Genomic DNA, 72089 nt, shown 5'->3' with positions numbered 1-72089 from the left:
TTGGCAGCCCTGTCATGTTCAACCAATAGCGGAAAAGTTTTTTCTTTCTCTCCCTTTGTGTGAATCCTAAGGGAACAGCACCTCTCTGAGGAAGCACTGGCTAAGCAGAGTAGCACTGGAGGGCATATGGAACATACGATGCACGGTCAGCGCTAAATGACCATTGAAAAGTAAATCAAAGACAAGTCAGGGCTGGTGATTCTGTGCTCAAGAGGTTCTATGGAAAAAAAAATCTTTATTGCACTTAAACGGGGCTTGCATTAATACTACTTCTTAGCTGCACCAAGTGAACCTTCAAAATGAAGCGCCGCGTTCCCGCATGCAGGAAAATTGAAGCAAAACGTCCCAGCTGTAATCAGCTGACAGCCAGTTGATTGAATCATCATTTCTCTTAGTCACACACCAATCACAGCCCTTTCTCCCAACAAGGCAATTAATTTAAATATGACTCACTGCTGCTGCTGGCAAGACTTTGCCTCCACCACGCCAGACTCCACCTTTCAACTTCAGAGAATAATGTGGCTCAAAGGTATAGATGGCCTTCAGTATCTTGCTTTAGGCTAACTCTTGTATATCCATTGGGGTTTTGTGCATTGCACTCCCTGTTTTGGCTTAGCATGCTGCTTGATCAATCCAGGGAGCCTCTTCGGATGGATCCATCAGCCACCAAGTATAACTGGGTTTCCATTTGTCATAATAAATAGATAACTAGATATTAACTATGAAATTAATGAAACAAGGATGGGGTAGGGTAGGGTGGTGGTGATTCAGAGGGGTGGCTTCTGGAGATCCAGTCCTGGATTATTTCACAAAAGCTCTAAAAATCTTTAAATGTTGTTTAAAATACCTTGAACTTTTTGTCATTTCCTCTCAGTCTTTCTGACTGGACCGGCAAATCAATGCCGCAAAAATTCTATCACCAGGTAAAAATCGTCTTCAGATCAACCCTTATATTGTCATGGGGGTATGGTATTCCTCTTAAGAGTACATTTGTTTCTGTTGGCCTAGTATTGAATTCAGAGTATTGAAGACCACATTTAAAGCAGCCCAAATTATTATGGGCCGTATTCAAATGTAGCATGTTTGTTATCTTAACATTTATTCTAAAGAATTCAATGACAGCATTGTATCACAAAAATTGGTTTAAAACTATTAATGCTTTTTAAGCCAAATTCTACCCTACCTGTTGTGTATCCAAAAAATAGTAAAATCAGACTACTGTTGCCTTATATTCTGTGGCAGGAGTAAACATTTGTTATTCTCAACATTTGTTGTTTTTGGTTTCAGAACTATGAAGATAGTTGGAGAACGATTTGTTTTTTTCCTCAGCAACAATCAATGAAAAAAGTTATTTCCAAATGGTATACACAATTTTAGGCCTTCTTTAAGCTGCCATAAAGAGGGAAAAAGATCTTCCCAGGGGAGCCTGCACAACACCCCCCTTGGTTTGGGCTGAGGCTCTAAATGTTTACAAGATCTGGCGCCGCCCATGTTCTGTTGATGATTTGAGGCAATCGTGGATATTCAGTCCTTCAAGGCTGACTCAACATTGATCTGGAGCTGTTGTCAGAGCAACACGCCTTGAAGAAAACCTGCAAAAGGGCAAATGGCTTATTTACTGTGTCAAGGGTCATGACCAAGACTCTCATGCATGACCTTGTTTGTTTACCCTATACTGCATTGAAGTAACAATGCCACATAAGAGTGTTAACCGAGGAATATCTGAACATTTATATAGAGAGATACTTGTCCAGAACATTTGTATTGAGCAGCACTGCCCCAGTTCATTGGCAGTAAGGTTAAGTGGCTTGACAGCATGGACCTGCATAACATATAGATTTGACTGTTCAACAACAACATCAAAGATATCTTCTGAGAAGAACTTCTTGAAGTTCTGAAGTAGGGACATGATGTCACCAGGCTGTGGAACTGGAAGTGTAATTACTCCCGGAGTAATAAAATTGGTTGTATTTTTCTGCCTCTCAAACCTAAGTCTTGGATGAATTCTCCCTTGCTGTCCCTCAAATTCATTGTCCTCACTATCAGAAGGTACGATCTGTTCGATTCAGTTTCTTTCACCCAAAGAATGTCCCTGCGTCCATTGCCTGTGAGTGTCAGTGGATGTGTTCATAAGAAACATTGGCTAAGACCTTGTTTTTAAGTGTATCCTACTTTCCCCTCAGACTATGTGATTACTTCACTTGTCTCTCTGAGAGGAGCTCCCTATTTCATTTGATCCATCATACAGACTCCTGCACCTCATTTGATTGTTTACAGAAAAACCATGACGCACTGCAACGTGAAGGCACAGAGTTGGGCTGTACCGGACTTCTTTCCTTAGAGGATTGGATGGGAAAATTTTGATATAAATAAGATTTAGATACAAATGAAAAATCCTCAACATCTGTTAATATAATTAGCAAAAACGTTATGTTTACAATAATGATTTAAATAACTTTACATGTTAAATAAACTATTAAATTAAATATGCTGCCTCGATCTAAAAGCATATCCTAACAATATATTTTGTTTTGGAAACTATGAGCAAACAAGATAACTTAAGGTTTCTGTCTGTCAGCAGACCACACAAACCGAAAAAATATGGCATTTGATTGACATTTTAAATGTCAAATATATACTGAAATATAATCAATGCATTAGCAAAATTGTGTATATACTCTAAGAATTCAGTTAAGTTTAATTAATTCTGAGTCATATTTAGAGATCAGGCCAATAGGCATATTATGCAAGGAAGACTGATTACTGATCTCAGTTTACTGGAACAATTTAACCTCTGGTTTAAGAGTGCATAGGGCGTCCCGGTGGCTCACACTGGTAGAGCGCTTACCATGTAGGCTGAGTCCTTGCTGCGGCGGATTGCGGAGATCTTGGCAGCTTTATTTAATATCTACAGAATATGTTCAAGGTGGTCCCTTAGTTTGCAATTAAGGCTCAAACATGCATAATCAGCACACAGCCAATTCGTGAGTGTTGATCATGGATCCGTCTCTGTGCTCACGTTGCCTTTTTTCTATTCAAAATAACATCACACCCTTTTCCCTAATATTAACGAATCAATCCTCAAAAGCATTTCAAGTAATACATTTTTGGGTGAAAATTGAATAATGAAAATGAACAGTATCACTTAAAATGACAAGCCTGGATTAGTTAAGCCATGTTTGAAGAATGGAGCCCATCTTGTCAAATTGTCATCCATTCACATGACTGATCATTTTAGTGGCTTGGATAGATAATAATAGATGGCTTGGATATAGCTAGTTAGTAGAATGAAGAGAAAGAAAAAATGCAGAGAAAAAGTACCTCGAATAGATTTGTCTACATTCAGTGTTTCTTAGCTGAAACCTTTAAAGCTTTACTGACAACATGCTGAAGTCCTTTACTACCCGATGAAGCATTTGCAGAGCCTTCATGTTTGGAAATGTGCATTTACTGAACATAGACTTACAGCCTTCTTCTTTTTCTTCTCGACCAATTTTATCTTTTATTGCTACTTATTACAGCACAGTACCGCCATTAACTGTTGCCAACCGCTGTAGTCTAAATGTGTATCATATCATGTGCTCATTGTGTGATAGCACCTTGGAAACAAATACAAAACATACACATACAATGGAAATCAGCTCTTCTGCAGTAAGGTTGAGACAGCATATTTTTTAGGATTGTTGTTTTGTAAATGATGAATTGCACAGGATTACATTATCTAGACATGTTTTCAGTTGTATTAGTAATAGTCTTTAAGGTAATTTCAACAGACCCTCACCTAACTAATAAAAATAATGCCTGTAGAATTTGTAAAACATTATGGTGTATTTGCAAATGTTATGATTGACAAAACAGGAATATGGTCATTTAAGCAATATTACATTGTCTAGGTGAGCACATTGTAGTCTGTAAAGCACACAATTCGTCCAACTCTGTAACCTACCATTGTACATGGTGCAAAGACAGTTTATGAAATATGTCAAGGATGCTCTCTGGACATGAGGAAAACACATTTTTAGAGCTGAATAGACTTGACAAAAAAGGCTCTGCACCAGCAGCCAGTGATTAAGATTTGATTGATGTGATAATGATTTAATGACTATGACACAGTGATTTTGTGTGGAGTCAAAACTAAATTCTTATAGAAATACAGCGAATAAGAGTCTAGTGGTGGTTCATGTATTTTGTGCATACTGTATTGGGGCAGGCTGTAAGCGGGCTTTACAAATAACTTCTGAGGTCACTGGATGCTTAGAATAAAATACTCAAAACAATTTAAGACATCAAACATTCTTGACAATTTCATTGGTTTAAAAATATGAGCTAAATTGGCATGTTGTTGTTTTTTAAACCAGGGTGAGCATTTATTTTCAGTGAATGCTCAGACAGTTCAGTTAGTAAGCATGCATGGAGAAAGAGTAAAGGATACAGCGCACAAAACAGTTCTAATAAGATTCATTTCTCTGCCTGCAAGGGACTGTCATACCAAAAGCTGTCCCATCTTCATCTCTTTCCTCTTCTGCTTGTAGTTCATCTGATTAATTTCTGTGTTGTGCATACCAACTCTTCCACATTACCAAAAAAAAAAAAAAACAAGATATCTCAATTTGCAGTGAGTGCTAAACTCCACCAGACAATTCAAGCTCTACTCAGAGTTCCTCTCCTTACTTTCTTCGCCTCCCACTCCTCAGCTCCCCCTTCTCTCTCCTTTTGGTAGGCAGGCCTCATTGACCCCGTATTATCAAATCCTGAACATTGTTCTGGTGGTCCAGGTGAGTACAATCCATTCCCTTTTATCAAACAGTTGAAAGGAGACAAATGACAGGAAATGATGCAAGAGAGGGATTGGAAATGACATGCAAAAAAATTCCCCAGCTGAACATGAACTGGGGATGTTTCTGTTCATGGTCAGCGTCATTAAGGGGAACACACCACTGATTTTACTCTAGCGCTACTCCATAATGTGGAGAGAAAAAAGTTGACAACAGCCTTTTGTGGCTCCAGACAAATGTAATAAATTGTCATATGTTAGTTGGGGCTGAAGACGGCAAGTTTGAAAATAAAAAAACAGTGTTGAGTCAGAAAGAAGGGAAGTTCCCACACCTGTTGCTCCCTTCTTATCTTTGCTTCAGGCTACTAGCTTGAGGCTAGGCTACATTAAGCACTACTAGCATAACACATCTAAAACTCTGACCAAACTTGGCATTGTGCATACTTTAGGTGGCAGCTTTGACAACATAAAAAAAGGCCATATCTTACACCTGGTGCAAAGCAGAGCACGATGTAGCCCAACTGTCATTGCTAGTTTCAGACCAACAATTTTAATTCCCAGCTTTCACATCATGTTCATTGGAAATGTAATTGCCTTATGTCTATCTGTGCCCCAATGGCTGTGTTGATCTTAAAATATGGAGTGGTCAGGTGCATTGCTGGCACCTTGCTATCTTGAGGTAGCAGAAAGTGACTGCACCAATGGCCAACACCAACTGGTCTAAAGTCAATGGTGCAGTATTTTCCTGCAATTTAAAGGTTGCACAAAGTTCAAAACACATGTGCACTCACTCTGCTACACACACGGGGACACGCAGCAGCAGCGCTTCTCCTCCTAAGATAAAAAAGGTTATCAATGAATTTACTCATATGCAGTCAAATGGAGTTTTTGATCGGACAGAGGATTGGGAGACAGCAGAATGTATGATGTAAGATGTTAAATATAACCTGTTTGTCCCGAGCGTCTTAATTTGAGCCAACATATATCAAGTAAAAGCGGACACGCCCTAAATGCCCTTGCACCATGCACTTTAGACCATGTGCTAAAGATTTTTATAGGGCCCTAAGTCTTAAAGCTGTTCATCGTGAGTTTGGCAATATTATGGAATTGCAATGCTAAATTGGTGCAATACTCTTTTAACTAATAGGCCACCAGACCACCCGTGTACTATCCATTCCTGAAAAATGCTTTCTGATTCTTGAACTCCAACTTTAGTTTTTCTTTTCTGAGACTACATAAGTAGCATACAGTACTTCATTTTCCTGCTAAACTGAAGAGCCTGAGTTTCAGCCAAGTGGGAGAAGTAATCAAAGCATCTGGACTGCTAGCCCCCCCAGGGAGCGTAAGAGGGAGAAACGTCTAACTTCTTCATCAGCCCATCAATGGGACAGTATCTTGCACTGTAGTGAGATCTACACCAGACAGCAAATCCCATGCAGTAAGCTGAACTAAATTGTCTGCAGATGAGTGATAACATTTCCTAAAGGAGTGTCTGTATTGTGGGCTTCAGGGAATTTTGTCTTCACCTGTCTAGTAGAAGGACAGCCTGTTTGACCATTCTCTCTCAGCTTTAGTCTTCATTGATTTTGCAGATGAAAGTTTTTTTTATGGATGGCATTCGAGCTTGGCTTCTTGTCTACTGGAGGCCACCCTGTTAGATTTCACACCTCTGCTTAGTTATGTCGGATAACCAAATTATATAGTTCCATCACTCTCAATTTGGTCTGGTTGCAGCAACACCTAGTTTTCCTCATGTACTTTCGGTTTCCTGCTTCAAAAACTCCACTTTGTTTAACATCTCCTCTCTAAAGTTTCTCCTGAGTATATGGAACTAAAAGATGTATTCTACAAATCCAAAGCCATACTGGCTATTGACCACCACCTGTGCACATCCACTCCTCAGGATCCTATGTAAGTACTTTCCACCTTCGGGTCTCTATGGTCTAATTTAGGGGCATATTATGCTTGCAGACAGTGGGCAAATGGATACAGCCAAATTTAAGGTATTCTTCATCAACCTGTTCCTGCAGAAACCTTCTAAAGTTGCCGCTTGTTCAATGTTTAACTCTTAAGCAGAGGTACCATCTATGCTTCTCTCCCACGAAGTTAGGGTAAGCACCTCAGTATAAGCACAACTAAAGCCATCTACCATGATGCTTGGGCACCTGGAACATAGATGGCATGGTAAGATTTCATCAACTGTCACTATGAGTTTGTTGAGATCTGAAACCTTTAACTGAGAATACAACCAACCTAGCTTGAGAGTTATGCCAATAATTGGCAAAAGTCCTTGTGCTTCTGGCCCACAATCAACAACCAGCTAACCAGCAGTACTTGCAACCTGCAGCTTTTATCCACTAACATAGTCCAAGATATTCCAATGCAGCTCAGTAGTTTTCAAGGCATTCCAAAGGACTAGAAGGACAAGAAAACCAAAGGACTACAAGCAGTTTGATGAAACTTCAGCTGATTCAGGGTGTGTCATACTAGATAACCAAGAACAACTAGGGAAACAGAGTGCACCCTTGTTTCCGTGGGCATTATTCATTGCTTCATTACTAGAAAGACCCACAAAAGAAGCAGAGTTCATGGAGAGAGATCAGCTCGGCTGTTTGATGCAATCAGGAGGAGTTAAGGTAGTAGTTTGCAACTTATCCATTGCCCATGTGGCCTTGCTCCTACTGAGAAAGAAAATTAAGTTAGCCAACACGTGTTTCATAGCACCATTGCTCTGTGCCCATCCTTTGCTTGATGCAGTGGAAAACTCATGTTGCACTGCACATGCAGACATTCAAACTAAGACATAATGCTTTCCAATCAATTCTAACATAACTTAAAATACTCTCATGTAATGTTCTTAGATTCTTACAAGTTACGGTTTTACTCACTATTGCCTTTACTCATTTTACTTTATTAGCTTAGTTTAGTGATAGGTCAATAGGTCATGCAATAAATCAAGCTAATGGCGAAATTTTAAAGTGCCCTCTGCTGGATTACGAGGCAAACTACTGTAAATGTTGAATTGAAACAGGTCAGGAACAGTTCAAATTAAGCAATACATTATCATGTAAGGGTTCAATGGGTGCATGAGTCTCACAACCTGATAATGAATAACTTGAACATTTACATTAAAAAAATACCATGCATTGACATGCAGTCTTTTCATTTCTTCATAATCAGAATGTTTTAAGTTGTGTACACAGTCTACTGCAACCGAGATGTAACAACCTGAACTAGGTTATTTGATTTAAGGTCAAAACAGAGAGTTTACGTCAATCTTTCAGATTATTCTTGGCATGTTTATCCATTTATCTGGCTTCTTTGTGTGTGTTTGATTCAGTGCCTCAAAGGTAACAGAATAAACAGCATACAAGAGCAGTCTAGTTGGTACTAGTAGGGAACGCCTTAATCACGCTTTTCATTAGGGTACCCTGTGAATCAGTCAGTACAAATAATTATGACAAACAAATATCATACATACAACGTAGCTATTGTTTTACTCAAATTTTTATTGGCCTGTAAATTCAGTGATTTTTGTTTCCCGGGTTTATCCCTTAATGTCACAGTTTATCCTTTTTTTAAATAGATTTTTCTACTACATATGTCAAAATGTATTAAGAATGACAATAACTGAGTCCAATATAGCATCCATGGTTGCTCTGCAACCCCTTGAAGGTTTATGGGGTGCATTGCCTTAAAAAAAAAATAGATGTCCTTTTCCATTTTCCAGCATGAAGCTCAATTTACTAATTCTAAAATGTGGTTACAAATATGGATGAAAGCACTCGTGCCAGAAATGCATTTAAATAATACAGGACTAAAATGTAGATTATACCTGCAATGTGCAGATGGCACACATAGCTCCAGCCACTCATTACACGATCTGTCATATTGGCTAACACAATTATTATTGTTTGTCATGTGCATCTTTGCTAGAGTAGAGCTGGAAGGTCAGTGTTTTCAATTACAGATTGTATTGCTGATACCTTGTATCAGATTCTTGATCATGACATCAGTGTTGCCAGTGGACAGAGTTAACCTCCTACAGGCCACATAAACTGAGAACCAAGCACTGTTATTACCTCAGTCAGATGGAGGGGCTGCAATCACTCAAGTTAAGTCAATTAGGGACTCAGTGGGATGTATAACAGTTTCTCAGATGCTTAAAAATAAATAATCTTGAATCTTAATCTTTACAATTCTCTAAATTGTCTGTAGGCTAAATCATTTAGATAAAAGCCATTCTAAAATAAAATAGCATCAATTCAATTACAATTCTTTGTAATGGTAATAGTTGTTGGTATAACCACCAGATTTACCTAAATGTGTTTTATATTCTTTTATGGAAATGTAGGCGTTAATAAGGGATTTCAATTTAAAAATTAAAGGAATAGTTTGACATTTTAGGAACTACACTTCTTTTTGACCATTCGATGAATATCTGCTCTTGTTTGCTATGATTAAGCACAAAGACTGAAACCGGGAAACTGCTAGCCTGACTCTGTCAAAAGATAAAAGAATCCACCTACCTACGCGTAAAAATCTTGCGAATCAACACGTGGAGTCTCATTGTTACCATGAGGTTGCAAGGTAACCTGCAGGCATACAACACCCATGAAACTGCAAACTGTATTCATGCATGGATGGCCACAGTGTGACGAACAGCACTGTGTTCTTCACAATGTAGGCCCACTGTACGCAAACTTACTGGTGACAAAATTCGCACCCATTGTCTCTGGAAAGGAACAAATTTGCGGCACAAAGCATGCTGGGATACTTCGGGACGTGGACCAAGCTGATGCTGCACTGTTACCAACCAGATTATCGGAAACTATTCAACTCTATTATTTTATTTTTTTTAAACTAAATGTATTAAATTAGGCGTTGTGGGCTTAGCTCGTGTCTTTTTCAGGGAAGACGAGCTCCATGTAGCTCCCCAGTATTTGTGAAAGGTAAAAATGATTATTATTGCCTATTTGTCATCAGGAAAACTACATGCTAATTTTGCTGAACAGAGTGATCATTATTGTCCTTGTAAAACATTGTAAGATCTGAGAAAATGTGAGTGTAATCTATATAATATATATCAGTATAAGTACCAACATAATGGAAATCATGAAAAGTTATATAATTATAATCAGTAAATCACTGTTTACTACACGAAAATGTAGTTACAACTCATTCAAACGTTTAAAAGATTTAATTTTGTGTCTGCGGCATACAGACCACATGAAGTCCCTTTTTTCTGCTTTAAAACACACCTTGCATCAATAATGATAATAATAACACTGCTCTGGCAGACTCACTGATGATGAGTAATGTGAAGTAAAACACGGGGAGGTCAAATTATGTGGTAAATTTAAAAGGTCAAACGTGTTTGGTTCTCTGTTTGACATAATATGAACAGTTTCTAATAGTCAAAGCATGAGTGTATATGGTTTGTCTGCTCTTTCCTTATTATTACTGAAAACAAGAGATTCAGCCTTCTAATTCCGTGTGAATGTTTATTTAACACAAATCAAAATAGCTTAGTCTAGTCGTATTTGCACACTCTCTTCTGTAATTAGTGATTTTTCAAACCCATTTTGAAGGATTCCATATAAACCTTTTCCTTTCCAATATATTGCTCTCCTCATTTCCTTCTTAGAATTTATTTCCACTGAAATGTTCCTGTCTTTCAGAGCTTTCAGTGCCTTTTTTTTTCTGCTATGCTTTTCTCTCCCTGCTTTATGCTCCTTTTGCTCTGTATCTTTTTCTGTCTCCCCTCCCTGTCTCTGTCCTTCTTTCTCTCCTTCCTTTTTTCTTTGGCTGCTTTTCATTCTGTTTTCTTTCATTGTTTTTCTTTTCTTTCTCGCCTAGGGACCCCATTTTTTTCTCTTCCTCTATTCAGGTTTTCTTTATTCTCTTTTCTGAATAGTTGTGGTACTTTAAGGGGAAGGGGAAGGCGAGGGAGAGGGGAGGGAGGTTAGTTTCAGTCAAAGCTGCAGAACAAAACTTCCTCCCACACCACATGCAGTGTCTCTTGGAATGAGTTTGTCACTGACTTGAAGACACACTCCCCCCTCCTATGTATACCGCCATGGATGACAACCCTACAGTGAATTGGTATCAGGCCAACGCATACACACACACACATGTCCTATAGTGATGATTGTCCTCTTAAATATCAATGGAGCATGTTGTGAGGAGCCTCTGTGTCCCACTCTCTGTTTGTGGTTAAGCGGTGTTAGTTCAGTGTGCGGTATCACATGGTGACACATGATGTGGTGGTGCGTTAAACCAACCACAGCTGTGTGTGAATACGATTATCTCCCAACTGAGGTGCGTAGAGGGAGGCATTTGTGCTTCACAAGAACATCTTCATCACTGCGGAGAAATGACAGGCTACCTTACAGGAGGCAGCCTCATGTTGAGGAGCACTACCTCCTCAACGGCTTCGGTCTCAGTGGGACTCCACTCAGATAAGCACAAGCGTGGTCCACTAGTAAATCAAAAATAATAAAATCATAAGCGCCAGTTTGTAAATTTGTTGACGCATTGTGGCTATTGATATGAAAACGGCAAAATAACATGTGCAGGGAAAAAAACCCATTACTGCACTCCTGAAAGACAAAACCACAGCAGCCAGTTAATCTCCAGATATCATGACAGAAATCATTCCTCTTTCTTTATGATAGTAAAAAGACTACAGCCTCCTGCACCTATGCTTCCCATCTCACAGTCACACACACACACACACACACACACACACACACACACACACACAGACACATATTCTGCCCATGACAATTTAATGCATGACTCAATGGCATTGAAAGTGGGTTGGATAAATTGGAAATGATTAAAAATGCAGAATTGACAGGGAAACCGATAAAACTTTCTCTGTATAAGTAAGAACCAAAAACCAGCATGATGGAATGGCAGGCTTGAAGGGGAGAGAAAGGTGAAAGACAGATGAAAGTGAAGAGAGATAAAAGCCGGAGTGAGGAGGGTGTGGGATAAAGCAGGAGGAAGGGAGGCAGAGATGAAAGCAAAATGAGAAAGATAAGAACAGAGTGAGAGAGACAGAGAGGGAAACGGAGGAAGAGATAGATAGTGTACAGAGCAGAGAGAGAGGTAACCATGGAAACAGGAGGAAGGTACAAAAGAAGAGATAGACAAAGGGTTTGATTTAAAAGAATGAAACTTGGACGAAAGAAAAGTAATTCCGACTGAAATTTGTTACCGGGAGGTGGAGGAATAATACAAAGGAGTGACGGCCATAGAGGGACAGTGGCTGTGTCCCCACTGTCTGTTGTAGCCAGTTTGAATGTGGTCGCCTCTAACCAGCATATAAGGCACTCCAGAGACCTCTAGTGTTAATAGGCTTCTGAGGTTCATTGTGGGCCTCACCTTGGGTAAATCTGGGGGCCATTTCACTATGTAGGACACTTGCATGATCGTCAAAATCGCGTGTTTCCTTTATGTACGTCTCTGTGTCACACAGATTTCAGCCCCTTATACAAAGAGGGAGAGAGAGAATATGGCGAGGCTGTACTGTATATATTTTATAAGCATACTTTTCCATGAATCACATAGCAGGAAGAGACTTCAGAGCGACTAAAATAGGATAAAGTACCTTGGTAAAATTCCTCTCCCACCTTACTGCAATGAAAAACTGCATTCCTGATAAGAAGATATGAGTTCTCTGTGGTCCTACATTGTGTTTGCTGACTTATTGAATGAACTTGAGGTGCATGTTGAATTCTGTACTGTTGACTATCCCTTTTTCCGTTGAATAAATGCAATGTGCCCATATATTAGGATTCATATTTGTATATCTATATAGAGTTACAGACAGACAGAGGGTTTTTATTCTGTGGTTTTTGAGTCTCTTGTGGCTATCCCTCTTTCTCCCTTCCCCCTCTCTGTTTTTCTCTCCTCTCTGTCTTTCTCTTTCGTCCTCTGTCTCTGTTTCTCTCACTCGCTCCCCCTCCCTCCCTCCTCCCTCTTTCTCTTGATCTCTCTCTCCTCCTCTCTCTCTTGCTCTCCCATGCCCCCCTCTTTTTCTCGCTCTCTTATGCTCTCTCTCCCTTCTCTTTCTCTTTTTCCTTCCATAGCTCTCTGTCTCACTCCCTCGCCCCCCTCTCTGTTCCTTTTATATCCTCCTTGCTGAATGCTCTTCTCCTCTCCTCCCTCAACTCTGTCTTTTCTCCTTTATATTCAGTCTTTTTTTTTTCAAGCTCTCCCCACACTCCTTTCTCCAATGTTGTCTCCAAGCAGAGCTATTTCATTGCTAATATTCTGTCTTTCCATTTAGTACCCCCACTACAAAATGGGGAGAGTAATCTTTTATTTAGGCTTTTTTGCTTTGGCCATCTCTGCATCCTGTCTTGTGGTGTGCGTAAGAATGATTTGTTGAGTGAATTTAAGACTTGATTTGTTAAAATATACAGGGGGGAAAACAAGCAAACATGGAAAGCATCAATATTGAAACAAATGCAGAATGTGCTGCAGATTCTTGTTTGTTTATTTGCTTGAAGTTGCAAGTGATATGGTCTACCTTGTCTGATCATGTATGCCTCACATTTAAAGTTGCTCTGCTTCGCAGCAGTGTGTGAGGCAATACTGATAAAGACTGAAGCTTTGTTTTTTTTATTTTTTTCAGTTTGTGTTTCCCTGTCTGTGTGTCCAGTCTGTTCTTACTGACCTTAATGGAAGAAGCTGGAGGCGTGCGACTAGGGTGTGGCTGCTTTTATACAGTTTTGCTATATTCCATCTGCATTGCTTAGATTCAAGCTGTGTGATTGTCTGTTCTGTGCTTATGAAAAAGCCTGCTGTGTGTTTTTTTTTTTTTTTTTGTGAAAGCTTAATTACAGCAGCTAATCATGCTTGAGACTTACTATTATATCAGCATGCCGTGCAGAGGTGAGACTGATCCAGCACTGAAAATAACAGAAGGTGTGTGGGCTTGCTGTCTTAGACACGGGTCTGAGAGAAATGGCCGGCTAAAGCATCAACATCAGTCCAATAACTCAAAGTTCAAAACACAGAGCAAACTGATTCCTCTCTTTTTCTCTCTCCATTTCTGATCAGAAGAAAAATCCTCACCTGAACGCTGCAGCTATAACAACCCTATACAAAAACCTACACAGCTCCCAGTTTGCCTGACAGTGAAAGGATGTTGAATTATAGCCATCACCTAGCACAGCGTCTCACACACAGTCAGGGCAAACTCGGGCTGTATGCAGCCTGTCACTGGGCTGGATGAAGAAACAACGCTGACAATGTGAGCTCCAGAGGAGTGGGCTGTGTATATATAGAGACTAACCTACAGCTGATACACAACTGAGTTTCTCCAGTATATTGTCATTTGCATTTCTCAGAATGTGTACTCACATTTGTCTAAACCCGAAAAAAAAAAGAAAAGAAAACAGGGAGTTGTCATCAATGAGTCCTCTGCAGTTTTATGATTCATTGAGCTTTTCTCAGGGGTAAAACAGACAGCTGATAGCTGAATCTGTCCCCCCCCCCTCTCTCTTTCGCCCTCCCTCACTCCCTATCTTGCTCTCTTCCTCTTATTGGAAAAAAAAAGTTATAACTTTGACCTATATCACAGAGAGGATGTGACACTGCACTGCGTGGTTGTCTTCCTATAGATACAACGCACAGAACCAGGCTGGGGTTTTAGAAAACGGACGCTGGTAGAAATACAGTAAGTCATACGGACACCCGTGTCAGAAGTGTGTTGTTTCAGGGCTGTGGGGAACTGAAAGCGTGTTGGTGTCAGTGGTGTGTGTGCTCGTCCCTGATCTCAGACATCAGACAAATGCGCACACGCCACCGCGCACAAACACACATTTGAAATCCCAGTTGAGGGTTAGTACACTTGAGAGCAGGGCAATGGTTTACTTCCCTTACTCTCTCTCTCTGTTCCCTATAGGGCTCACAGGAACCTGTATAATCTAAGAACTGAAATTTTAACGCTTATTATCCACCGTAGCCTTTCCCACTATTAGTTTTCCCCACACACACACGCAAATGTACCCAAAGTAAATGGACAAGCGAGCAGGTTTGTGCTGTTATGAAGATTCAGGCCTGGAAAGGAGCCAGTGTATTTCTTCCCCAAACTTTTGTTGTCTGTGTCTTTTTCATTTTCCCCATAGGCTAGTTCTGTGTTGTTTTATGTACGTGTCCCTTGTTGTTTCTTCCATGTGGTTTCTTTGTCTTTCAGCCTCTTATCTCTTTGTTTCTTCCCTTGCTCTCCTTCTATTTTCTCTCCCATTCTCTCCCTCGACTTCCTGCTATCTCTCCCCCTCACTCACACCCTCACTCAATCTCTTTCTCTTTCTCTCTCCCTCCCCTGCCTCCCTCGCGCTCACTCTCATTCCCTATCTCTCCCTCCTCCCCCCTCCGCTCCCCTTTCTCTCTATCTTTCTCATTCTCGCAGCACTCCCAGCCGCTGATGATTGATCAAGGTTTTCAAGGTTTGCCCTTTCCTGTTATTTAGTAGGAAATGTTTATGCACAGTCCTCAGCCTTACAGTCACAATTGGCATGTGTCCACACAGTGTTTGTCGTGCTCGCCTGTACCTATACATACATTTCTCTATTATTATTTTTTTGCTCCCCACACATTTTTCTCTGTGTTTACTAGTTAAAAAGGGGGTAAGGTAAGCTCTGGTATAATAGAATACCTGTCTAATTATCAGGATCATCTTCAGTGCCGACAACTTAAGCACACAACCTGTACTTAGCCCGCAGGTACTCTGCCGCACTGTTTTTCAACACAGCCTGAAAGAAATCTGGAAGTTCAATAGTTAATGTCTTCCCTTGCTGTTTTTCCTTTTCCTCACTCTCTCCGTCTCTCTATCTCCTTTCCTCTCTCCATTCCCTTTGCTCTCACCCCCCCTCCTTCCCCCCTCCCTCCTCCTCCTCCTCCACCTCCTCTTCTTCATTCTGCACCCCCCCCCCCCCTCCTCCTCTCTCTTTTCTCTTGCTGATGGACTCTTCTTTTTTATTTTCACACTCCACCATCCCCCTTTTTTCTTCTCTCTTTTTCTCTCTCCTTCTTTCCTTTCACTGCATTTTCTTTCAACCCTCCCTCTATCTCTCTTCCCATCCCAACCCCCCCTCCTCCACCACTCCCCCTCCCCTCTTTCTTTTCTCTCTCTTTTATTCTTTCTTTCTCTTTCTTTTGCCACATCCTTTCTTATGCCTCGGCCCCCCTCCACCCCTCCTCCCCCGTCTCTCCTTTCCCTTCTTCCTCCTTTTTGCTGCATTCTCTTCTTCCCTCCCCCACCCCGACTCTTTCCTCTTTCCCTTTTTCTTTCTGTCTCTCTCACCCCCCCACCATCACCCCTACCCCCCCTCCTCCTCTTCCTCCACTCAGCTTCACTCCCCCTCCCTCTGCTTCTTTCTTCCTTATTCTTTCTCCCCCACGTCTGTCTCCCTCCCTCCCTCTCTCCTAACTGCTTTTCTCTCCTTTCTTTCTCCTTCTCTTTTCTTTTGTCACTCAATTTTTTTCTTCTTCTGAATTTTCTCAGACAGTGTACTTCAGGCTGTCTCAATAGTTAATTAGTTTGAATCTAGAAATAATGGCAGCAAACTACACGGTCTCTGGAAAGTTAAAATTTTTGCATTTCTCAGACATTATCTGTCTGACTGTTTTGCTGCTGACAGACGCACCTCCACCCATAGTGTCTCTGAGTGTTTGTGCGTGTTGTGAAAGTGTGTACGTGCCTCTATGTGTGCCTGCATACATGCATACATATATATAAACAGGTTTGAGCGTGCATATATTCACGTATATCTGTGTGCACGCACAGAGAGAAACTACTGATTAGATTTTATAACTGTTTGTGCGTTTGAGCACACGCTCATAAAAAAGGAAATGCAAAGTATAAAGTGTGATCAAGAAAAGATAGAGCTTGTGTCTCTGTGTGCCTTCAAGAGAAATGTGTGTTGAAGGGTCATGCTGAATTGTATGTAGTGAGAAAGGGAGATAAGATGTGTGTGTGTGTTTGTAAGAGAAAAGAGGAGAGAAAGAGAAGTGAGATGGGAAGGAGAGGGTGGGAGGAAGAGAAAGAAATGGGGTGATGCTGTGTGTGTCTGCATGTGTGTGTGTGTGTATGTGTGTATGTGTGTGTGTGTGTGGTGGGGTGGAGGGCTGGTGGAGGGGGGGCAGGCACAGTCAGTTCTGATAACAGCAACAGTAGGAGGAGGATGAGCCGTGGGACCGCCCCACTCTCCCACAGATATAAATAGGAGGTGGATTTTTTTACTCCACTCATTTCTCCTGAAGGATGAGATCCCTGAAACACCTCAAACATCACTCCAGGAACAATGTGGTGAGTTTGTAACCTAAAGATGGAGAAAGATGTGTTGCTGCTTAGGGTTAAGGGGGGTTGGTGGTTAGTTGTTTGGCAGTTTGTTAGTGAGGTATTTACACTCTTGTCTGTATGTGAGTGTGAGGGGAAGCGACATTACTTTTCACATTCATATGAGAACCGCAGTGGGAACATCTTTTTAAAAAAAGATAAGAGTTGTGTTTCTATCTCTGCCGCGCGTTTTCTGCTGCTGCTCTAATTGTTTGTCCTTAGGTGTCTCTCAGATGCAACTTTAAATGTGAAAGTACGGACTCTTGCAATTACTACCCTACCTTCTCTTTCTCCTTGTCATTTGTCTTTTTCTCTTTCATTTTGTCAGCCTTTCATTTTGCTGTGCTTTTTCTTCTCTCTCCAGCTCCCCCTCCTTCCCTCCCTCCCTCCTTCCCCTCTTTCTCTCTCTCTCTCTCTCACTCACTCACTCACTCACTCACTCTGTCTTTCTGTCTCTCTCCGCTCCCCCCCTTCCCACCACCACCACCCCCCTCCGCACACCCCCTCCCTCTCCTTTTCCTTTCTCTCTTCCCTCCTCTCACATGCTCACTCAATCTCTCCTTCCCCTTCCCTCCCCTCCCTCTCCTCCCCTCTTTCTTTATCTTTCAGCCCCTCCATCTCATTTCTCTCTCTGTCTCCCTCCCTCCACTCCTCCCCCGCCCACAGCTCTTTCTCCTTCTCTCCATACCTCCCTCCCTCTCTTTTCTCTCACACACACACATGCTTTCAAATACACACCCAGTCTCTTTCCTTTTCTTTCTCACAAACACACAGTCTGTCTCTGTCTGACTACTTTAAAAGCAGTAATTATAAATGACGTGGTTATCAGGGCATCCAGGTCTACTCCCCTCTCCCAACACACACTCACACATGCACACACACTCACACACCTTTATTCCTGCTCTATCTCCTCTTCTTTTTTTCCTTTTCTCCATCCACTCTTTCTCTTAGTATTGTGTCAGGAGAGGAAGCAGCTCTTGCTGGTGCGTATGGCACAGAGTGAAGACCAGTGTATAGTCTGAAAAGAAAGTAGGAGTCAGAGAGCTTCTGTCTATACATTTCCCTACCATTCAGAGCCAGGCTGAGAAATAACCTGAAACCAGTGGCCTACAATACTCGCTTCCCTTTTACCACAGACAACCAGTTTGGTTGTACTAAAATTTCTTCCTCATAGTTTCACTGTTCCGCTTTTACAGGCGACGGGGTAAACATGAGCATGTGGGTCTGAAACACTTTCAAACCATACAATTATGTTAGCGATTCTTATGCATCGGTCTGGAATACTGAATGAGCTCGAAGCTCAATCGAATGTCTGTTATGGATATGAGACTGCCTGCCGGCATATATCATCTTGTTAAGGAAGCCCAGTGTGGCAGGCATTATGAAGTCGGCTACGGCGAGCGTAGAGCCGAGACACTTTGCTCTTCATGAATGGGACGAACAGAACCAGTGATGAGCTGACCTTGGTCAGCCAGGCTGCCCCGGGACCCCACAGGAAGTGCTGAGGACAGTCCACGGAAGTCAACTTCCTGGCTGGACCTGCATCCCTTGTTGTGTTCTTTATTATTCTAAAGCCTGTCAAGGAAGGAAGTGGGGTGCTAACACAGATCTGCCATATATCGACTGTTCTGTGGATTCAGAGCAAAGAAACAAGGCATGGTGTGAATGCAGCTCACAGAGTAACCCTGAAAAACATTTTCTTAATACTCTTCTGGAGTCCCGGGAGGGGAAGATTGTGAAGCTTCTGGTATCAGACTGAATTCTTTAAAAACTAAATTATATGATAATTTCAATATTCTGGCAACACAAAACCTTTTGTTTGTATTAATAGGAAGGTTACCAATATCATGAGGCTACAATGGGGAAATGAGGTTATATGAGGAAACATTGTGTAAGGCAGGGTTTTCGTAACATCGGAGTAATAAAAACACACATACTGATGTTGTTTTTCAAGTTCATTATTTAAAATGTGTGTGTTTTATGTGTTTTCTTCCAGGAGGAGGAGAGTAGCCGCTTGGTGCGGACCTACCCCAAGATGACTGAGGGCCACGTGGACGTGGGCACGCAGACGGAGCCCGTGGTGGTGCTATCTCTGGCTCAGGCTGCCGTTCTCGGCCTCATCTCCCAGAATGAAATCTTTGGGGCTACTATTGCTCCTAATGGCTTTTACACAGGGGAACCCAGAGAGTGCCCCCCTCCTCCACCTGAGGCAATGGAGTATGAATACGCAGATCAGCTAATAGGGGCCAACGGGGACTACCTGGCCGAGCCTGCTGGGGAGCAGGAGCTGCAGCCCCACTGCAGTGAGAGAAGACGGCCCGGGCCCCGTGGGAGGACCAAGAGGCCCAGGAGTGAGGAGAGTCACCCACACAAAGTAGCAAGTCCACAGGCTCAGGTTAAAGGTGAACGGCTTGAGTCTGATACCCCTCCGTCCTGCATTCACATGAACAGCAGGCAAAGTCCTGGCAAGTCAGAAGATCCAGTCACACAACAAGGGTCTCTGAAAGAGGAGCAGGCCTGCGGAAACTGTCACTCATGTGTGCGGGATACACCCAGGCCACACTCAGTTGGACATCCAGAACAGGAAGAAGAAGAAAGCACGGGTAGAGAAAGAGAGAGGAAGGAAGAAGACTTGGTGGTGGAGGAAGAAGAGGAGGAAGAGGCACTAAACCTCAAAACTGGTGGTGACACCAGCAGTCCTCTGGAGAGCCGCTATTATGAGTCCAATGAGGTGGCCTATGAGTCCGCTGACATGGCCATACCAGGAGAATACGAGGAGAACGGCCAGGCCATGCTGTGGTCAGACCCAGAGGGCCTCGCCAGGCGAATGCAGATCGACCGTCTGGACATCAACGTACAGATCGATGAATCGTACTGCGTAGATGTGGGAGAGGGTCTGAAACGCTGGAAGTGCCGCATGTGTGAGAAGTCATACACATCCAAATATAACCTGGTCACTCATATTCTGGGCCATAATGGAATTAAGCCTCATGAATGTCTACACTGTGGAAAGCTCTTCAAGCAGCCAAGCCACCTCCAGACTCACCTGCTCACCCACCAGGGAACCAGACCTCACAAGTGCACCGTTTGTGAGAAGGCCTTCACGCAGACCAGCCACCTGAAAAGACACATGCTGCAGCATTCAGACGTCAAGCCCTACAGCTGTCGCTTCTGTGGCCGTGGCTTCGCCTACCCCAGCGAGCTGAGGACCCATGAGAACAAACACGAAAACGGTCAGTGCCATGTCTGCACCCAGTGTGGTCTCGAGTTCCCAACTTACGCACACCTGAAGCGACACCTGGCCAGCCACCAGGGCCCGACCACATACCAGTGCACAGAGTGCCACAAGTCCTTTGCTTACCGCAGCCAGCTGCAGAACCACTTGATGAAGCACCAGAACGTGCGGCCCTACGTCTGCCCCGAGTGCGGCATGGAGTTTGTCCAGATCCACCACCTCCGACAACACGCTCTCACTCACAAGGTACTGGCAGCGCACACCCTTGCACTTAAGGTACTGGTACCTAAATAATGTGCCTTTGTGTACAAGTTTGTGTTAAAAACAAAACTCTAGGAATAGGCATTACTAAACCTTTAATTAATTTTTTTAAAATGATATAACAAAACATATAAGGGTTAAAGGGAAGAATGGGACATTTTTAGCTCTACTCAATCAGAGTCCTCCATATGAATCCTCAGAGGAAATAGGAGGGTATATTGCACACTTTCACCACAGCCTTTCCTCTAAAAACCAGTTGCTTTGTAAACACAGCCTTCAAAGGCCTTGAGTTTTTTTGTTTCGCTCAACCCCCCACTTGCATGTGTTTTGTGTTGTGTCGTTCGCAGAGCTACTTCCCTTTGTGTTTGATGAATCACACTGGCCTTTCACTCCATTTTAATATATAGTCCCTTTTATTCTATTGGGAAAATAAACCATTCTTTTCATGGCATTTTCTTTTGTTAACTATTAAAATAAAAGTTAAATACACAGTGAAACTAAAAAAGGAAAAAGTTGATTTTTTCCATTGTTGGACTTTTTCCACTCCATCTTTCAACACTTGGGGGGGCTAATGTAATCTACATGTGCTGGATCAAAAGCCAGAATGCAAATGCTCCTCGTGTGTTTTCTCCCTGTGACTCATGATTTATTTTCCTCGAAACCATATATCTAGCCAAATTAATTAAAAAGCCCAAACACTTTTTGTTTCCACAGGGTATGAAAGAATTCAAATGCGACGTCTGTGCCAGGGAGTTCACCCTGTCTGCCAACCTGAAGAGACACATGTTGATCCATGCCAGTGTGCGGCCCTTCCAGTGCCACGTCTGCTTCAAGACCTTCGTCCAAAAGCAGACCCTTAAAACGCACATGATTGTCCATCTGCCGGTCAAGCCTTTCAAATGCAAGGTGAGTGAAGCGAGTGGGGTTTTCCTTCAAGACAAAACTGGTTCCCACTGGGATGGAGCAGGGAGGGTTACTGACTATTACACTCTTGTGTCTCAGGTGTGCGGAAAGTCTTTTAACAGAATGTACAACCTCCTCGGCCACATGCACCTCCACGCCGGCAGCAAGCCTTTCAAGTGTCCTTACTGCACCAGCAAGTTCAACCTGAAGGGCAACCTAAGCCGACACATGAAGGTCAAACACGGCATCATGGACACCTCGATAGATGGTCAAGGTGAATATTTCCATTGATTATCCTTGATTACACTCTCTGCTTTGAAATAGATGAATCTCCTTGATGATATTGGAATTTGTTGATGGGTTATGCGTGGCAAATTTCCACTCGGCAGGCTTCATGTCACATTATTGTCACTCAGTCTGCCCCTAATGCACTTTGACTCAGCATGTACTGTAATCGAGTGGCCAAGTGTTTTGATGTTTCACTGTCACTCGCTCCCTGTGTGTTTAGTAAATATAGCAGTGCCTGGATTAGACATGCCTGTCTCTATCAGTAGAGACTGACACTGAGGCAGGGGAGGAGGGGCAATCTACTGGCTGTCCTCAATGAGGCCATGTGTCTTTAGGAAGAGCAGCGTGCTGTTGAGGACAGAGTGGGATCATATTTGTGTCTTTGCTTCCTTCAATAGAACCGCCCCAAGACACAGAAGGCCAGGAGGACTATGAAGAGGAGAGCTTTGAATTCAGCGAGCGAGAAAACCGAGCTAACAACAACAACACACCAGACATTGCTAAACTATCTCAAATGGAGTATTACAGCACCTATGGGAAGGGTGCAGGGCGCTTCAGCACTGCATGAATTATTGAAATAACCCCAAATTGAATTTAAGTGTGAACTAATGAAAACAGGATTGTTTTTTTGTTTGTTTGTTTTTTGCTTTTAAAAGCATAGTGCTCGGGTTGTTCTTTAAGGGTGCAAGAAAACCCAGCAAACTGCACATTCATATGCACTGGAATCACTCATAATGCTATAAAATTTGGAAATGTATAGTTTTTACCTTATTACATATTTTTCATCTCACTAGCAAATCTACTGAATATATATAATATATACTAAATATATTATATTTGAGAAAAGTGGATTGTCTAAAACTGGAGCATTTAGGTAAAAAAAAAAATCTTTATAAATATGTAGATGTTGTCAGCTGCTTAAAAACAGGAACATCATCTGAGCCAAATTTTGAAAAAGCACATTTTTTTTTTAGCTACAAGCATTAAAGCATATGGTAATGTTATACTGCACTTACTCATTCAGACAATCCCGGCCTCTCTCAGTCCGCTGGGGTAAACTAATGTGAAGGGTTAAAGAAGGGAACAGTTAATTTCACTTGCCAAAGCTTATGTTGCAGAGGTTAATGATTCACTTTGATTATACTGTGATAAATTAATTTTGAAGGATGCAGAATGAGTTCAAATGCAATTCGGAATCCGTTTTATTGTATATTATTGTACAGAATGTATCAGTCCTCTTGTAAGTTGGCTGGTACTGTAATCAGTGCGTTGCACTGAGGACCACTGTGTCTACTTTTTAGGTTTCTGCATTAACAAGCATCACCTTGTATTGATCTCTAGTCTATGAATGTAATTGTTTCTGTGGAATGTTTAAAGACACTAATGAAAAGAAAATCAAAATACCCTTTTTTAACGGTAGGACCCCTGAACCAAAGAATTGGATCAAATCTTGCAGCTATGGGGACTGTAAGTCTCTTTTCCTTGCTGTTGTGTTGAGCTGGGACATTGGATTTCTAGGGGTCCAATCGCAGACCTCATGAAATTACATTCAGGTTCCCCTCCCACCCATCTGTAGATCTCCTCAAAAGATTACCACAGAGAACAGACTGTGGTACGGCTTCTCTTTCAACAAACCTCGCCATTTTCCACATCCAGGCCTTCACAGGACAAGACTGCAGCATTTTTCAAAAAGCAATGCAAACCCTGCATTCATATTGCAGTTGTTTTTTTTATGGATGAATCTCAACAAGAAGTGTCCCAAAAAAAACTCAAGACACAAATATTAAGTGCCCCAGTGTGTCTGCGGGAGTATGCCATCCATCATGCTGTACACTGGTCTCAAGTGATGAACGACAACCTCCCAACATGTGACAGGGCCACGGACCTTGTGGAAAATGATTTGGGAAATGCTCAATATATTCAGTTTCCCAGTGCTTAGCTTTTCAAACTTGTAACCTGCAAAACAAGGTATCCATTTGCGATGTTGATGTAGCGCATTTAAAACAAAAAATGCTCAATTTTGTGAGTTTTTCAGCTTCTGTGTTTATTCCATCACTGTTTAAGTGGTGACACAAAAGGGGAAGATGTTCAGCTTCAATGGCTTTCTGTATTAGACATTAGTGTGGAGATAATGTGGATAGACATGTATGTACAATGTTGTGTACCAAACAATACTGTAAAATAATAAATTTATTTACCTTTAAAGCAGTTAAACTTTGTTTGCTTTGAAATAATAACAGAAAACTCCAGTAGTGGGTCAAACACAGATTTATTGGCAAATATGTTTGACAGAGGCTTCAGTCCTGCCCAAGGCTTAAACAGTATTGAATACAGTACTTCACATTACAAAAATAAAACCTTGCAAATAGTGGGACAGATAGTTAGGGAGGCGTCAGGTGGAAGCACAGTTCTCAACTATTCAACAAGTTAATAGATCACTAGATAATCCTATTGACAGTACTTCAGACTTTCCTTCAGAGTGAATTTATTGACCTTTTAAGTTAAAAATGAGGTACAAAAACAGATGAGTGACGGTGCCATCTTCAGGCCAACTATAAGTCCTTTACTTGCCGAGGGCTTTATCCAGATTTGTCTTGATGGCGTCAAGGAAGTCTGTGGTATTGACGTAGTGCACGTCCAGCTTGACACTGAGAAGGCAAAACAAGAGAGATCAGAAAGGAAAAAAAGAAAATACTGTAGCAATACAATCTTTTTTTTCCTACTGGGACTGTTGGTTAATAATATCACAATTATTAGTATAAACAATATTAATTTACCATTAGAATGGGCAAGATGCATTACATCAGCAACTTTAAATGCAGCACGACTTGACAGTGACTACATGTAAGCTGTATCAGAAAAAAAAAATTTAAAAAATGGATGTCCACCTGTAAGCATGTGTCTAGTTTGCTGATAGTAATGAGAAATATAACAAGCAATCATTGGTAGATGTGAGCTGCAACCCCCTAATGGATTTTTTTTTTTTAAATGCTTCAAAGAAAAAATTCAAGATGTGCTAGCAGGTGACCGATGTAACTAACAGCTAATGTGCATTTACAAATCATGTGCAGAAACAAGTTGGTGAAGAAGACGGCACATACCTCCACCCAGGCTACGCAACCCTTCAATAAGGGCTTAATAAAATGTTTAGAAAGTCTTTCATCTGTACCTGGATCTAGATGGACAATACGTGTGCAGTTTGTTCTTCAGCATCCATTTGTTAAATGAGCAAGAATGGACCCTTAATGAATACATGTTAAGAATCCTTTAAAATCAGCTAGATCCTCATTTTGATCACATTTTTTTACTACGACCTAATTTTCCAAACTTTATTTATATGTTTAAGATATCCTGCTAACAAACTGACAGGAAAGGAACAAAACACTACTACCGCGTTTCTGTACATTTAATTAATCTGCAGATTTTTCAGGTTTTTTTAGTGGGTAAAATATCAGAAAATTGTGAAAAATTGCCTTAATAATTTCCCACAGCTCAAAGTGAAATCTTCAGATAGGTTGTTTTGCTTATTCAAATAATAAGAACAGAGAAATTACTTAAATGACTTATTGCTAGTCAAAATAATTGATATTTTCCTGTCAATAACTGATCAACAATTAGTTTCCTTTGCAATCAGGAATAAAAGTTGCACTTGTGCTTTTTATTCTACATATTTTAGGCGTCAAGCCCGAAAGAATTTTCCATTCTCTACATTTAGTGGTCCATAGGGACGAACCTTTCCATTCACTTTCAGAAGCCTCCAAGGTAAAACAACTATTTAACACGGTGGTTGATGGTGATTTTGGTCAATTAATAGACAGGATTTAGACATGATTATAAATTGAGTTCACAACCATTACAACTAAAGAAAAAATGTCCAGAAGGACATTTTAATTCAGCTTCTGTCGTTTCCAGTGGGCTTGCCATTTGTCCTCATCTCGTGGGACATAAATAAGTCTACTGTAATAAACACTCTGTTTAACTACAGCATAAGTAACATACAACTCTGATTCCAAATAAGTTGGGGCGTTGTCTAAATCTGAAATAAAACCATGTAATAATTTGCTAATCCTTTCATAATGATAAGCTTTAGATTATTAATATCCACTCTAAATTCAGAATGTGATGCATTCTGTTTTTATTTACGTTTTGCACGTTTGCATCCCAAATTGTGGTTGATGTCCATTTCAGCTTAATGTCTACACTGGTGACTCATGCACCAATTCAAATCCAAAGGCTAATTGTTTAAATGTGTTATGGTAATGACAGAATTAGCTCAACTTATGTTCTAACCGTACTCAATCATACAGTACTTCAAACAATTTGATGTCTTTTGTAGTTCAAATACATTTGAATCACTGATGTCATTCATACTGAACATGTAAAGTCCAGAAATATACTTGCTTTTAACTAAACCACGTGTGCATGATGGCAACCTCACGAATCAGGCGTCCGTTTGGACTGTTGGTTGTGCACGCAGTCAGAAATTAACGTCCACAAGATGCAATACACACATGAACAGTAGGGGCAGCGTAGGAGTCCAATTCACCATTGTCATGATGTGCTTGATTTAAGGTACTTGCATATAATCTATGATGGAATACCATCATAAGTAATAAGCTTCATAATGTATTTGACTGCTCTCTGTAACATAAGTATTAACTAGGCTTGGGCTGTATCCATTTTTTCATACCGTTTATTTATGTTGCTTGGTATTAACACACAAAATTAACTTACTTAGACAGGCCGTGGATGCAGCCTGCGAGGTCCTTGGTCATCGTACCGCTCTCAACAGTCTCGACACACACCCTCTCCAGAGTCTGGGAGAACCTGCAGATACGCAAAGCCATTTAGAAAAAAAAAAACACTTTTCATCTCAGGGTCCTTATGTTTGTTGCACAAACAGCATCTTTTACTTGATAAGGTCGGGGTTGCCGTCAAGTTTGCCACGATGCTCCAGGCCTCTGGTCCAGGCGAAAATGCTGGCAATGGGGTTGGTGCTGGTCGGCCTTCCCTAAAACAAAGAGTTGAGGATCATTTTTGTGTTTTTTACTAGTACGCAGAACAAGAATCTTGTTTAATAATCATGAATAAAGCATCATTTATTCCCCTATTTTGGAAATCAAAGCAAAATTCTCATTCTCAATTATCACCACATGATGGCAGTAAAACCCCACAGATTACACAGTCTGTTTGCAAGGCCATACTTTGGCTTCACACATTTTCTGGTTCCCTGCTTAATTTACATGTTTTCCAACACAGAGCCATAAGATTGATAAAGATGGTTAGTAACCTTCTGGTGCTCGCGATAGTGCCTGGTCACAGTGCCGTGGGCGGCCTCAGCCTCGATAGTCTTGCCATCAGGGCACACAAGGACTGATGTCATCAGGCCTAGAGAGCCAAAACCTAGAAACAGGAAACACAAAATGCACAAATCCATCTTTAATGCAACCCACACCTGCTAAAAAAAGTGGCAGGCATCTCAAATACTTTTAGGTTTCAGTATTTTGTAGCAATGAAATTTCCAGAGAAGCAGTAGTCGAGCTGCTCTCCAAATATCTCACCCTGTGCGAGGATATCCGACTGAACATCTCCGTCGTAGTTCTTGCAAGCCCACACAAAGGCTCCAGAGGACTTCAGCACTTGGGCGACCATGTCATCAATAAGCCTGTGCTCGTACCAGATCTTCAGTTTGTCGAACTCAGGCTTGTAGTGCCTGAAGGAATCAAAAAAACATCACATTCAACTAAAGCTACTTCTTGCATTTTTTTTACTTATTAACAAGTGTAATAATTTGTGTTTTGGGTATAAACAAGAACAAAGACATAGGATACTCACTTCTGAAAGATGTCCTCGAAGATGTCTTTGAATCTGCCATCATAGGCTTTAAGGATGGTGTTCTTTGTGCTCATGTACAGGGGCCACTTTTTGCCAATAGCATACTGGAAGCAGCTGTGGGCAAAGCCTGTGATAGACTGTTGGGGGGAGAAATACACACAGTTCACAACTGCTGCAGCATTTTATCAGTAGTACAGAGGCCAACAACCTTCCCCTTGACAAGTTGAAAGTCATTTACAATGACCTCTGATGTTGTTAAATCAAACAGACCTGAGCTGATGAAGGCAAACAGAAGCAAAGCAGGTTGAAAAGGAGGTTAGTCTACTACAATGTCAAATCTACAAAAAGCCTGAGGCAGAATATCACAGCAGGGTTCTTTAAACATGAAAAAGTTTAGGTAAAAGCAAAAGTACTAACAATCCATGTGAGATTAAATACGAAGGGGAACTAAAGGCAAGAATTAAGAAAGTTTATATGGAGAGCCACCTGGTATCTGAAAATAATGACTTTGTATCTCAAAATCAATAGTTAGTACCTAAAAACACTAGGAAACTCAAAATAATAAGCTTTCTCAAAAACTACTCATTTGTGATTTTGTTTCTCATTATTTTGAGTCTTTATTTCACAATACTTTATTTTGGAGATACTAACTCACAATTTAAAAAAGAAATGTCATTACTTTTGAGAAGGATTCTCATTAGAATCACTTACACTGTCTTTTTTCCATCATAAGGCTAAGCTTTTGCCTTTTTTGGGTATTTTACTGGTAGAGATGAGTTTCCAACAGTTTCCATTATTTTGTATTCCTCTCAGTGGAAAAATAATATTAAAATTACTTTTACATAATTTCATTAGCAAACAGGCATTTTTTTAGAAAAGAGAAAAATCTTGTGTTTTAAAAATAAAGTGTCTCTTCCTGTCAACAAATCCAATAAAAACCATCACTTGATCAATTGATACCACTAACTAGCATATTCTACATAGCCAAAGCCTGGTATCTTATTAATCTGTGCCATAAGAATCCATTGTTGTGTAGCCCCATAATCAATATAAATGAGCTGCATCGTTACACTGGCTGACCCTGTTTCTTTATTTTGATTAACATGGGAACTGTAGTTGATTTTGAGTTGACCGCCCTGCTGTCATGTATATGCACCAAATATGCTGCAAAAACCCCCTCATCAAATACACCATGAACTACAGCTTGAAAAACATTTGGTAAAAATTACGCTGTCAGCTGTTTAAGGAAATGTATTTAGCCTTTTATTCATCTTGTTCCACTTTTTTATGATTTGTGTCTATAGAAGGAAGAAAATGGGTTGAGACCAAGTGCCACAGATGCAGTGAGGTAGTCAAAATGTATTGAGAGAGGTACTAGCACATTGATGCTGCTTTTTTTTTTTGTTGCTATTTGTTGACAACGAGACAGCTTCATCCTTGAAACAGACGCACTCACCTCATCTGTGTTGTACATGCCCATTCCACAGCCACCAGCAGGGAAGTCATAGACCTCCCACTCCTTGCCTGCACTGCCATCAGCAGGTGAGAAGATGATCTTGAATTTTCCAGGCTGGTCAATAACAAAGTCTGTTGCTCTGTACTGTAAAAGAAACACAACTTTTTAAAATAACTTTTATATCAATCTTGATATAATTTAGTTTGTTGTTACTTTGGACTCAAGAGGCTAAAATATTACTGTAAACCGAACTGCTACAGTCTCTTAAGCATTTACAAAGGAGACTCACCTGATCACCGAAGGCGTGTCTGCCGATGGTGATGGGCTGCGTCCAGCCTGGAACAAGCCTGGGAATGTTCTTGCAGATGATTGGCTCACGGAAGACTGTGCCGCCCAGGATGTTCCTGATGGTACCGTTGGGGCTCTTCCACATCTTCTTCAAGCTGAACTCTAAATATCGAAGGAAAAAAAAAAAAAAGAAAAAGAAAAAACTGTAAGAACACGTTCAAGATATTTAAGACCAATACAGATATTAATATTTAGAAGTTTAAATCGCCTAAAAAATAAACTTGCCATTACTCTCTGGTAGACAATTTATAAAATGGTGATACTGTTTCATATCTTTGGCATATCTGCACTTAAATGTATTGCCATATTATGCCGAGAATATATTTTGGCTGGGCTCTAGTAGTTATGTTGACTTTTCACAAGTTTTGACTTTTGATATTTTAGTTTCTTAACCAAGCTATAGGCTTCTTGTCATAATCAGACCTTAAAACATATTTTAAAGCTGAAAAGAAGTCTGACTTGCATCCCAGAGTTTTGATATTTGATGCAGTCAGCCCCATCCAGCAGGCCCTTATTAAAAAGACATTTCATATTGCTTTTTAATCTAGGTCTGCTAAGCCTTTGCCCCCAATCAATCAGATTCCTGAGACCCTTTTAATTGTTCACATTGTATTATTTCTGCTGTGAACACCTTCCCCCATGATAACTGCTGAAACTATTCCAGTCTTTGGATCTAAAGGATTTGAATCAAAAGCTCTGAAGTCCTAATGGGACTCTCAACTAGAGCTTTATTAAAGGTCAACCAGTCAAGTGTGTGCACATTTCCAGCACCTTACTATAGGATATAATTTGTATTGTCCCCTACATTACACTCAAGATCTCTTGCGTTGAGTGAATATTATGACGATATTAAATAACGATCATGTTAATCTATATAGCACAATCGTTCAAGCTGTGGGGAAATAGGTACAACTAAAGTTTTCGGAAACTGGAAAATGTATGAGGGCTCCTAAATACTTTACACACCAACCACTCTGTCTTCGTCGGGTGTGATGGTGGCACATTTAACCGCCACATGGTACTTCTTGGTGGCCAGGGCGGAGTCGATGGTGACCTGGTCATCAGTCTGGTCACGGTAAGGCAGACCCAGGTCATAATACTTCAGCTCAACGTCAACATTGTTCAGGATGAGCTAAAAGACAAGACAAGAAAAACACAAATTAGCCTCCGCAATTGACTACAGCATTTGTGTGGGGTTTTTTTCTGTCTAGAAAACATGATTTGGTTCAGTTTTTCTAGAGAAATAAGATATCTTTAGGTGGCTTTAAATGTGTAGAAATGCACAATGTATTGTTAAAAAAAAAAAAGTATGTGTGTTTATTGTTTCCTTTGGATCCCCATTAGTCTTCATAGAGATGAAGACTATTCTTCCTGGGGTCCACATTAAATCAAACAAATATTACACAATTACATCATTACAGCATATATATATATAATATAATGTATATTAACATGATTATAATATATATTAAGTAGTACAAGGCATGATTATAAAAAGAGTTACATGATTATAGAAGAGTATACGAGGTAAGCATAAATTTTACCATGACGTTCAATGCAGATGTATTAACATACTTGAGTTCAACGTAACGTGTGTGTGTGTGTGTGTGTGTGTGTGTGTGTGAGAAAGTATTTCCATGACTATATGATGTGTGTGTGTGAGAGAAAGTATTTCCATGACTATATGATTTATGAATTACACATTCATTGTTGGAACATCACAACTCAGGGATTTCATCTCATGCTTCTCCACATGTTTTATGCTGAGCCAATACTCCATCTGCTCTCTCTAGAGGCAGACAGCCAGTGACTGAATGAAACCTCACAAAGCCCCTCCCCCGACATCATGCATACGTAATCTTCCACATAAACCTCCTCTCACATCCACGTGTCAGTCTGTGATATAAAAATAGTCGCATCAGACAGCGTGGGCATGTCGTCCTCGGAGACTCACACCAGTGTTTGTGCGTTTACCCCTCCAACCCTGGATGCCACTTAATTACCTTCTCCTTGATGAACTCCCAGATGATCCTGGTCATCTCATCTCCGTCCATCTCCACCACCGGCTGGGACACTTTGATACGTTTGTCGGCATCTGGCAATCACAGAGAGCGAGAGATGCTTATTTATTTTAAAAAGGGTCAAAAAATGCTGGGCAATGATTATAAACACAGGAAACAACACTGATTGGAAAAGAAAAGAGATCCTGTTTTGGTGCTATCTGTAGAGGACAGCCATCAGCGTTTACTGCATCCTGTTTCCTTTACATTTGACAAGTAATATCTGTGCCCCAGGAGGAATAGAGTTGCAGTGATTATTTTCATTCTAAACCACCCACAACCCAGATATGCAGTTTCACAGATGAAAAAGAAGAAACACATTTTAGAGTCTAAGGCCAACAAATATTTGATGTTTGCTTTCAGCTCTATTCAAAAACCTTTTATTTTTATTGAAAAAAAAAAAAAAAGAATACTGAACTGAACAAAAAAAATATGAATAATTTTAAAAATTAAAAAAAATACCTTCACTCTTTCTGGAGTGCAGTTTCCTACTACTCTCTCAAATAACTAAAAAAAAATAATGATCATTCCTGACTGCACTACCAGTCTAAAGAGATGCTGATAAATAACAATATATGCAGCCCTTTCTCTTTTGGTTTTCTGGCTGATGGTCAGACAAAACAGAGAGCATCAGTTGGTTATATGGGCATTTGTCCTTTTTTGGCTTCATAGTTTATTAATCTGTGAACTGAAAAATCCTTATGAATAGCTATATAAATAATATCAAAGCAACCTGTCAATTTTTCTTTTCAATTAAAAAATGTAAATTTTTTGCAACTCTTGCAAAGCTATTTTAAATTTGAGTAAAATAAGTATTTTTAAACTTTGATTGCTTTGTGTCCTAGCTCGTCTCCCAGCCGGTCCTCTTCTCTGCATTTAGTTGGCTGTCTTTTTTGAGGCATGACTAACTTGCAAAAGTGTGAATCTGTCGGCATTACTTTGCAGAGTGCTCCCGCTTGCGATACAAACAAATCAGGACACACTTACCAAAACACTGCTCAATAGTCGCCAAATACTCCCCAGGTATCTCTAATCTGTAGTTGCAACTCATCCAAAAACACTAATTCAAGGTCTGAAGTTACATCATTGCATTGTTACACCAAGTCTAAATTTACATATAAAACATATTAGTTACATGAAGAAGACAAAACACTTGAGATTTTGAATACAGTTTTCTCAAAATGTGTAAATTATTTCATGTTTAAAATTATAACCAATTTGAAAAGTTTTGTATTTTTAAAAACTTTACTTTAATAACTCAATTGGTGTGTTTTATTTTCAAATAAACAGACTATTTGAAAGAGAGTGGTGTCTTTTAACCTCTTCCAGTTGGATTGACGTAGTCAAGTATCTCTAATCATATCTGCCCTCATTCTGCACAGTGAGTGGGAGTCCTGCCAGCAGGACCATTTCAGTGAATAGAAAAGTACAGGGGGAGGTGCAGAGGATCAAGTGGTTCTCAGATTTTCCAGCCAACTTAAAGCTCCCCCACTGCTTCCCAAAGCCTTCCAAGAATAATGCAAGTAAACATAAGGAGCACGGTGGAATCGTTACACAACCAACGTTTCCTTATATTAAATTATATTACTTTTAATATTTAATCAAATAGCAGAAACCCATGTGGGTTAGTGAAGACATTTGACCTAGTTGGTATTATGAAGCCTTGGCAACACCTGTCACAACAGCCTCCGCTCTGTTCCCATGCTCCACATGATACACGAGCCCTGCCGACTGTGGATACATGGTGACCACGCAGCACTGAAAATAACCTTGTGGTAAAGACAGTTGTGACCTTTATGTTACAATTATGTTCCTCAAAAACCTTGAGAAGACAGAATGAAGAAGCAAAAGCAAAAGTATAACTTAATTGTTACAGTGTCTGTTGAGTTTCGGATCTTCGTTTCTTGTTGACAATAACTTCTATGCATAGAAGTTTTTGCTAGAAAAAAAATGGTGAAAACGTTTTTTTGATCGGTGCAACATTTTTTAATGGTGGATTAATTGAGTAAGTTGTATAATTAACTATCTTTTTAAAAAAAACACCAAATACTTCATAGATGCACAATATTAATTTTAATAAATGTGCTTTGGGCTTTTTTTTTATAGTGAATGAATACATTTTTTGTGTACGGTTGGCTGGACAAACAACATTTGAAGATGTAACTGGTAGTGAAAATGTTGATGGTCTCTCTCAGCATTTAATAAACCAAATGATTAATCAAGAAAATTATGTCACATAGTGATACAACCTATAATTATTTATTATTTAATGTATTAATCATTTAACACACTGGGCTGGATATTTTCACCGTTTTCTGATGTTGCATTGTCCAAAATCCAAGCAGATGTCTTTAAACGCCACGTTCTGCCAGTTCAAAACCCAAAAATATTCAGTTTAATGTGACTCTAAGTTGCCCGTAGGTGTCAATGAGAGCGTGATTGTCTGTCTCTATGTGTCAGCCCTGCGATAGTCCGGCGATCTATCCAGGGTGTACCCCGCCTCTCGCCCAATGTCAGCTGGGATCGGCTCCAGCCCCCCCGCGACCCGAGTGCGGATAAGCAGGGAAAGGATAATGAATGAATGATACAAACAGATGAAAAACAGGAAATCTCCACATCTGATGGGCAGGAAAAAAAAGCATTTTCACCTTTTGCATAAAAATTACTTGAATTTTATTTAAAAAAAAGTTGGGGATTATTTTTCTGCTGATTGATTAGTCTACTAATCATTGCCATGTTAATGGCATATTAATCAATAGTGAAAATAATCATTAGCTGCTGCCCCATTTTCATCAACATGTACTGAACATAGAATAGACTAAATTAGAAGTCTACTTTTACAGACCACGATCACTCGCACTGTATGCTAGTAATGAAATAGGTTGGCACTTGCTATTGGAAATATGTGATATTAAGAGTTATGCGTTTTAATCAGGAGAAATTTAACTCATGAGCCGAGAAGGTGAACTGGTTTTTGGTAATTTAATAATAGACTTTGTCAATCTGCTATTAAAATAGTACAGTCTCTGCCGCAGTGCATCATGGGTGAGTCATTAAAAGCTACTGTTGCTGGCATCATTTCTGACTCGTCTAACCTAAATCTGCTAAAACACGGCACTACTATCACAGTGCAGGGGGAGGGGCGCGCAGGAGGGAGCTGAGTAGGTTATGTAACTTCTGAATGCATCACAAACTGGACGCTGAAGGGCGAGCTCAAACAGAGTCATGTGGGTCTGCCTGCCACATCATTCAGCATGGGGTATAAGCCTGCAAGATTTTTTTTCTCTCCACCTTTAGAGCTTTAGACTTAGCCAGTCAGTCTCAGAAATATACAACCAACCGAATATAAAATGGTAGAACTACACAGGGAACATGCAATGATCCATAGCTTAGTATGGTGATAAGCGCCATCTCCATTTAGAATGAAATACCAAATACAAGAGCAAAAATTTAAGGCAAATCAACAGCTTCTTACAGTAGACATTACTGTTGTTAATTGGATCCCATTCAAAAATGTACAACTGGTATAGAAGTAATGCCTAAAACTAGGAAATATCTGATTAAAGAAGTAAACAAGACGAACAATCTGACCTAGCAACCAGTGCCAACTTTGAGTATTTAGCAGTTTAAATCCCCTGTGGCAGACGGTATTTACAACTAAAGTGAGAACTTAACTGTGAGGGTGGATAATGAGATCTTTACTACGTCTTCAACCTTACTTGTCCTATGCAATCACTGAAGCAGTCAAAGACATTCCCAAACACTGTGTACATTGACAAGATGACCGTGATGACCTTTGTCTGGGTGGCCTCTCTGGTTAACTTTCAACAGGAAGAAGGTGAGCCTTAAACCCCCCCAGTTATAATCCTACAGCATTCACCAGGTAAACAAAATGACTAAAATTAAGCTGCAGGTAAGGTGTTTGTAAGAAGGTAATTTAATGAACTGACAAAAAAAGGACGCTCAATGCAAGGTTCCCAAAGTAAAGTTGGAAACTAACAGGAGCATTTGTAAAAAAAAAAATCCACAGCATGTTGGCCACTTTTATAAGCACTGTGAAACTCAAAGGGCAGGTAATTGCAGCAAATAGCTGTCAGCAAAGACAGTGAAACCTGTGACTGCAATAAAAAGAAAGAGAAAGCTGTGTCACACTTTTGTCACACTGGTTGTTTCTGAATAAACAGCAAACAAGAGGCAGTGACAACACTACAACGAAGACTTTAAGAGTAGTGGTAGTACAAAGTTTGTCTTATCTACATGTGACATTCCTGGTGGTGCAAACTGGGCTACTACTATCATTCACCACTGACAGCTCAGTACACTGCTAAGCTCATATGACACTTTTTGATTCAATCACACTCAAAGTGCCCTTCACCTGACCCACTGCTTTGTAAACAATAACTGGTGGTGCTGGTTTGGGTTGTATGGTAAGGGCTGATGTAGTTACACTCCTGCTGTATGAAATTTAGGATGTCTGCAGAGCCCACGTGATGAATCTGGATCCCTGCTTCAAATCTCAAAAATAAAAAAAAGAGAAACTGATTTTGGTTGCTCCCCTGGCACGGATAAAAATGGAAGTCTAATTTGTGATCGTTTAACAGAAAAACAACAAGCCGCACGGGGTTTTACAGTCACAAAGCAAATGGTCAGATGTGATATAAGAGCAGCTCTTTGAGTATAAGCCAAATGGAAAACATAATGTAGGACAAACGGAGCACCGGCTGCGGCAGCCATTGCTCTCTATAGCGGTGACTCGTATGCGGTTGCTGACCTTGGCAAAAGTTTTCCAAGTCAGTCTCGCACTAATGACATGATGTCCTCGGAGAAGTTCATCACTTTTGATTTAGACAAATGATTCAACTAGATATTGATTGATAATGGTAGTATTTAAAGCCCCCATCGACGCGCAATAAAATGTCCGCTCATTTATTCATCTGCTGCCAGTTCTTGCAGCGCAGTTTTTCTCTTTCATTTATTTCTTTTTTCGAGAAGCAGCGGCGTGCTACCTTGCCCAGTCATATTTGTTTTGTTGTTACTAGTGGTATTTTTCATCTTTAGCACTGCGTTCATTTATGTGACAACACATGTTTAACATTGTCTTCACTGCTCCTCAAACTTTGGATGGGGAAGACAAAGACCACTCTCCCTGGCTGAGCTTTTCGCTTTCTCGGCCCTCATTTCTCCACGTTTGCAGCCTCCGGATTATGTACACAACCGGCACAAAACAACCATTAAGAGACTGGGGATGCGATAGAGCATCGTTGCCTATAAGCTCTGAAAAACCATTAACGCTATTAAGAGCATCCCGGCTGGCTAACGTTAGCTATGTAGCTCGTCCACCTCCGGCTTCTAGCGGATGACTGATTTTGTCGCCATTACATTAGCAAACCTGAGCGACAGTAAAAGCCACTATCTTAACACAGGCTTAATAAAACATAATGATGCTGGGGATGATGTTATCTCTCTTCACTCACAGTTTCTTTGTTGCAAAGCCTGGCAATTTGCAGCCGGTGCAAGCACCGCAGGGTTTCTGGAGAAAGCAGCGGCAGACCTCGAAAGAGAACTCAGGACTTTCAAATATCCAGCCATGTCTCCTTGGCCCGATTTACTTTGAGGTGGACACTCGACGAAACTCAGAGCAGAGAGGGGGCAAAATGCTCCGAGGCGCTGTGCAATATAGGGAGCAGCAGAGTCAGCACCGCCCTTCTTCCTCTCGCCGGCGGGACACGCTGGTTCCTACGTCAGCGTCGCACAGACTCGGAGGAGGGACCGAGACAAACTAGCGGTTTAACTGCAGCTTCACCTCCGTCTAGACAACACCACAGCGCGAGGTAACTCCGGGCTTCTCAAGGCAGGATGACCCCAGGCGAAGGTCACTGCCTGCCATCACTGCTGCTTACAAAGTAGAATATTGATCCTTGGTGTCTTCCCTTGCAAGCCCAATATGTCCATACACTGTAGAAATTACACATTTATTCTCTCAATTAGTTTGGGGATAATTTAGTATTGAATGTGTGCAGCAATTTTTTTTACACCTTAAAGGAAAACTCCAGTAGTTTATTATTCCTCCTCTATTAAGTTGTGGGACCTCTCACCCAATTTGCTCCAGGCCCCCCACTACCCACGTTAAGATAAGCAGTTAAACAAAATGAATGAATAATTATATGTGGCTCAAGCACCAAATAACCCAGATGACATCATTTGAAAGAGCCAGATTTTTTAACTGTTTCACATGTTAACTATACCCACTGAAAACCTTTTATCAAGCTTGCCAACACATGTCCAATGCACTGGTGGACTCGCCCCCTTTGGTGGCATCATCCAGCAAAAGTGTCCCTCTTGGATGCCCTGTGGTAGATGAAACAAAATAAAGTTAGCTACAATAGGCCAATGTGCAAGATAACATGTGTGCCCTCTATGGTTCATCTCCAGTGGAGAAAACAAGATGCAGAGTGCTTATTAATGTACTTCCAATATAGAAAATGTCATGCAGTGCCATATAGATTTTCCTATATGCACGAAAACTTTCTGTGTGCTGTTGCCCCACGGCATGCAGCTGGTGCACTTTTTTTCCCCTGGCTCTCAGAAAGCCTGAGGGTGTCACTGGTGTCATGTGTGACTTGCTGAACATCTGTTGAACTCTAGGTGTATTTAAAAGACTCTTATAATTCATCAATCAATTTAGATTGCCCACAATATATACATTGTGTATGCAAACTAATAGTAACGGGTGGAAAGTTGCCCTGAAGATGTGTTAGTAGAAGAATTCATCTTTAAAGGACAAAAATACAATTTAGTGTTTTCAGAAATAATTCTTCCAGTTGTTTGATTATTTGCCTTAAGGCAACAAGCATTTGAAGCCATTTTTCATAATATGAATACATCATACTTGTGAGAAAGTCATTATGTATTATTAAATAGATGAGAACCCACTGAAATGCACAAACATATAATTATGATACAGCAAAGAAAAATAGCATAAGTCAACAAGAGTTCATTTGCAAAAACAGATAAAAGTCATTCTCAGAAAGAATGAACCAATACCATTGTAATGGACTTCCCCTTTAATGCATAATAAAAATGCATGATTTAGGAAAACCTAAAAACAGGTTGGTTATCTTATCAAAACATCCCAACAGCAATTTGATTGATATTCACCGAAGTACACCCCAAATAAAACATGGTTTAGGAAAATGCATCAAAACAGAGATATGTGTTTCTGCAAATGAACTCTTCAAGCAATATAAATTGATAATAGTAATCATAATAACACATTTGTATGTGTCATAAAAATAGAAGACAATGACTGTGTGTAAAATATGCACAAACTCAGTGCTGCAGGTCTATAGAATGTTTGTACAAGCTTATTAGGATGCACATAAAAAACTTTTCACCACTAAACAGATCAAATATATTACATTTGCAAATGTGGTTAACAACGAATAGTACTTGCAGACATCTGCAGAAATATGTAATACTAGCAGTTTACCTTGTTAAAACAAATGTAGAAAACAGTTCAGACAGAAGTGCAACTATATATTGTGATACTTATTTATTGTTTATTAATGAAGAGACAGTTAACAAAGAAACTCATTGTGCTACTATGCAGAAGATCTACAAATATGTGCTTTCAGATCAGAAAAACATAAAGATGAAAAACAGCACTATTATTTTGTAACTAAAAACTAAAAAAATCACCATACAGGGTTAGCTTTATAAATAAAAAGAGCACAGAAACTTATTATGGTGGAGCAGGATGTTACTTAAGTAAACATTAAAAACAGACATTTATTGAGATCCCCTAGCATCTGCAGGATGGGTACAGGATAGTCACATTCCAGAAAGTCTCGACAGAGGGCCCTCTAATTTTAGCAGGGGGAAGGTTACCATACTGGGAGAGAGATGGGGAAGTGTGCAGAGCAGTCACATGACGGGCTTGGTGTCGAGCCAGAATAAGAGACACGCAGGTCACCTCTGAAGTTCTCTTTCACATGAGAATAGGGGGCCTGTATTTACAAAGGTTTGATTTGCAAAGGCCAAATTAAAATGTCATATAATCATAGAACGTCTTGGGCTGCATGAAAAAGATCAAAATATAAATACATTTCCTGAATTTGTGTTTGTCCCTGAAACTTGCAGTTATGTTCTGCACATGTAATGAGAGACTGTAAAGCAGGTTATTGCGGTCAGACAGGGGACAGTAGCAGTTACATAATCTTCTAACTTTCTACAGCAACCTTTGACCTTATGGTATGTAAACAGTCGCCACATGCTGCCCGCCTTCACAGACGCTCAGTAATTATCCACAGCCACTCTCAGAGGTCACCCCATAAAACCAAGGTCAAAGCTTTATTTAGTACTTGTCCAGGCTCCTCCATTGTGCTTTAAAGTTAAAAGAATATGTGTCTCACTTTTGACGTATTAAAAACGTTACTCTCATCAATAACAAGTAATTTGATGTCTTATTTCAAGAGTCAGCTGCTCAGCTGCAGCTCTGATCAGGCTTTAATTCCCATCTGAGGGTGTAATGCTGTTATTACTGTCATCTCGGTGCTGCTTCTTCTTTTGTCTGCTCGTACAGCAGCAGAGACAATTTGCTCGTAGGAGTTTCACATGTAATTTATATATAATGCTATATAAAGTGCTTTCCCAATATTCTTAGACTTGATTGGTAACTGGGGATTTATAAAAAACAAAACAAAAACATAATGATATGATGTATGTGCTCCATCTGCTGGACTCCCTTAGAAGACACTGAGACTGTGTGGGTGAGCCTACAGGGACCTCTGCTGGTGTATTTCTATGTGATTTTCAGATTGTGAATTTGTCCGTCCACCAACATTTTATAGCAATGTTACATTAAGTATCTCAACTGCTACATACATTTTAACCTTTCGTACCAGGAAACGATCTTGAAGCAGGAGGAAACACAGATGAACACAGATATGAACATAATTACTTAAAATATAATACAAAATGCATAAAAAAAGATAAATATTCAAAACAGATGTTTTATTCCCAACTTGCATTTGTATTTATTTATATTTATATTTATTATTACGTATTTATGTTATTGTTTTTATTTCTTCTTTTTCGCAACTATTTATTATTTCACTTCCCCCATATTTTAAATGTTTTAACTGTTTCATTTATATATTTTTTTCGGTGTTTATTTATTAATGTATTTTTTTCTGAGGCACAGAGCGAGGTGATTATCCAGCAACACAGGTTTTAAAACTTTCTTGAAAATATAACTATGGAAGAGAATTAGTGAGAGCAACCAATAGGATTCTTGTGTAGACTGGTGGTAGGCGGGACTTCCGGGAGGAAGCATAACACGCGTTATGCAGCTCTCATGTATTGAGGGCATTTGTGGTTGTTGGTTCAATGTAATTTTATAGCTCTTTAAACAGAGTTACAGTGTTGACGCTGTGATTGGACTTTAGGAGGGAAAGCTTTGATTCCGTTATTTAAACAGTGCAAGGATTAGCAATGCAGATCTTCACAGCGATAAGATCGTTTCTTTCCCAGTACCCTAGAACTACTGCTGTGGTCACAGGAACAGGTAATGTATGCACTTTTTGCATCTATAGTCTGGTCTGTGTGCTAACTCCCTTACTTGTACGCTATTGATTGAAAATATGCTGTGTACAGTCTGTCATGTTTCAGTTAGTAGATGGTGCTCATATACACAGGGACAGACATTCTTTGACAACAATAACGAAATCGTTACCACTCAGTCCTGACAGACTATAAAACTGTCAAGGCTAAATACATAATGAAGTTAGATGGGAATAAAAAAGGGATCGGGCAAAACATAATACAATACTGAAACAAAAAACAAACAGGCAAAACAAAATTATTAAAGCGCACAAAACAGACTTTCTCTAGAGCTTGTTTGGACACGTTTCAATCATGACAACACTTAAATGCATTAATAATTTCATCCATCAAATGTCACAAAAGTATAGGAAAATGTTCATCAAAATGTCCCACAGGTCTTAACTGATGGCTTAAAATAGCTTGTTTTCATAAACCTTATTTACCAGCAAAATAATTAGTTTGAAATGCTAAAACTAGCTCTTGTCATTTTTCATCTTTCAGGATTTTCTTCAAGAAAATATTTGGCATTTTTGCTTGAAGATATTGAGTATATTTTGGTACAGAATAAAAAGCTGCAGTTCAGTGAGAAGTTTTCTCCGCTGTCCATGAAAGGAGGAGAGGCATTTAAACTGTGTTCTGTCTGTCTTCCAGGACTGGCACTTTTTAGTGTGAAGAAATGGACAGCAGGTGGAGTGTGTCACAGCAAAGTGATGTTGGATGGAAAGACTGTCTTAATCACTGGAGGCAACACTGGGATTGGCAAAGAAACAGCAGTTGACCTGGCTAGAAGGGGTAAGTGACTTATCCTAGTTTTAGAAGGGTGTTTGTTGGAGCTGATGTAGTTTTTGTTGTGTTTTTGAGCCACTTGCCAAACAAGCACATCTTCAGAAACTTGAAGATATTACCTTTCAAATGTAACCCCATACAGCATTTTGGCTTTCCAGTTCTTCTGCCATACACTTGACTCAAGTTGTTAGTTACCCTTCCCGTACCCCCTAACCCTACCCATGCAGGAGGGTTTTAACAGGTTAAATATGTAATTTAATATGAAACAAACAAGTTTTGCTTCTGGGTTTCAGGAGCGAAAGTCATTCTGGCCTGTAGAGACATGGACAGAGCTAACAAAGCTGCAGAAGAGGTGAAAAAGAGGAGCGGAAATGATAATGTTGTGGTCAAAAAGTTGGACTTGGCATCTTTAGAGTCGGTGCGACAACTAGCCAAAGACGTCCTAGCAAGTGAAAAGAGGCTGGATATTCTCATCAATAATGCAGGTAGATGCATAAATCACATGTGACCCTTGATGCTGTTATAAACTATATTTCAACAACTTTGAGGCTTTTATTTACTTTTATTTATGACTTTTAGGTATCATGAGCTGTCCAAAGTGGCAGACTGCAGAAGGCTTTGAAATGCAGTTCGGTGTGAACCACCTGGGCCACTTCCTTTTAACAAGCTGCCTGTTGGATCTCCTGAAGAAGTCGGCCCCAAGCCGCATCGTAAATGTCTCTAGTTTAGCTCATGAAAAAGGTGCAGTTTTTCAAAATCTTTCTTTTTTTTTAAATTTAACTTCAAGAGATGTGATCCTTTCAGTGTTGTTTAATATTAAATACCATGACTTTGAATACTGCTTTCACTCAACAGGTGAGATCTATTTTGATGACATACACCTGGACAAAGATTACAACCATTGGAAAAGCTATGCACAAAGTAAACTAGCTAATGTCCTCTTTACACGGGAGCTGGCTAACAGGCTGCAAGGTATTGAAACCACACCTTATGCAGGATTTAATAAACCGTCAACTCATATATTGTGTGAATGAATTAGTTAAATATGTCATTTTGCAGGTACCGGAGTAACGACATACAGCCTCCATCCTGGAGTAATCCGGACAGAGCTGGGCCGACACTTATGGCCCAGAACGCCCCTGTGGAAGAAAGTTATATATACACCATTCATGTTCTTCATTAAGTCTCCAACAGAAGGGGCTCAGACCACCATCTACTGCGCTGTGGAGGAAAGCCTGCAGAATGAAAGTGGACTCTACTACAGGTCAGTCAACATTAATCAGTACAGACTAGTTTCAATATTAGTGACAGCCTCTATCAATACCAAATATCTAAAGGTATTGCGATTCTGTGTCAGAACACTGGCATCAATAATGTGTTATGCTCAATTACAATCACTTAACCTGCTTAAGAGCCCAAGAAAAACATAGAACAAGAATCATTCATCCAGCAGACACGGAGTGACATTAGTATGCATGTTGGCTTCATGATCCTGGCCACCTGATGAATGTTTGGCCAATAATCCCTCTTTTTCTGCTCTTCACTGACTCCTGAGGGAAGAAAATAGCTTTTTAGCTGCTACATGTTCCATTACAGCTAGTCATTAACTTTGCCTGTTGGCCATTTGGTGCTGGCCAGGTAGGATTCAGTGTGCTTAGCAGAGCTTTCACTGAGAAACTTGGAATAATTCTGGAGTTCAATTTTCCTTGTCTGATGCAAATTATCAACATACAAAATAAGGTATTGAGGCCAAAAAGAGGAGTACATTCATTAGTACACTTTAAAAAAAATATTCTGACAGAGAAAAAGAAAAATAACACTTGTAAAAGGCCTTTTTCTTCATGTTCTTAAGTCTAAAAAATATTGATCACTACAACTTAAAACCTGAACTAGATAATACAGGGGCTTATCAAGTCACTGGGTAATAGTACATTAATAGTACCATTAAACATATTAACACTAACCACTCTTTAAATCCGGGGCTCATGGGGCCAATAAATACAAATTATTATTGATTCCTGTTTTGTTGGAAAATGATTTTGCTGGCAATGGAACATTTCCCACCTAATAGACAAGAAAATATGTCGGTATATTGCTCATCACAGAATAATCTCAGTATCTCAGTAACAAAATATTGCAGTTTTACTGTATTTTAAGTATTCCTATCCTTATTCATCATTGTATCCTGAGTGAGAACTTGTTCCTGTGACTTAATCTGCACTGTGGTATCGGATTTATTCACATGTTTAACACTAAATCCTACACTGATTACAGCGACTGCGCCCCTAAAACAGCGGCCCCTCAGGGTCTGGATGATGAAGCTGCCAAAAAGCTGTGGGATATCAGCGCCTCTATGGTTGGTCTGACATAATCACAGTGACATCAATGATGATTGTCATCATCTTTATAGTAACAAAGGCCCGAGGAACAACCGGTGCACTTCCTAATGAGCGTCTGTGTGGCTACTATCAGCTGAGCTTATACTTAATGTGACAAATGAGCAAAACAGACAGAAATTCACAATTGATAGACATTTATTCAGAATATACAACAAACTACTTGCAAAAATACTATGGATTTAATAATGTTTTTTCTTAAACAGAAGCAATGCTTCACAGGTAAGTTACATGGAAGCTGTATGATCTTTAGTTTTGATTGCCATTAGCGTGAAATGACATTTTAATTGACAAGTTTCACCAATGCCTGTGTTGACTAAGGGCTTGAATGTCATTCAATGTTACTTAGTTTCATCATATAATAATTGTATAATTATTACGTGTGCTTTGAAGGTTTTTGTAACACTGTTAATAGCAATTTTCATCCTGGGCAATAAAGTGCTGTTATACATAGCCCATTGTTTTACCTGTTTCTTAAGGCATATCTTTTATTCATTCACATCAACTGTATTCTGAGTCGTCATTTTGTTCCATGTGAGACCAACAATATTGAAATAAAACACATTTTGGTTACATCATCATGAATTAAAAATGCTCCTAATACATTAAATGTATCTGCCCACTCTTTTTTTTTTTAGGTTTCTTTATCTTGAAGGCACTTTGTACAAATTTGCTACAAACAGTCAAATTTAATCTTACTCAAAGCTACATCTCAGACAAGTGCATCACATTTTTCTTTTCAAAAGAAAGTCCATTAATGGTGCTAATTACATATGCACAAAGTGCACCCAGGTGGCCTGCTGGCTACAAATGGACCCTGTATGTTCCCTACGCATTACATTATCATGTAAGAGAGCTAGTTCAGAGGAAAAGTACTGTGTCTTGGCATTTACATTCAAAACTGTAAAACATATTCAGCAGATGTTGTGAAGTCAAAAGAGTAAAACCCTTCAGGCTGGGTGTAACACAGGGAGGAAGTCTAACTATATTGCTCAGTTTATATATATATATATATATATATATATATATATATATTATATAATATATATATATATTATAAATTCTACATTATTCAACATCTAGATGGCTGCGAGTCTACACAGCTGAACCTATGGATGTACTTCCTGCCAATCTATGGTGTTAACATTTCTACCCCCACAATATGTGCTGCATAAACACCATCACTAACTAATGAGCCAGCTCTTCAAAATCTGAAAGCTGTTTCATCTGCTCCACTTGCATAGAATGCCTTCTCACAAGTTTCTTCTTGGACTTGAGGCCGCCTCTCTTTGGTGTGTTTGGTGCTACTGGAGCTATGGATCTAATACCTGTGGCCAGAGGTGACGAGGGCTTGCTACTAGCCCCGATGTCAGGTATGGGGGGGTTGGGGTTGATGTTGAGAGGGGGCAGGTGGCCGGGCCTGGTGTGTGAGATGTGGTCCAGCAGCAGCGTGCCTGAGCCTCTCCTCTCTAGGAGGCCTGGTGCACGCCTGTGTGTTGTGCTGGGAGAGGATGGGCTGGCGTTGCTGTCTAGAGATTCTCTGGAGCTGGTCAGCATTGCCAAAGGAGACGTGTTGAGTTTCCTTCTCTCCCCCGGGACCTTAGGAGAGTCTAACATGGCAGAGCCTGAGTAGAGCTGTGAGTCTGAGTCATAGTGATCGTTCCCCAGACGTCTCCTATGCACTGTGTCTCTCAGACTAGCGACTCCACTGCTGCTGCTGCTGCAGCTGCTGTTCTCCTGCTCTGTGGGCACAGTGCTGCGCCTTGCCAGCGGCTGGTGCTGGCTTAGAGATCTCTCATACGATGCTTTGGAGGTTAAAGGAACTGATAGCGAGGTTGTCATTTTGCAGGGTTGTTCACCCACCAGTGGAAAAAAGCAGTCCTTGCCATCCACGCTGCTCTGTCTAGATAAAGCTGACCTCTTACTCAGAGAGAGTCCATTTACTCCTGCAACAACATCCTCATCAGAGCTGGCTTTCTTACTCTCTTCATGGGCAGCGGCTGCAGCCAAGACTGAGGGAGCGATCAGCCCCCAAGGCTCTGACTGCAGCCTCTTCAGCTGAGGCAAGCGAGCACGTTTGGGGTTTGCAGGCCGCCGTGTCGGAGACGTTTGCCCGTTGGCAAGCTTTGAAGCCGAACTTGAGGTTTTCAGCTTGGTCTGGAAGCTGAAGACTGTGTTTTGTTGCTCTTGCTCAGGTGTGGGAGATGCAGTGACATTGATGTCAGATGGAGAGGTGCAGTATTCTGGGGAGGACCTCTCATCCAGCTCTGGTGATGGGGGGACATTTAAGTACTGTTTGGTAGTTTTAGTGCCTGACGGGGACTTGTCTGTGGTGATTATGATGACCTCCTTGCCTTTAGCTTTGCATGCATCCAAGAGCAGTTTTAGTGTCTGCTTATCGTCTGCATTGATGGCGTAAACCAGGGCGGAGGCCCCACTCCTGTCCTCCAGACTGGGATCAGCTCCATTGCTCAGCAGGTGATCCACCACCTCGTGCCCAGCCTTGTGAATGCAGGCTTGCATCAGAGCTGTCCTGCCGGCTTTGTCCTGTATGTTGGGGTCTGCCTGGTTGTCCAGTAAATATTTCACCAGCTTTGACTTGCTCACACTCTGCTGGTCGACGTGTGAGGACATGCAGGCCACCATGAGTGGCGTCTCACCACGTTCATTGCTCTCGTTGATATATGCACCTCCTTCCAACAGGAGTCTGGTGAGTCTCAAGCGTCTGAGCCATACAGCCTTCAGGAGTGAGTTCCCATCTGTCCGCAGCTCCAGTATGTCTGCCATGTCCCAGCCAATCACAGATCTTCTCAGTGTTGAACTTACAGCTCACAGCCCTTTGAACAAATCATTGAAGGAGTTCAGCTTACATTGCAGAATCTTTTTAATTTAAGATTCACATTGTTTGTTCTTCTGATGTTTTGCTAAATCATCACCACCAGCAGGTGGCAGCCTGTTACAACTTAAAGATAATAGATACAACTTACAGATTTCTGATATAGGAAATGTATTCCTTCTATAATAATTCAGATGAAGGTAAGGTGTAAAAAAGGATATTTAGTAGGTCGAAACTGATCATGCCCATACGCAAAAGTCATGTTCATGCAGGGAACAGCATGTTAACAGCACCTGTTAGATTCTCAAACAAATACTGATGGGTGATCATGATATTTTGATAGCAAAATCGAAGTTGAAATCGCAATCTCTGTCGAGACAGCAGCTTGTTTGTGCCCTTTTTATCCTATTTATGGAGGCGACGACGAATAAAAACACCCATCAACCCAAAAGTGCGCAAAACAGCAGCCTTGTTTGTCTTTTAAGAAAATACATGACTAAGAGACGGTGTGTCAAGGACATTTTTTTTAACAAAATTAAAACAGTCACTACATAATCTGCTTAGACAGGCGACATTTAATATCGGCACCCTGTGAGGCGTAAGAGTCGCTGTCCATGGTTCTCATTTTGGATAACTTGGCGACAAAAACGCGCTTCATTACAAATCAGTGGTTGGTCGTTTTATAATTCTCCGTTAAACCCTACATTTGAAATTGTGCTTATTATGTATATACTGATTAATATTTCATATATACCATTATGCATACATCTTATGTAAAGTACCCTATATTATTTATGTATGTATGTATTTATTTATTTATTTACAGCCTCATCTAAGATGAAGAAGCGGTAAGAAAACGGCATAAAGTTGGATGAATTAGCTTTCGTTTTCAATGATTTTATAGTTTGATAAATTCGCAGAGCAACTTATTGTCTGATAATTCTCTTACCTGGTCAGGGGAGAGGCTTTCCATGCTCAAAGTGCCCGGTGCTTTGTCTTGTAAGGCAGAAGAAATCGGGGAGAAAATGAATGATTCAAAAGAGAAAGTTTGTTGCAGTTCTTTGCAAAACCTCTTATTTTACAGTCGCGACTGTTCCCATCGACGCGTCCTAGTTTAGGTTACAGGGCGCCGTACCTCTCTGGCACCATAGCACATGAGCAGTGGTGCTTTTGTTATGGAGGCTCACTACATCAGTCCAATGGGGAGTATTCCTTTCACTGCGCACTCAAGGATCACAACCTGGAGATGCTGCGGTTATAAATAACTTACTTTCTTGCTTGTTGAATGAAACGTGTATTCTCTTGACGTCAGAGTCGACCAAAATAAATTGCGTCTGATGAAAACCTCTGTCCTGATCTTCATATCTGCAGCGCCCAAACAAAACCACCTCCCAAACACATGTACATTTTGTGCATGTGTGTATTTAAGGGCAATTTGTAAATAAAATCATTGGGCCTGATGGAAATGAGGGAATGACAATTTTGCTGCAGATTCTTTTATCCCTTTTTTAAATGTGGGAATCCATGCTTCAGATAGAAAGCCTGTGCTATAAATAAGATTTAATCTGTCTGCAGTGTGGAACATCAGTGCCAGTTGTTAGAATAAAGACAGTCTTCCCATCTGCCATGTAATAAAGGGCACAGCGAAAATATGACAAAGAAATCTGTTCTGGATCACCATCACACTGCTTCTGCAGAAAATGCCTATGTGGAACATCCATTGGCTTCCTTGCACATTGAAATCAGAGATCGTATCTTTTAAACAGTGATTATTTCCATAACATTAGTCATAATTTTAGCTCATTTATGCAAACCTCCAACCAATTGTGTCTCTAATTGGCTTGTTTTACAGCTCAATAAATGAAGAAATGCAGCACAAATACTTCACACACACACACACACACACACACACACACACACACATATATACATACATTGATATATATATATATATATATATTTACTGCACAATTAAAGAGGCCAAAACTTGTAGCAGCCATCACAGCTATACAGCCTAATAGGGACATTTCTATTTTTAGGTTGCTATGAGACAGCACAGAAGCAGTTTCTAATGAGAACAGTGATGTTCTCAGCCCTGCAAGGAACAGGTAAATCAGACACATAACATTCCACCAAGGACGCAGAAGCGTTTGTGACATTAACTCAAATGATCTGATCTGATGGTTGGGGGGGGGGGGGGGGGGGTTCACTTGCAGAAGTAAGCTGCCGCCGCCACCACCACCACAGCGTTCAATCATTAGTCCTCTGACCCCTGCTCTTTTCCTCTGAGACTGGGACTAATCACTTTATGACCCATCCAAACACTTGACGTCTCAGGACTCCAGTCGTCAATGCTGGCAGTGATTTCTCACCTGTGATTGCCTTCTCAATCCCCGGGGACATGTTGTTTACGAGGTGCATGGAGAAAAACAGCACATACAGTTGTCATCCAAGTCAAAAGAATTCATCCCTCAATTTCAAGAGACATTGTTATAGAAATCTGGTCTTGATTTGGTCACATATCTTTATTTCTATAAAAGGCTTGAGTAAAATGTTGTTTTTGTTACTTGAACAAGAAGAATGCAAATCTTACTGTCAGTATCAAGCAACCTGAAGGAAGCTGCAACATGCCCTTAGAGGACCAGCTATGGTACAGTTATGCAAGCTGAAAATGCTGAATCTTTGAAACTCCTTTACAACTGGTTCTCCCTGATTTAGGACTTTTTTGTGTCACTTTTATGATGCATTGGGTGGCAGTTTTAAACGTGGTTAATGTTGTGAATTCGAACAAAAACTACTTGGTTAAGTTTAAGAAAAAGCTCAAGGACGTAGTTTCGGCGTAGTTTCGATTCTCCCTTGTGGCCTTTTGCTGCATGTCGTCCCCTGTCTCTTTCCCCTGTCTTCAGCTGTCCTATCAATTAAAGGCAAAAAATATACTTAAAAATGAAATTAATTCTGTATGTAGCAACACAGTGATACACAGAGGACACAGTGATATGTAATGCATAGTGTAAGGTAGAAAGTGACTATTTCAAATCAATTTACAGGTTAACTTAAAATAAGAACATCTGTCACCTTTGGTGTCACACAGGACATGAACAGGAGCTGATCACTGGTCTTTGAAAGTTCTGTGTCTGACCTGTCCAATCACACCACCTCGTCCTTTTGTGGTCTTTAATGCTCATTATACTAAGTCACTGGCCCTGTGCTAAAGGCTGCCAAAAACATTTCATATCACTGTATTTTATGGTTACAGAAATACACAATGCCTACATTTTTTTCTGGTGACTGGGTTGCATGAGGTTGCAGTATGCAATCAACTGAATACATCTCCTTTGTGTGTAGTACAATCTTCTGTGGCCTTAAAGTAACATATACACAAAAGGCCCTCTCTAGAGTCAGTGTAAGGTATTTCTGGGCTACTGTAGAAACTATGACTACGAAGAGTGCATTTTAAAACAAACAAAAACACAATTATTCTGTCTGTCTGATTATGCACTAATGAAAACTATATTAATCTTTTATTCAATTTCTGCCCCCTAAATCCTACACACCTACACCTTTAAAATAACTGCTTTTATTCTTAGAGCTGGTTGTCTCAGTGCCTTTGGGCATAGACAACCTAAAGTGCAACTGTTATTTAAATGGTGTATAATGTAAAATTAGTGTACAATTGATTGGAAATGACCTGTATCATGGACAGAGCTTACTGGTTTAGACACATTCATTAGTACCGGTAGCCACAGGAACATCAGCACTCCTCATGCAGCGTGATCTTTGCCCCAACGATGCTGTCATCGGCGGTCTATTAAAGGGAAAATAAATAATTAAAGTGGAGAGAATAAGCGCTGTCACCCCTGGGAGCAGTTTCCATTTTCAGATATCTTACATCGCAGCTGCTGCTCTTCCTCCCCTCCTTTCTAAATATAACCTTTCCTTCAGCCTGCATTGTGAGATTTTTACTCAACAGACTACAGTAGCTCAGAGCCTATTTATAGATCCTGGCAAAGTACATGTAAAAGTTATCAACAGTTATCACAATTAGAGCCTGATCACAATGTCTTCTGAAGTAGTAAACAGCAGAAAAACACCCATCAACCCAAAAGAAGAAGTCTGGTCTTAATCCCCAACCAAAGAAAGGAAATGGATTTCAGTAAAAGGAAATGGAACATGAAAATAGAAAATCTGGAACTGATTATCCTGGTACCAGACCCTGAATTGACCACCAGAAAAAAAAAGCATTATTTACCCTGTCCTAATGCCCTGCCTGATAGCACCTGCGTCCTAATGGACTCAAACTTAACCCACGACACTTACGTGTGTTGTTCTCTGACTGATCTTTTCTTGTGTTGTATGAACTCAAATGTATGTTGCTTTGGATAAAATCGTCTGCTAAATGACAATTGTCTGGCTTAACAAATATGTCAATATGTCACACTCTTTGTATTTTTAGATTTTAACTTTTAACTTACAACAGCCTTGCAATCAATAAATAAATTAGGCAAAAATGCCCTTTTCCCCTCAAGTTTTACTAAAAAATAAACAATGTCACAATGCCAATTCTAAGGGGTCAAGGGTCAAAACCTAGAATGTCAATAGTTTATAAAAACAGCATAACAAAAGAAAAACTAACACAGACGGTTTGAAGAATGGAATACAAACCAGAATTTGATGAGCACAAATTGCTTGGACTACAACTGGCTAACTTAGCATAAAAAGTTGTAACAGGGGCAAAAGGCTAGCTTGGCTCTGTCCAAAGATAACAAAATCCACCTGCACCTTGGTTTTTTATCACATTTTCACTCTTTGTGCTAAGCTAAGTTAGCCAGCTGCTGACAATAGCTTCATGTTTAGAGTAGATATCAATTTTCTTATCCAACATTTAGCAAGAAAGCAATAAGCGTTTTTCCCAAAATGTCAAACTTTTCCTCTAAGAGATTGAATGGACCTACAGAATACACTTTTCTATGTATACTGTTTCAGACTGGAAAACTGTGTTTATTGAAATTTAAACTGAGCACAGACACATCCCCAATGTCCTGCAGAGCTGATCTGACTCTTCTGTCATTAGAAATCTGCTGCTGTCATACAGGACGATGTTTGATACCGTGAAACAGAAACATCCACTCAAGTTGTTTTCAAACAATTAACTCATGAGGGAGATCTTCTTTTATCCTGCCCATGTTTTCCATCGTGACAACTCAATTTGCATTTCGACGCAGTAGTTGATTTTTCCACAGCGTATCCTCTGTTGTTGTGGTGCTGTTTGTGATTCTTCCTCTGTGCTGGTTGTCTCTTTAAAGACTGAGTTTGACATTCTCATGGCATTTGGTGTCTCTGCGATTGTATCAAGCAAATGTGTGGGCTGCGACAGCAATGAACTGGCACGAACCCTGCTGCAGCTTTGCACCGGACTGCTCCATGCCTCCCTCCTACCTCGGCAGATTTAGGAAAAATGCCTCCAGTGCAGCTTAAAAACCTGCCACCCCTCACATATGCTGCAAGTTATTTTATTTTTTTACTCATCCACTCATGATTATGTCCCGTGAAGTATAACACATTTTCAGACACTTTGATCTTTTCATATTGAGAAGTGCTACTTTCTCATACTTGAAATCTTGAAATGGTTCCACTCCTCCTCTGCCTCCTTCTTCATCACTCCTTCTGTTCTTTCACATCTCGCTGTGCTAACCAACACCTGCCCTTCTGGCGAGCAGTAATTGAGTAGAGCATTATTCAAAAGCATTATTCAAGAGCATTATACAGGCAACAATTTTGCTGGGTGATCATTGTGTATGTTGTCTGTATCCTAGGAGATTGGTGCATATCTAATAAGGAGTTTGTTACTCATTTTGCAGAGTGGGCACTTTGATATCCTCCGTGTTGAATTTTCTGTTTTAGCTCAACCTCCTAATGAAGCAGAGGGCCTGAAGCTTCAGAATTGGTTGCTTATCAACTCTATACCCCACTTATTAGGATTTGTTGTGGAGCCTTTAATTGGATATTGGAATAGGAGGCGCCTTAATAGCCTGTCAGTAATCAAGTGGTCAAGATATATCCACAGATGACAGTATTGTTAACATCATTAAGAATTTTACCATCAATATCCAAACCGAAGATTCCTGCACTGCTGCTTTCTTCTTCATGTTTCATGACTGCGCCTCCTCCTATCCTCTACATGGACAAGTGTTCCCACAGTTTATCCTGTGTGGTTTTCGGGCAGAGTTTGAGGTTCTGTACAGCCGCCTCACTAACTGCAGAAGTAATTAGTGGCAAAATTGATGTTTTGGTAGGATCTGTCACACCTCTGTTCACACCACCAAATCAAAAGCTTACCAATGTGCTGCCACCCATCGAGCAGGCGGCAGAATCTCTCCCTGCTATCAAATAAGGTATCTAATGAATCGCTACAGAGAAAATACACAGCCATCAATAAACGTCCAGCATTACCTATCTGTGTGTAGACTTTACTTGCACCTAAACCTTTCAATAAACACATGTATAGTGTTTAATATCCTGTGTTAGTTCCAGATTTGTAGAGTAGAATCACGTGGAAAGTGTTGACGTGGCTTTAAATAAATTTCAAGTCAAACAGTGTTTTGCGCTGTGAGTGCATCACACACTGTTTCAGAGCTGCATCTGTCAGAAGTTTGGGTCTCTCAGAATATGTGGGTACATCAGTGTGGATGAGTGGATGTTCTGACAGTGAGCTAGAGAACTTCACTCTGCTCGCGGTTCACACCCCTGAGACTGTGACGTCTTTGACACTATGAGGCACTCTGACCAAAATACACCTCCTCTGCAGCACAAGGTGGGGAAAGAGCTTTTTCCGTGTCTGTTGTTGTTGGTGATGACGTCAAATAATCCCTGTCCGTCCTTGAGGATGTCAGGGCTCATCTGCAGAATCAGACATGACAGGACCGAGCAGGACCAGCCAGGCCTCTGCAAAATGAGTTCTCTCTAGGTGACAGAACTAACAATAGATCTGAAGCTTCATAAACATGGCGGTGAGGCAGTATACCTGCGACCTATTAATTTAACACTGAATCATGCTCCACTGGGTACATATATAATAGTCACTGAGCAACTGAATGAACCGTATCAACCTATAGTAGGCTGAACTTGACATTGCTTTATATATCTTCTCTAATAAATCCCGCTCCAATAAGAAAAGGCTGGTGAATGGAGCTTTTTGTTCAGAAAGCTGATTGTTCTTCTAGTTCCCGGTAAGAAAACATGGCGAGTGGCACGAAGACTGGACAAGAGTGTTGCAGCTGGGTCTGATCAGCTTTGTGAGGAGGAGGGAGGAACTGGCAGGTATCAGAGGACAAACGCAAGTCAGTAATTATTGCTGGGTGCTAAAGGAATGGAGCTGTGAGACAATGAAAGCTGTCACACTGAATGCATTCCAACTCCTCAGAGATGAACCACTCTCACACACATTTTCTGGTTTGCATCTAGTTTGAGAGACTGAAAATGCTATATATTGTCATAGGCTGTCCTTTGGCTCAGCGGTGCTTTAAAGTAAAATGTTAACATCCTGATGTTTAGCATATGTTTAACATGCTCACCATCCTGGCATTCACCAATGGAAATGCCATTAGTTATACGGGTATCTGGTCATAAATCAAATTATTTTATGACACTTTATTAAAATGAATGTCTGTCCCTAGTTTTATTCAGTAGGTGTAGAGACATTTCACTCAAAACCATAAATGTCAGCCTGTTGGCACTAGAGGAAGCGTCAAGGGACCCCCGTGTCAGTAGGATTCATTGTCTGGGACCATGAACACTTACAAAAATACAAAGGTGATAAAACCTTGCAAAGTTAAGTGACATGATTCCTTGACACAAGAACCTTGACTTTTTTAAGTTTAAATTATTAAAAATCTTGTAAATGTGTTGTTTGAACCACGGATACATCAGAGTTTTTTCTTGCAAATATGGCTTCATTGTCTCTGAGAGTATTTATAATAATAATAAAAAATCTTGTGAAATTTTCACTTTTTTAAGGAATATCCAAGTTTTTCCTTGTAAATGTATCACTATAATCTTAGAAACTACCCCTTTGTTAAAATGTTAATTTTGTTTCAGTTTTTTGTGTTAACTGTGTCATAAATTCATCGAGTAGTGGGGAAGTGAAAGTGAAGGGCTAGAAGAAAGATCCAGGGATCACCAGAGTCAGTAGGACCTATCCTGTAGACCATTCATTTCATGCCAATCCATCCAATCAAATGTTGTTGAGATATTTCAGTCTGGACCAACCGATACTGACACTAAAGTCCCTGGAACCATGCCACTACTAGACTGCTGGCATGACATCCCTGTTCAGTCAGTCGTAGTCATGTCAATAAGCAGTCACTGATCTGAACTGACCTTAAGGAAGGTTACCTCATCTTTAAGATGTTTGTTTTTTAAGTCAAATGACTGCATGTACTGCCTGGCAAACAAGAAGCCTTAAAGAATACTAAATCAGCATCCTGAAAGCATAGTATCACCTGCGTATCTCTCACATACTCTCTAAATTTGAGCGGTTTAGCTGACACAATTGGCTGAGCTGCCTGTGTTTGTATCCTGCTGTTTGCGCACACAGACCAGGCAAGACTCGTATCAGAGTTTCCAACAGGAGGTAGAGCGAGCAAGGGCTCTCTCTGCTTGAATCACAACTCTCCTGGTTTTTAATCCCTCTTCCTGTCTGATTTCAATTCAAAACAGGCATGACAATAACACACCACCACTGTGATCTGGCTGCTAGCCTGTTGGCAGCAATACTTGGTGTGAGGAAGATAATAGACATAATTAAAATACACGCTTCTGAGTTAAAGGGAAGGAAAATTCATCTCCATCCTGGTTCCCTGTGTGCTCGTGAGGCCCAAAGCACTGAGATCCCTGCTCGCGTTCCCCTGGGCCAGGAGCTCTCATACCTGACTGAGCAGATCGAGATAAGAACCAGTTATCTTTGCCTCACAGCACTCCACATCCCAGAGGGAGATCACCTCTCTAAGTAGACGCAGCAGCCTGGGATTCAATCAAACCAGAATAGTACCATTTACTCCGTGTCTTTCTAACTTCCATCTACAGTCACTTTAAAAGCACTGAAACATCATTAATTGTTAGTAACCACTGAAGAGGGTTTTGAAGAAGAGTGACTGCTTTGAGAGCTTGAATTCCCAGTCTGCCCAAATGACCTGTAGGTAAGATGTAGAGAATTAAAATAGATGCAGCTGTTATTATTTTAGCCAGGCACTCGGAGTGATTATTCAGCAGGTCAGAAGGTGCACTGTAATCATGAAGCAGTGAAGTGTGCAGCCGGAGAGCTGTGGGAGCCGGTTGGCTTCATGTAAAGAAAACATATTGAAATCATTTGCGCTTGATTGGTGTCATCTACAGCGTAATATTAACTTGATGCTTCACACTATACACTTTATTTTACTTTAAGCACCGTGTGTTGATGCTACAAAACATTTGCTTTCAAATTTTTTAAGTATTTAAAATGAAGATTTCCTGATTAAATAAGCAACATTCAAACTGGATTGACAGTGCTGAAAACACAAGCAAACAATCTCGAGTCAAATGTTGCTAAAATGGTGGAAATATGTGACATCCAGGGGGTGGATTGTAACTAAGTACATTTACTCAAGTACTGTACTTACAATTTGAAGTAGTTCAAATCAAATCAAATCAAGTTTATTTGTATAGCCCTTTACAGTAGCCAGAAGGTACCCAAAGTGCTTCACAGGAAATCCATAAAAACAATACATAACACATGCATGACATATAAGTACAAAATAAAAGTGCTGCAGTGCTGCAAGGTAGTACGAGCCATAGACCGTAGCCATACATAGAAAGGAACAAACAAAATAAGTAGACCTAAGAAACAGAGTTGGCAGAATTAAATGCCAACCTCAAAAATTTGAAGTAGTTGTACTTGAGTATTTCAATTTTATGTAACTTTATACTACCACTGCATTAAATGTTGGAGGTAAATATTGTACTTTTTACTCCATTTAGTTGCCCGCAGTTACTTTTTAGGTCGAGATTTAAAATAAAAAACATGATCAATTTAAAATGATGATGCATTTTCATAAATTAAACCACAGTGTATTAATTAATTAAAATTAACCCTACTCTGACAACATTAAAATGCTGCTTATATTAATGGATCAATAATAATAATCCAGCAATATATTTGGAATACATAAAACAATCTGAGTGGGTCCATTCTGCATAACAAGTTTTACTTTTGATACTTATAAGATAAGTACATGTATATGATAAGTACATTTTGATGCCAATACTTTTGTGCTTTTACTTAAATTCGTTTTGAATACAGGACTTTTTCTTGTAGTGGAGTAATTCCACAGTGTGGTATCAGTACTTTTACTGAAGTAAGGGATACGAATACTTCTTCCACCACTGATGACATTACCTTTTTCCAGTTTAGCCCCACCCATATTAAATCAATGAGAAAAACAAAGATGAAACACAAAAATGCATTAAAATACACAAATTAATGTTAATTAATCTACCCTTGTTGTAAAGTGTCACCACTGAAATTTTGTCTTTTGAATGTGACCTAATTCACAGGATACACCCTATCACCGACAAAACTGCTGTAGAGAAGTAATATAAAAAAGGTTTAATTAATTAATGTACTTGTATTCATCTCTATAAGTTATAATGCACACGGCAATCATGGCAATCATTTAGACCAGGGGTCGGCAACCTTCACGGACAAAAGAGCAACTGGTGGCAGAAAAAGGGAAAAAATGTCGGAATGGAGCAGCAAACCTTATTTCAAGCCTTACAATGCCGATGAAACAGCCTACTAAGTCTAAACTAGCCTACCAGCTTTAATAATATGTCATAATGAGCATTAAAAGTATGATTTTGTCAGAAAGCAGTGAGAACCAAAGTGCAAATGAGAGGCTTGACATTTGACAAATATTTCAGGAGATTTTGGAATCGAAAGCTAGCCTAGCTAGGGAAACTTAAAACTAGACTTGAAGTTGGCAAAATTTAGAGTTGTAAGGTTACGCTATGATGCACATTTAAGTTGATCAAAAAGTTAAAATAATAAATAAATAAATAAAATGTTATATACAAGCTGCACATTTTTACAATTGAAGAATGCAAATTGCTTTGGGTCTACACCAATGTTAAATTAAAATTCAAATGTATGGCCTGAAGAGCCACATGTGGCTCTGGAGCTGCAGGTTGCCTACCCCTGATTTAGATGCTACAAGCTTCATGCAGCCAGAGAAATCACATGTGAAGTACCACACTGTAATCTTTGAAACCGACATCAGTGCTTCAGCGTACTTCACCATTAAAGCTGCATTCATTGATTTGTTTTTGGCCACTTGGGGAATGAAAACACAACACTGATATATTATCACCTTGTAAGGTTGTTGATGAATGCATTAGCAAAACGGTTGCTTATTTACACATCCAGCAAACAGGGAGCAACATTTTCATTCATTTGGAGTCATGTTTGGCCAAGTCAAATATTCATATAATATGTTTGTTTGTTTGTTTAGTTGTTTTTGTCTGCACAAACAACAGACCACTAAGATTGAAAGATCAATAAATAGAGGAATGTGAGAGGGAAATTACAGAGTTATGTGCTAATTCTTTTCCCATTACACATAAATACATGATCCATTGTTACATATTTAAAAAAAAATATTGATTTGAAGATTTTAATGAGTCAGTGTTTGAGCAGCCGGGGGATGAACTGGTGTAGGCCCTTTTCATTACTCTGGGCTCTCCTAGCATTTGTGTGAAGAGGAGTCAGTTTAGTTTGGCTCTGAGCTCAGGGCTCCAGTTGGCACATTTTGAGAGTAATATCTTGTGTGGTCGGATGACGGCATTGTGTCACGGTTTGAAAGGGTTTCAATGGTATACCACTGCGTCCAGATAAAGGCTTCCTATCGGCTTGGGATAGAGCTAAACCAGGGCACTACCTCATTCTGCAGGGTCACACAAGGAAAGTGTTGGATCAACCTCATCTCTGCTTTGACCTCAAAACTGGCTCCAAGGGGAAATTGAAAATTCCTGCTCCGAGACATCTTTCCCCTCCTGGGCTTACTGATGTTATTTATATTTTATTTATTTTACAATTACATTCCTGATGATTCACTGAATTCAAATTTTAAACTTCATAACTATTGTCAGGGTCTTATTCTTATCCTTTTAGCTGCATTTCTGATGGCACACAACCCGTGCAGTTGGAGACACCCAGAGTGCAGCTGGGATGTTTTCCATGGCACGATTGTGTCAGTATCACAATGTGGTGACTCATGTTTATCATCTTCTCGCCTGTTGTGCCTCCTCCTAATATGAGGTTTGACGAATGTGGCAGAAATTGTGTGTCAACATCTATATTGGTGTCTGTGTTTATCTGAAGGACTGAGTGTCTCCATCTCCATCCCTATCTTCTATTAAAGCAAGACACTAATGGTGAATGGGGGGGGGGGGGACTTCCGAAGTTAATTACTTACATTAATACAATACATTTTTGTATTACAAGTTTACTAAAATCTTGTATTTTAATATGCAAATGAAGCATTATTTTATAAAAGATGTGCTAATTTTCATACATTTCCAAAATAGAACTGAACATCTTTTGCCATATTATAATTAAAGGTTTTTACAGAAATTTTGGATCACTCCATCACACCTTTAAAAAATGAATTTCTGCCATGATTTTAGGAATAATTTTTGTAATATAAAATTGGATATTTCTGGCATGGAGAATGAGAGATAACTCATTTTGTAGATAGATATGTATTGTGAAATTCCACATCCTAATACATGAAATATACTAGATATTGTAAACATAAACCATTGAAGTGATCTTCCTATTGACTATTATATATCTTGTCTCCTCTGGAAACTCATTAGCTGTGTGGTGCCCTCAGACTCAACCTGTGTTGCTGCTCTCTATTCAGTAGGACACGCTGAATGCTGAACATGATTTTGTTACCGCTGATCAAAGGGTTCATCAAGCTTTTCATTGTCCAAGTGTGTCTTGACAAAATGGTCACAAAGCAAAATCTGCAGCAGCTGCGCAACAAATGTGATCCACACTAGAGGACAATAAGGTGCGTTTCCTGGCAAACGATGCAGCAGTTATTGAGCTTCATGAAGACCTTGTCTTTGCACGGTTTTGACCAATTTGTCTACAGCTCTCTAGGCTCAGAAATATTCACTCAGCTGGTGCTCTCAGCCAGCTGTGGTTGTCTTTTGCACCCAAATTGGTAGATATCAGGGAAGAAGATTTTGGGTCATCACTGTGAAATCAATTACACGCTCTGCAGTTGAACTGCGACAACACAGCTCCAAACCTGTGATTTATCAAATGCTACTTGCGCTACATCAGTGCTGCTGCAGAACTTGAATTCTCAGCTGCTGTGATTTTATTCTTTATATGTTTGAATTTGGGGAATTGGGCAAATGTTAATTCAAGTTTGACTGGTTGTGAGCCTTTTTATGTGCAAGCTCGAAAATGTTTCGTAGCACAAGAGTTGCACTTCCACAGCCATGAGAAGATGTGGCTGTTTTACAGTGTCACTGTTGATACAGGCACAGATGGAGGGGATGTGCCCTAAATAAATATGTAAGTAGCCATGCTGAGTTCCTGATCCTCCTGCTGCTCCCACTGATGCTATTGATCTAATTGCTCTTTTAAAGCCCAAATGCCTCAACTGAAATGTTCACAGTGTAAACTAGTCAGCAATAGCGGCTTCAGGGTTCCTGATTGCGAGCTGCTCGTTCTGTGATCATTCTTTTCACACTCACAACTCTTCTCCCGCAAACACAATCTCATTTTTGACAACTGCTCTCTCAGCAAATAACGTTATAAATTATAGTATTTTTTTTTTTAAACACGGCAGCTAGACACTATGACATATACATATATCACAAATGTGATCAGTACACAGTAGGATTTTATCCAAGATTGGATAATTTGTTTATTATTCAAGACAATGAGACAAAAAGAGGAAATAACATTTGAAGGAGAATAATTGAGTATAATTGTTGGCAAACCAACAACCAAGTTTATTATTCCAACAAATATATTGTCTGATTTATCCATTTTACAAATTATAAATAATCTCATGTGTGTATCCATAATGGCATGTGCAACAAGTGAACCTTATTTAGGCAAAACTCTTTTTGTCTCAGTTCAAGAGCAATCCACCTGGACAACAATAGGAGCCGAGCCCACTTACCCCTGAGACGCTGGATTACCTCACAATTAGACGATCAGATCCCCCTTGCACAGCTTCAAAACACAGAAGAGGAAACAATGAACTTTGCACCAACAGGAGTTACACCAACAAGAGTAATGTCTTTGTGTATTTTTAGGGATGATTAATGTCATTCCCAATCCAGGACAGCCAACTAGAGAACACAATCCATGAGGGACTGTGGATGGAACTGAATGGGGTCATCCCGCAGAAAAAAAGGGGGAAAAAACACCAGTGAGTGTAGTTTCAGTAGAGTACTTTTCTCTGGCTACTTAAAAAAATGGGCAAGGCTTGCATCTCTTGTTCTATATATGCATTTTTTAATTATATGAACTCACACAAGCACCCCTACCAGGAAATCAACTAGTCCACATACCCATAGTATAGTTAGCCTGGGTATACCCAGACTGCCTTGCGCGCTCGAATTTAATTTCGAACCTCCATCCAGTCTGGAAACTAGAGAGAGATCTTAGCCCTGTTTTAGGGATCCAATCACAGAGCGGGGAGGGACGGCAAGACGATGACGCGTACTACTCGGCACTTGGAAGCTTTCCGGATCCAACATGGCTGCTGCAGACGCGAAACTCTCTTTAGCTGTAGATGGTGTTTTAAATAGTTTAGAGCGAAAGTTGAAAGGCGAAAGGTCTCTCGGCGGCTCCGCTGTCCCCCGGCTGGTAGCGAGATCACCGGTAGCGGGGCTATTAGAGAGACCCGCAGCAGCTTGTTTGTTGCCCATAAAATCAGTGGATGTGTGAGGCTGAATGACATGAGGGGGAATAAAGCGTGAAAATAAATAATCTTGCAGAAAGCGAGAACTGGAGAAGCAAAGCAGCAAACAACACTCTCGCAGACACACACACAACAAACATCCATCTCTGTTGCTCTACTACGTCATCTGGTATAACTGATCTGATTGGCTAAGAGCTACCTACAGACGCTTTGATAGATATTCTAAGCTCCCAATAAACGGCTCTGGAGGATCGTAAACCACACCTCCTCTACGGAGAAAAGCATTGAACGTGTCCAGACCTAATCTCCAATGAGATTTGGTCTGGTGTTAGCCAGGCTACCCAATAGTAGCAACTGCTTTTAACATAACAGGTGATTAATGTTGTGAAACGGTCGCAGTTTGGTTAGATTTTAGCAACTAAAGTCGTTAATGTTTTTAAGCAACAAAACTACTTGGTAAGTTTTAGCAAAAAATATTGTTGACTCCCTGCTGTGAGCACCAAAACAGAAAAGTGTACAATAGTTGCTAAACGGTGAGCTGAAACTAGCTCCAATAAGCTGAGGGGAGCTGCAGATTCAGATGATAATTCTCTGTCAGTTCATCACTCCAAGCAAACCCCTTTCAAGTTATCCCATGGAGTAGCATAAATATTGAGAATATTTGATGCTTTCTTGTGATGATTTTGGTTTGGATGAACAAAACATACGTTGTTTTTGGATACTTGCGGAAATGACTGATGCTGTCCCTTGGGAATCCTTCTCAAAACAGCAACACCTTCCCCAGCATTATTAATATTTTCCCTGGGCCCTTCCCCTGACTTTAAATCAAACATAAGAAATGGTGAAAATGCAGCTGCTCGCTTGAAGAGATAGCATTCAATCACCAACATCTATAAAGAGCCACATCTGTTCTGTCACTCAAAACTGACATATTGGACCTGCAGACTACTAATCCAGAGAAAGGGTTGTTGTCTTCTGCATATGACCAAACGCTAAACACCTTGGTGACTCATTGTCTTTTTAATGTACCTGTGAAATCAAAATCTGGAATGATGCTCTTTTGCAAATGTCCACACAGCCCACTAAATAAATACTTCTGCAGTGTTCTTTATGTTACATGTCAGGTATTTGCTAAAGAATAAAAAAATTGATTTAAGTTTGTATGCTGTCACATGCACAATGAAGCATTATATAACTGTTCGAATATAACATATCCTACTATTCTTTATCACATATCTTTTATCTTTTAACATTGGCGACATTTAAAAAAGAAGATAAGACATTGGATTTGAGGTTTTCAAGGCACGCTGCTGATGTTGTTGTAACGCACACATTGTAAGGAGAGGTTTGGCTCAATCAATGTGATCAGTCATGCACAGCCAGGTGTATGGAGAAGTTCAGCGAGGCACAGGGACAGGGTTTATAAATAAACCAAATAAAGGACGGTGCCGTCAGTGACCCTTGAGATGTGGCTTTGGAAGGGGTGGAAAAGCAGACGTTTATCCTGAAGAAACTAATAAAGCACTGTCTGTCAGCTGGGAGGTGAGTCAGCCCAGAATAGCATCATTAGAGAGAAGCAGCGCTCTGATCATGTCTCTGAGGGGAGATGACCACCACGCTGCACCACACATCCAGCCGAGACCACCGAGAAACACGCAGAACGAGCAGGCTCACAATGCAATCTGTTCATGCAAACAGCAGCTCTGCAGCTGATGCAGGCTCTAAAATAGCAAAACACTTACGGTGTTACAGTCAACTGTCATGGTGATAGTCTCCAAATAGAGGGAAAAAAATCATTCATCTTATCAAGCATCTTTTGTAAGATAATGATGTGTTAGCTTGCCAAAGCTGTCATTACACCTCTCTCACACAAATAGTCATCTAAAGACCTTTTACACAGGGATAGTCTTCTACTTTTCAAATGTGACAGTTGGAAAATAACCACAGGATTGCTGCACGTCAAAGTCCCATTATTTTTGTTCCCCAGAACGGAAGAAAAAAGAAACATGTCATCAACCAACATTGATCTAGTCCATACCATAGGTCCATACGTGCTTCCATGTACCGTCACATGAATCCCAGGTTTCTTGTTCTTGTCAGTTACATTGTCAATGGTGAAGTCAATATTTGGGTTTGACAGGAATAGTCCAATGTTTTCGGAAATTTAGATTCCATTAAAATATGATGATATACAGTATATTGTCAAAAATCTTTTCTATATCAATTCTATTGTAGAGTAGCGAACTGCGTTAGGGCAATTTTTACATAATTTGGATGATGGTTACATTCTGATACTTGCACTTGGGACAATTATTGTTATTCGTGGAATCTTAATAATTTGCAGCTGGAACGCGGTAAAGCTGCCGAATGAATCCAGAAAGAAACAAAACAGGTGAGAAGATTACAGACAAGACAAGAGTAGTGTGTAAATGTAAACTTCATGGTAGGGACACAGACCAAGCCTTCGTTTGTTCATTTTAAGAGATTTTCCTATAATTGCATATTTTTTGTTTTTTGATTTGAAATTTGTTTAAATACTTAAATACATTTTTATATAGGACAAAATATATTTACAAAGAAAAGGAAATATTCATTGTTTTACATATCCTACCACAAACATAGAAATCATTTTCTAATATAAAGAGACAATATATTTCTTTAGATTTATAAATAATAAATAAATATTTTTAAAACGGAACACGTTTAAGTTTTATTTATTTTATATATTTATATTTATTGTGAACGCCTGCCAGTTAAAAAAAGGCCCCTATCAAGAAGGACTTTTAACAATTGTTAATAATTTAGCTCTAAATAAAATAACCTGGCTGCCATCAGTTAGTTTGTGTCACCGGTGACCTTTTACCTGCCAGGTCATCACGTGACGAACTAGCTCCGTTTTGCTAACGTGCAGCTGTGACGCAGGACGCCGCAGAAACACAGCGGGAACGTTAAGATGGTGAGTTTTATATGATTGATTATGACGCTTTATTTTTAGTCCGTGGATTATGCAACATAATATTGGTTCTGACTGCTGGTTCCTCTGCGAATAGTTAGGTCTCACAATGACGTGAGCACGTGAAGTGACGTTAGCAACTCTTTGCTGTGCAGTGCTTGATGCTGATATATGATGTGCTTGGTTTGCCTGTACAGTAAAGCTGTTGTTACTGTGTTACAGTAAGCAGGGCCAGAGCCTACAGGATTTTGAAAAAGGGTTCGTACGGTGCTTGAAATCCTTGAAAATGCTTACATTTAAATGTTGTATTTTCAAGGTTTAAAAAAGTGCTTGGATTTTGGATAAAGTGCTTGTAAATGCTTGAAATTCTTACTGTATTTCTCTTGCAATCTGACTACATCCATCTATAGACTATAGATAATCACACGTTCAATGTAAGAAATAATGAGTAGCCTATCTGAAATGGAGACCATTCCTCCTAAAAGTGTAATACCATCGCTGTTGGTATGGTTAAGTGAAATCTCCCCATTTTAGTATGTAAGTACTCATCTAAAACATGCATTAACAACCGGTGCAAGGTACTGGAAAAGCTTGTAAATTTACCTTGAAAGTCCTTGAAAAATGCTTGAATTTTACCACTGCTAAAGTGTACGAACCCTGAATCTTTAGCACTTTCTTCCTTTTACATGTCGTGGTTGTTGAGTCACCTGTTGATTTGTGTGAGTTGAATGAGACTGTGCAGGTCTGCTAGTGGCTTTGAGGACTTTAGTCATCTTGGATATAAATTGTGCTGTATAATGAGCTACATAGGCTATGTATAATAAGATCTACATATGTGTATAAATATGTGTTTCATACATGCATTGAAACTTTTTTACGTGGACAGAACTTTTTTTTCTGCTTGTGCTTTTTAGGTTCAGTCTTTGTATCGTCAGTACTGATCTGTGCATCTGACCTTGGTAGTAGGTGCATATATTTTTGTGTGCTAAGAAGTAAGACATTTTTCTATGACGTGCATTGTTAATTAACCATCTCAGCGTTTTCTAATGGATGTGTTTTGGTGTTATCCACAGTGTTGTCATACTTTATTTTCGTATATAATTTGTTCTGTATATATTTGACTAAAGAAAATGCATTCTACTAAATCAGAGATCAGGTTTTTAGTTCTGTGATATTTATAAAATTTCTCTCACACTGGCCATAGAACATGAACATGGCTTTATTACACTGGCAATTCTGCATATGCTCGCCAGTTTGCTGTGCAAGGCTGCAGTTTCTTCCAAATACCAGGCGTTTTTCCAGCAGTCTTAAGTGCTGATACATTTTTCAGCACTGATGAGAGTCAGAAAAACTGCATGCTACTGCAAAGAAGTAACAGGAGAATTGAGGACACACAGATTAGGCTCTTTCACACTACTGAGCTGTCTTTGAATGTGACAATGAAGATACAGAGGGCTCAGGAGGGGTCAAGCAGGAATTAAAGTAGCACATTAGAAGTAAAACTGAACACCTCATATTCTCGATGAGCTGCATCAGACATGAAGATGGTGGGGTTTGCACTGTTTTTATTTATAGGCTGATAAATGTTTAAAAAGGAGGGAGGAGGTGATCAAGTCTTGTGCCAACACTCTTCCCACAGAGCTGCTGCACACCCAAATATGACATAAAATGATGAGACTCTTGTTGTTGTTAGAGGTACAGCTGGCATCGGTCTGATTAGCTTGCTTTTGATGAAATTTCAGCATCTAGGTCTGCCTGAATCACGTGTGCATTTCCTCTCATGTACCTTACAACTGTTTGGATATGTTTGGGATGTCCTCAATATGCTGTTTTTTGATATATTATTTTGACATGTTTATCACCCTTGGCAAATGTTTATGTTTGAGCACATCTATCATCATGGAGCCTATCATCTTATTGGTATATACCAGGTGTAGGCAACCTGTGACTCCAGAGCCACATGTGGCATTTCAGGCCATCTACAGTGGCTCCCTGTGGAGCTCAAAAATATAATGAAAAAAATGTAATTTCTTTACATTTTCATTTTTATTTAGCATTGGTGTAGGCCCAAACATTTTTTTTTTCAACGACTGATTTTTACAAATGTGCAGCTTTTATACGGCATTCATTTTTTTAGTCAGCTTAACCTCTAAATTTTGCTAACTTCAAGTCTAGTTTTAAGTTTCCCTATCTAGGCTAGCTTTCAATTCCAAATCTGCTGATATATTTATTCAGTGTCCAGCCTCTCATTTGGACACCTTGCTGCATTCTGACAAAATCATATTAATAAATGCTCATTATGACCTATTAGTTATGCTGGTAGGCTAATTTAGACTTAGTAGGCCGTTTTATCTTCATTGTAAGGCTCAAAATAAGGTTTGTGGCCCCATTCTGAATTTTTTTCTAATTTAATTTACCACCAAACTACCTAAAACTAATAACAGTCAACTTCATAAAGATTATAATATTAAGTTGTTGTGTTTTAGATTGGTGTTGATCTAACTGTATGTTAATTTTGTGTTGTTGAATTGTATTGCATTACAAAAGTGAGGTGTTTCTATTATTTTTTTCCATGCGATTTATATCAGTGAGGCTAATTATCCTAAAAATGTAATAAGGATGCACGGATCCAATTCTCAGTATGCTATTTGATATCTGGCCCATACTGACTCAAAAAGCTGGATTGGGTATCTGTGACCATGGGGCTATTCGATTGATTTCTTATTTGTATACTATATACATTAAATGTGTACTGCAATTTGTGGTTGATCAACTTGTTTTTTACACTAGAATTGTAATTCCTGGTGCACAATTTATTCTTTTGATAATAAATAACAACTCATTAAATTTCTATCTATGTATTTACTTTTTGTTTTACAAAGCTAGTAAAGAATGTTTACGTCAAGCTTGATGTTGCCTTACACATTCATCGGTACTCTGTATGGACTCAGACCTCTTAGCCCAGGTATCATATCAAAACTTAAAAATTCAGATTGTTTCCTATTGTGCCAGCGTGTATTGTTCCAGTTAATTAAAGCTATTGCAATAAGAAATAACACAATCTTCCTCTTACAAATGAATAGTTGAATTCATTAGTAATAATGTAACATCATTTCTCAGTTCATTACATCCAGGGGATTTTGCAGCTTCAGTCCCACTCCGCCTGGTATAACCAGCTCTGTAACAGACATTAGTGGAACTGTTCACTGAGTTCACTACTCTTCTTTATCTTTGCTACCATAACATTATGTTTTAGCATTTACTATTATCCCATAATTGTCACTTGTTGCTACGGTGGCAGCTGTTAAGCAAGAACACCTACTCCTTACGTTGCTCCTGGCTACCTTTGTAACACTGCTGAAATAAGTGACATGTGTGACACTTATGTCATATGTCTCTGGGTTGAAACAGTCCGTACTACAGCTGGGGGAAAAGGCTTTTAAGCAATACTCTTCCTCTATCCTTTGATGGGCTAACACCATTTGTTCACCTGTCCAGTGTATGTCATATGCAGTTGAAAGGGTCAACAGATTTCTACTTTTGGTTTGTGAGAGGTCAGTTAGGTGAATCGCAAAGGCCATGCATCCTGGTGGGATTACCCTCACTTAGAGTGTCCAGTAAAACACAATGGAGAATAGGGTTTTTTTCAGATATCCAATGGCATGAAAAGCTGAAATAGATTAATTCCTCTGCTTGTTTGGTTGCTCATCTTTTGGGTGTGACTTTTCCCTCCTAGCCTTGTTATAGTTTACCAGTTGGTGGCGTATAAAATAAGAACATTTGGCAAAATATGCTAATGTATGTCAGCACATCTCTTATTAGCACTTTGCCAGACTTCCTGTCAAAGCTGACGCGTATAGGCATCAAGATGTCACTGCCAGACTCCTCACGAGCCACCTTCACAGGTCTTGTCAGCATCCTTTGGCATATGAAGGAGGATAAAAATGCAAACCCAGTGTCAGAGAGCAGCTGGGGACCACACGGGAACTTCCAAATCTTAATTTATTAGAGGGTAATGCCTTTAACAAGTTGGAATTTAATATGGAGTAAGATGGGTTTCCGATGATGAGTCTACTGGATGAGTAATGAGGTTTTGTGCGTCTCTTTGTTTGCACAAGATGTACACAAAGGAAAGGTATTCAGAATCGACTCTAAATTGCTGTCGTAGAGTCGCAGGCCTGCAGCCGTATCTTCGGTGTCATAGATTCCCTCCTGTGAGTAAGATTCTGACGTAAGAGCTCGCAGCAATTAGTGCCAGCAGTGGCTTTGCCACGTGTCAAACCATAGTAACTGCAGAGCTCCATACCAAGCAGATGGATACAAACCAGTCCCAACAGGCACAGTGCTGCTCTCCAAAAATTAATTGCTGGGCTCCTTCCGCGGGTGTCCTGAACCCACCCCGGGATTGTTTCAATGGGATCTGTCATTCAGCCTGTCCCCTGTGGTTGGCTGGTGTTCGCATGATGCAGGTCTGAAAGGGTTGGTTTTGTGGCTCAGTGGCATTTGAGGCAGTGGATGTCTGGGTAAACACTTAGCACATGGCAACAGATGGTGGTGGGGAGCTCCAAGCATCAGTGGGAGGTCTGGTGTTATAGCTCGAGATGATGGGGATGTGCTACCCACTCAATTTAAGGTGTGCTTCATCTCTCCCCCTTCTTCTTTTCCTCCTTAAAAGAATTATGAGCAGGCTATTCCTCATGTCTTCAATATCCTGGACATAATCATATCTCATTAACTGTTCTATATTTTGACCAGTGTGGAGCTGCCATCCATCCAAAAGGACATCATGTGTCACGATGTGGTCGCGCTTGATTTGAAGACCGTGTCAAAATAAATTAGCAGCAGATATTAATAGGACTCGGAGATCATATCACAAAATTATAGCCAAATGTATGGTGATATGCAGTGCCCTTTCTGCTTCCAGAGATGCACACCGACCAGTCTTCCTTCGCCTGTGTCTTTTTATTGTGTCGTCATGGTGATAGGTTTTCGTCTTTGTGTCTAATTAAAGAGAGAGCTTTAGATGTATTGACTATCTGAGATCACAGAACACCTCTCTCCCAATACCTTTCCTTGTGTCGTCATCAAACGGTCAGTCTTTAATTAGAAACGCGCACACGCAGCTACAAAGAACATGTGGACAGAAACCAGTAGTATCAGACACAGAAATGGCTGTTGCACTATTATTTACTGAAACTGTTATTATCGTTGATTTGTTGACGCTCTCAGAGAGGATCCTTGCCTCTTTGTAGAACGCTTCCACAAAAAAATAAACTCTGTGTGACCTTTGCTGTCAAACGCTGGTGTCCGTAAGCAAGTTTGTTATTAGAAATATACATCTCTGCAAGTGCGAAAATCACAAATTTATCCCGGAGCATGTCAGCAATCAAAAATCAAGTTCTTAATTAAAATACATAGTTTCCATAGTTACCAGGAGAATAGGGAAGGGATGAGCAAAAGCTTTCCAGTGTCAACACGGCTTTTCACGTCACGTCTTCCATGGCTCCTGTTAGAGGGAACATTACTTAACACATTGAGTGTTAATGATGGCGGTGATGTTTAGGGTTGGCGTGACCGTTTCAGAGTTGAGTCTATTTCTTATTCCAGAGCAGGTTGATTTGTGATGATCAGGAGATTAGTGGCAAAATGTTTCTCATTAACTGAGAAAAAAATCCAGTAGTTATGTTCATACTTTTTTAACTATCTTTTGTAACCAGGATTTTTTTTCCCAGGACTGTTTCATGAAATAAACAATGTGTTTAAATGGAGACCATTACCTTTTGGCATGAAGTTATTATTATTATAGCCTTACCAATATGGGATTTTGGTGACATGGTCACCGATATTTAACATACATTATTATGCATTATACAAACAATGCATTACATTGTCAGCCAATTTTATAAATTATAAATGAGAAAATAGAGTAGAGAAGAAAAAAAGAAAAGATTAGGAATAGAATAAATAGCTAAGTAAACATAAGTACTGTTCAGTGTCAGTCAATTGCTGATTATTTAAAAAAGGAAGAAAAAAAAAATTAGCTAAATCAGCAAGGTTTTCTGCATTATATGTTGTATATTAAAGTTTTCATAATGGCACACATTGAACAGCATATGCACTGAAACGATAGGCCTTTGATAGGCCAATATCGCAACCTTTGTTAACATTTTGGAGGTAACTGATCCTTCCAATGTGTCACAGGAGAGGAAGGCTCTTGGTCAGAGCAGAGAGAAATACACCAGTTATTGTTATGCAAATATAAACACAGTCATAATTGCCTCTAAACTACAATTAATAACTCCGGCTGAGTAAAAAGAAAAAGCATCATTATTTTGAAGTAAAGTGAATCATCTTTGTTTGTACTGTTAGAAGGTGTATTACGCTTTTATAATTTATTCCACTCAGTTAATCGTTGCGCTACGAAACATTTTTTTGCACAAAATCTTAAAAGTTATTCCCCAGATTCTTTGCTCCCAAGCTGCACATAATATTCCACTGGCCTTACTATAATTGTAAGAGCTATTCTTAGACAATTTCAAAAAGCTATATCTTGCCCATCAAGGAATAGGAGAGTGTTCCTTCAAACAAATCAGACAGGAGGGTCCTTTACTTGGCAGGTGAGGATGCTTAAAGCGCAGGTTAATAACCCCTGAGCGTAAAGTCTACCCTGTTCCACAGATCAACTTCAGCTGACATTGGCTGACCTTACATATTTGACATGATTAATGGTCATTGTATTAGAGTTTTCTAATCTAAGTTGATTGCTTTCGCTCTTCTCGTGGATGTCATTATAGAGGCTGTATCACTGGTGTGTTCAACATCTACTCCACCTGTACCCGGCGACCAGCGAGTCGCTTTGCAAAAGTAGTGGAACAACTCCCTCTTGTGTCGACTGACACAGCTGCAGGCTCTGTGATCCACATCTCAGCTCAGGAGACTTTCTTCACACTACGTTTATGGGAAAAAAACTCTTATAATAATATATGTAATGTTGCATTTATTGAAGCAAAATT

General features: G+C 40.0%; 4 protein-coding genes across 6 annotated transcripts; 2 read left to right on the top strand and 2 right to left on the bottom strand.

Moving 5' to 3' along the window:
* Positions 1–16935: 16935 nt before the first annotated feature.
* Positions 16936–23291, top strand: znf710a (zinc finger protein 710a). Of its 2 annotated transcripts, none has more exons than XM_059335038.1 (5): positions 16936–17102; positions 19129–20613; positions 21343–21534; positions 21631–21805; positions 22218–23291. In XM_059335038.1, the coding sequence occupies exons 1-5, from the start codon at positions 17058–17060 to the stop codon at positions 22385–22387; spliced, it is 2067 nt and encodes a 688-aa protein (XP_059191021.1). In that variant the 5' UTR covers positions 16936–17057; the 3' UTR covers positions 22388–23291. The 2 variants fall into 2 exon arrangements, with proteins under 2 accessions (XP_059191021.1, XP_059191020.1); XM_059335037.1 differs by having other exon boundaries at positions 19129–20643.
* Positions 23292–24069: 778 nt separating this feature from the next.
* idh2 (isocitrate dehydrogenase (NADP(+)) 2) lies at positions 24070–37193 on the bottom strand. The gene is made up of 11 exons (XM_059335039.1): positions 36993–37193; positions 31462–31553; positions 30425–30590; positions 29400–29560; positions 29111–29254; positions 27655–27791; positions 27381–27532; positions 27110–27222; positions 26733–26830; positions 26554–26646; positions 24070–24467 (listed from the first exon to the last, which is right to left on the bottom strand). Exons 1-11 carry the CDS (start codon positions 37105–37107, stop codon positions 24383–24385), a joined length of 1356 nt encoding a protein of 451 aa, XP_059191022.1. The 5' UTR covers positions 37108–37193; the 3' UTR covers positions 24070–24382.
* Positions 37194–40852: 3659 nt separating this feature from the next.
* Positions 40853–44756, top strand: LOC131973870 (retinol dehydrogenase 11-like). Of its 2 annotated transcripts, XM_059335986.1 has the most exons (7): positions 40853–41083; positions 41773–41913; positions 42201–42392; positions 42487–42648; positions 42763–42879; positions 42967–43171; positions 44182–44756. In XM_059335986.1, exons 1-7 carry the CDS (start codon positions 41011–41013, stop codon positions 44276–44278), a joined length of 987 nt encoding a protein of 328 aa, XP_059191969.1. In that variant the 5' UTR covers positions 40853–41010; the 3' UTR covers positions 44279–44756. The 2 variants fall into 2 exon arrangements, with proteins under 2 accessions (XP_059191969.1, XP_059191968.1); XM_059335985.1 differs by having other exon boundaries at positions 42487–42879.
* A 598-nt stretch (positions 44757–45354) lies between these two features.
* Positions 45355–48419, bottom strand: ankrd34c (ankyrin repeat domain 34C). The gene is made up of 2 exons (XM_059335776.1): positions 48089–48419; positions 45355–47140 (listed from the first exon to the last, which is right to left on the bottom strand). The coding sequence occupies exon 2, from the start codon at positions 47088–47090 to the stop codon at positions 45492–45494; it is 1599 nt and encodes a 532-aa protein (XP_059191759.1). The 5' UTR covers positions 47091–47140; positions 48089–48419; the 3' UTR covers positions 45355–45491.
* Between the last annotated feature and the right edge of the window lie 23670 nt (positions 48420–72089).

The sequence above is a fragment of the Centropristis striata genome, chromosome 6 (genome assembly GCF_030273125.1).
Source record: "Centropristis striata isolate RG_2023a ecotype Rhode Island chromosome 6, C.striata_1.0, whole genome shotgun sequence".
Classification (NCBI taxonomy): Eukaryota; Metazoa; Chordata; class Actinopteri; order Perciformes; family Serranidae; genus Centropristis; species Centropristis striata.
Note: the sequence above shows the minus strand (reverse complement) of the source record. Positions and strands in the feature narration are given on the sequence as shown.

Excerpts from the sequence above, each read along its gene's own strand:
- ankrd34c (XM_059335776.1), bottom strand. The coding sequence starts at position 47,090 with ATGGCAGACATACTGGAGCTGCGGACAGATGGGAACTCACTCCTGAAG.
- idh2 (XM_059335039.1), bottom strand. The coding sequence starts at position 37,107 with ATGGCTGGATATTTGAAAGTCCTGAGTTCTCTTTCGAGGTCTGCCGCT. Across the intron at positions 31,554-36,992 it reads GGCTTTGCAACAAAGAAACT|ATGCCGACAAACGTATCAAA; the intron begins GTGAGTGAAGAG and ends TGTGATTGCCAG. Across the intron at positions 27,792-29,110 it reads GCATGTACAACACAGATGAG|TCTATCACAGGCTTTGCCCA; the intron begins GTGAGTGCGTCT and ends TCCCCCCAACAG.
- LOC131973870 (XM_059335985.1), top strand. The coding sequence starts at position 41,011 with ATGCAGATCTTCACAGCGATAAGATCGTTTCTTTCCCAGTACCCTAGA. Across the intron at positions 41,084-41,772 it reads TGCTGTGGTCACAGGAACAG|GACTGGCACTTTTTAGTGTG; the intron begins GTAATGTATGCA and ends TCTGTCTTCCAG. Across the intron at positions 43,172-44,181 it reads GAAAGTGGACTCTACTACAG|CGACTGCGCCCCTAAAACAG; the intron begins GTCAGTCAACAT and ends CACTGATTACAG.
- znf710a (XM_059335037.1), top strand. The coding sequence starts at position 17,058 with ATGAGATCCCTGAAACACCTCAAACATCACTCCAGGAACAATGTG. Across the intron at positions 17,103-19,128 it reads ATCACTCCAGGAACAATGTG|GAGGAGGAGAGTAGCCGCTT; the intron begins GTGAGTTTGTAA and ends GTTTTCTTCCAG. Across the intron at positions 21,535-21,630 it reads TCAAGCCTTTCAAATGCAAG|GTGTGCGGAAAGTCTTTTAA; the intron begins GTGAGTGAAGCG and ends CTTGTGTCTCAG.